The following is a 72,089-nucleotide window of genomic DNA, read 5'->3' as shown; positions in this document are numbered from 1 at the left end:
TGTATAACTTGCTATATTAATGGGAAAACATCACTTGAGAAAAGTCTTGTGTTAAAAAATTTCCTAAGCCCTAGTACTAATCAATGAACTAAACTGATGAAAACCATGTTGCATACTCATTAGGAGTGTGTGGGATCCTTAATCATGACTTAACGGGGCTCAAGAGACTTGCATTACGGAGCCAAACACTCACAAATGCCACACTTGAAATCTCTCTCAAATATCTCTCTGTATGAGAAATCTCTCCAAGTATGTGAAATCTCTCTCAAATATCTCTTTGTATGAAAAATCTCTCCAAGAATGTCAAATCTCTCTCAAATCTCTCCAAGTATGTGAAATCTCTCCCAAATCTCTCTCAAGTATCTCTCTGTATGAGAAATCTCTCCAAGAATGTCAAATCTCTCCCAAATCTCTCCAAGTATGTGAAACCTCTCTCAAATATCGCTTTGTATGAGAAATCTCTCCAAGAATGTCAAATCTCTCCCAAATCTCTCCAAGTATGAGAAATCTCTCCCAAATCTCCCTCAAATAGTTCCCGTAACTTTTTAGAATCATTCGGATCATTCCGGACCTTAACCGGGTCAAAAACGGCTTAAAACGGGGCGAAAACGAGAAAAATAGGCTTTAGGAACCGAAACCGGAATGAGAGGCCCCTTAGGGACTAGAACCGAGCCTCTGGTGGATGAGGCATGCGAGACCGAGCCTCGGTCTCTGCCTCTCTCGGTCCCTCTTCTGGTCGCTCGGTCTCTGCTCGGTGTCGCTCGGTCTCTGCTCTGCTCGCGCTCTGCTCCTCTCGGTCTCTGCTCGGTGTCGCTCGGTCTCTGCTCTGCTCGCGCTCTGCTCCTCTCGGTCTCTGCCTTCTCTCCTCTCTGTCTCTTTGCGCCCCCTCTGTTCTCTCCTTCCCCCTCTCGGTTCCTTCCCTCTCTCTTCTCCCGTCTCGGTTTCTGCCTCCCTCCCTCTCGGTTCAGCACCAGAAGGCCGAACCTCGGCCAGACCTCGGGAAAATGTCACTTTTAGCCCATTTTTGATATTTTTAACATTTTAAGCCCGTTTTTCGTGATTTTAAAGCGGGATTTTCTCCAGAAATTATATTTTAACATAATAAACTCTAAATATTCATAATTTAAACATATTTTTATGAAAATCATTATCTAAATAATAAAGATCTAATGGGGGATTTATTTAAGGTGGAGTGTTCACTTTGCCTTAACTTATGACACAAGCAACCACCCCACACCCACTCTATGACCAGCCATACCTCCCCACCTTACCTATGTCACTTCAATGTTCCCTTACACTCAAATTTCACTCACTCCCACGTTTTTGAGCTGGAACAAACAACCACACTCCTCATTTTCTCTCATTTCTCTCATTCCACTAAGTAACAAACACCACTTTTCTCTCAAACTCTTCTACACAAATTTTCGAGAATCCAAGGCTGATTTCAAGTGTTCTTCCACACTTAGTAAGTAAAAATTCATCCTCCCTATTATTATTTCACTTCATTCTACTCAAGTCTTTGATTGCTTACGCAAACTCCCTAACTATAATGTTAGATTCTCGAAAACCTTCAAGGCATCTCCAAGTGTTCTTGAATTAAACACTTCCATTCTTCAACAATCATCTACTGAAATCACTTAAGGTGAGTTCATACCCCTACATTTTCATGTTTTCTCAAGTTTTCAGGGGGAAATACAAGTTAAAACACTAAGAACATAATTAAAATTTTCTAACAGCATTCATCAGAAAAGTTCAACTCCGTTCACGGACTGTTTTGGGCATCTTAAACATTTTTATTTTCAAAACTGTACAAGGTGAAAATAGTTCAAATTTTTAGCTTTAAAATGGCTACTTGCACATCTCCATACGATTTTTCTACAATTTATGGTGATTTTTACAAAACTGCCTATCATTTCAAACAACAATCCGGACCAGTCTGTGATTTTGGACTTTTTCATCCAAGTTGGAGGTCATTAAAAATCGTGATAAAAATTATGAGTAAACTAGACACATTTTGTGAACTCTCAGAATTTACGGATCTAGTTTTCGACTTCGTATGATTTTTCTATGATTTTTCCAAAAACAGGGCAGAATGGCTAAAGTTAGCCAACAGCATGTAAATATCATAACACTTTGTATTATGTTGAGCAAAGTGTATAATCGGAAGTTCTAATATTTGAATGTGTTTCCTTGTTAGTTTATCATTATGAACTGAAACTAAGTCATTCATATTAAATATTATTCATTCATTTAGAACACGTATTATTTAACTATAAAAAGTATAGTTTGATAAATTCATAACACTAATACATTTCCATAAAAGAATTCATACATATTACATACATTTTAGATAAACTATAATAGGTATAGTTTATGATACATCACTCAACGCACTCGTACAAAAAGGGTACATTCATGCAAGAAAGATTTATATTCACACACATTTCACGTAAACTTGTTAACCTATGTTCTGAGACTCTCTCTCCCCGTACGTCCGAGTGCGGGATATAATTCCTGGTAGTTATAATCAGAATCTCCTTGAGGGAGAACGTGATACTTGTATATAGATCTATATTGGGTTTGACACCCCACACCTTGCTGCTAGCTACAGTGGGACCTGCAGGTCTACGGGTGACAAATGTCATTTCATTTTCGCGACGCCTGAGAAACATTGTGGCAGGTTCACATAGTCACAGTATGATTATAGCGACTCACTTAGGGAGATAACAATTCATAAAGTTTACGGGGTTTCATAAAACCGAAGTAGGTTTTAGGTTGATAAAAGAAATTTACTTTCCATATCATTTTAAACTCACAACATTTCTACTAAGAAACGATGATTTCTCATACATTCTAGTCTTTGGTTATAAGGCTACATTTTTCGGATTTCAAGGAAAATATCGGATTTTTCTGAAACAAACGCGACATTTACATGTGAAAGACTTCTACTAAGTTTATTAATAAAAGCTTATGAACTCACCAACCTTTGTGTTGACACTTTTCAAACAACTTGTATTCACAGGAAAACACTAATCAGGTTATCAAGTGCTTTTGAGGATGGGACGTTAAGGCGTCAAACTTTTCATATTTTGTCAACATATTGTAATTGATTTTGAAACATGTAATTCATACAAGTGATGTAACTTTTTCAATTATATATATGTTGGTTGTGTTTGCTTAAATTACTATTGAAATTGTGGTTATGATACTATACATGAAGTCCTCCACCCCCGGACGTTTCCGCCATCCTTGGTTTAGGGGTGTGACAACAGCGATGACGTTAAGGAAATCACTACCACTTATGAGCCGACCCAAAGGAGTGGCGAAAAGAGAAAATTCTGGAAGAAGAAGAAGGGTCAATCTTCTCAAGGATCTTCCAAGAAACAGCAGACAATAGCAGTCCATGCTGCTACTACCCCTATTGCTGCTGCTTCTGTTGTGGGATCCGCAGCTCCAACTCCTACCGGTAAATATTCTAGTAATCTTCCTCTGTGTGACAAGTGCGAATACCATCATAATCCTGGTCCCTGCCGAGAACTATCTTGTACCAACTGTGGTAAGAAAGGGCACACAGTTCGATTCTGCAAAACTCCTACCCAATCAGCCAACCAATCATCTGGAGTAGGTGTTAGTCAAGCCTGCTACAACTGTGGAGAAGTTGGGCACTTTAAAAGGAACTGTCCCAAGAAGTCAACTGCTGATAACACCAGAAGGTTTCTAACCATGGGACGGGAGGAAGTAGTCGCCGATTGTAACAACCCGAAATTTCCGTATCATTTATTGTAACTCTTTTGTAGTACAATTCGCGCAACCAATCATCAATTCCAAATTCGATTTCCGATCTTCCGTTTATTTAAGTCATTAACTAGTACATATTTAAAATGACCTAATGGGTGTCTTAACACATTTAGAAATCATTTTAACACCCAAATTTAGTGATCGGAATATTTTTAGAATTTACCGTATCGGGTTATGACAACTCAATCGGGTACGACCAAAAGCCTCGTCTAACGCCGGTATCGGGTAGAATTCCACCGTGTCTCAAACTTAAACACTATATAAACGTGTTTAAGCCTCCATTTGGAGCCTTTGGTCAATTTCTCATTTAACTCTCACAACCTCTCTCCTCATTTCAAAATCAAGGTCCAAAACAAATATTTAAGGCTTGAAATCAAAGAGGTAACACCCCTAACTTGTTATTCAACCTCTTTAGCCTTCAAATTGATGTTTAATTTGTGTTTTGGGAACAAGAACATGAGTTTACGGCCAAGGAACAAGCTTGGGCCATAAACTCCTAAAGATGGGGTTTTTAAGCGAAATAACCCTTCCAAATCATAGTTGGGACTTAGATATGACTTGTGGGATATTGGTTTTAGCATTTAAACACTTTAAACATGAAATTTGGGGGACAAAAGTGAGTTTACGTCCAAGGCACATTTTTGGGCCGTAAACTCCACATAAATGGGGATTTAGAGCCTTAAAACATGTCCAAATGCCTTGAAAGTCAACCAATGGCCTTGTGGTAAAATCTAGATGCATCTGAAAATAGTTTAAGGGTTTGAAACATATCAAAAGTGTCATTTATAGGAGTTTACGGCCTAGGAACATACCCTTGGCCGTAAACTCATAAAACTATGTTAATGATGCATCAAATACACTCAAATAGCTTGTATAAATTTCTAGAATCACATGTGATTGTTTTAAACATCAAAACTAACTTTTTCATGGGTTTAAGAGAGTTTAAGGCCTTAGAACATACCTCTAGGCCGTAAACTCCAAAAAGTGTGTTAAATGATGTTCTAAATTCATAACAAGGCTTGGAAAATTAACTAGAATCACATGTGATTGTCCTTTGAAGCTCAAATCAATTTTCCTTGGCCATAGGTGAGTTTACGGCCGTAAACTCTGATGGTATGGCCGTAAACTCCCATTTAAGTGTTAAAATTTCATACAATCCATTCCAAGGCATTTTAGAAATCCATTCCAACAATCCCCATGTCCATTTAAGCCATTAAACACTCAAAATCACACCCACATGAGTTTACGGACGTAAACTCATGTATGTGTGTGTTCTATGGCTGTAAACTCTTTAAAATGTTTACTCTTAGGGAGTAAACTCAAGTCCCAAGTCCCTAGTGCCATTACACATCCGAAGATGTCACTCGGGTCACTCCAAAAGCTCGTTTTGAGGTGTTTAACCTCGTTGGAGTGTAATGTTCCATATGATTAGTGAATGTATCCTTAATTGTATATATATGGACATTATTTCATTTTACATAGGGACATCGCGAGTAATCAAACCCCGAACCAATGTTTAGTATCCAAAACCGACACATTTCCGAGTCCGGTGAGTTCATACCCCTACCCTTTTTCACTGTTTCCACTGTTTTCAGGGGGGGAACACAAGCAAAATACAAGGAAATTCTTGTATTCAAAACATGTTTTCAAATGTGTGATTCATACTTCATATGCTTTTATAACTGATTTCCACAACTGATAATTATTTGAACATGCAGATCACGTAACATATATTTGTGAAATGGGTCTTTAAACTGTTATGTTTTTACATATATTTCACAAATGTTTTTACATACCTGTACACTGTTTTGTCCTCGGTAACACTCCACACATATACGCGAGTGGAGGACTATTATATTATTACTAGTAAATTTGTTATTCCTGTATGATTGGAGTCACGTCCTCGGAGAACACTCCATCGAGATACGCGAGTGGAGGACTACACCCATAACCAGAATCTCTGGTATTTAGAGAGCGTGACTTGAGTGTATAGATCTATACGGGGCTGACTACCCCACACCTGACTGCTAGCTACAGTCGAACTGAAATGGTTCAAGGGTGACGAAAGTCATAAGTATGTGGACTACTTATTGCCACATGTGGACTACTTATTGCCACAGGTATCAGTCTATTGTATGGTTATGGAACTCGCAATTAGGATAACTAAGATTTACTTATAGTAATAATGAACCACTTTATACATCTTTTACATCTTTTACATCTTTTACATCTTTCACGTTTTGTAACTAACAATCAGGAAAGTACGGGACTTTCCTGGGGAAAAACAAGGAACCTAACTACGTTTACATCTTTTACATCACTTACATTGGAAACTAACATGCAGGAAAGCATGGGCTTTCCTGGGTAACACTTACACAACTAGAAAGAGTAACAAACTGGATAACATTACATCTTTTACAATTGGTAACATACAATAAGGAAAGTATGGGACTTTCCTGGTAACACAAGATAAGTAAACAGAACAGTTTAACAAGTCAGATAACCAAGTATACATTTTCATATGAGTAGACATATTTTCAGTGAACAAACTTACTATACTTTATATTTGTGAAACAATAACCAACTTTTTAGAAAATACAGGATTTTCTTGGTGTACATAACATTTCAGAAACAGAAAGAAAACTCGAAACATTTTCACAAACAAAAACCGCTTATGAACTCACCAGCTTTCTGCTGATTTTCAAACCGCTTGTGTTCTCAGGTCAGCGTTAGAACAGGTACCCAAAGATTCCTTTTGATCAGAAGACGGAGTACATGAAGACCCGTTTCTTTTTGTCTATATATACTATGTATCACAACTGTACAAACTTTACTTTTGAAACAACTGTAAAAACTTTTATTATGTAATGTAATGGTTGTTTTACTTTACTTACTATGTGCATTGGATTTGATACTCAACGTGGGAGTCAACCCCAGAAATGTTTCCGCCTTCGGTTTTCGGGGTGTGACAGATTGGTATCAGAGCCCTTGTTTATAGTGAATGAAGTATACCAAACCTTACATGGTATAAAACTATAAACACTAAAGGGCCTAAGTGCTCTGAATTAAAAGTATCTTCAAACTACAAGTAGTTTCAAAAGTATACAAGTATACCGAACTGTCGTCATCCGTAACCACAAGTAGAACAGAACATAAGTAATTGGGTGTTGTACACTATGGTTAAATCTGGGCAGTTATGTAGTCGTGTCTAGGGTCAATATAGCCTGGCCAACTATATTCATTCGAGACACGGCAAACATGTGCTTGGGAGTGACTGTGGTATGCGGCATGCCTAAAACTTACCCTAATATCCCAAACATCAAACAATTGTCGTAATCAATTCATGAAATACTATGGGAGTATTTCTCGATCCCAATCCTCTGTAGTAATCCTTATTCGAGTGGCTTTCTGTGATTATTCTTAGTGATAAATTATCTGTTCGATAACTCTTTTCTACTTTATCGCTTATTCGAATCATATAATTGCTATATCTATCGATTCAATGTAGAGGACTTACCATCCTCTCTTTCTTGATCTTATTAGATCAAGATGCCTCCCCGAAAGAGACCCAGTTAAACGAACAACAACAATCCCTCTTCGCCGCCACCTCCTCCCCAGTTTGACCTAGCATCGCTCCAGACGATGATGACAGCTGCAATGGTAGCAGCTATGTCACAAATGAACCCTAGTGGTTCAGGAGGTGGTCCTCAATCTCAAAACCCCGAGGTTAACCAGGGACACCAAAGAGGGGGTTCCTACAAGGATTTCATGAACGCAAAACCAGCATCCTTTAATGGCGCTGGAAGTGTCATTTCCTTATCTCGATGGTTCGAGAAAATCGAGTCCATCTTTGAAATCTATGCTTGTGCGGAATCTGATAAAGTTAAATTCGCGGCCTGTACCTTCGCTGATAAAGCCTTGACTTGGTGGAATGGCCGAGTCAAATCTCTGACCTTACCCGTAGCCAATGCCATAGGCTGGAAAGCCATGAAAGAACTTCTTATTGCCGAATACTGTCCTCGTGGTGAAATGCAGAAACTAGAGCACGAGCTCTGGAACCTGAAGATGAAAGGTTCCGACATTGCTGCATACACTTCCCGATTCGATGATCTCGCACTTCTTTTCCCGGGATTAGTCACTCCTGAAAACAAAAAGATCGAAAGGTTCGTTTGGGGGTTATCTCAACCGATAAAGAGTCATGTTTTAGCTGCTCGTCCGGATACCTATGATAGTGCTAAGACTTTAGCTCAAATTCTGATTGATCACGGTGACGACGTTAAGGAAATCACTACCACTTCTGAGCCGACTCAAAGGAGTGGTGAAAAGAGAAAATTCTGGAAGAAGAAGAAGAAAGGTCAATCTTCTCAAGGATCTTCCAAGAAACAGCAGACGCTAGCAGTCCATGCTGCTACTACTACCCCTATTGCTGCTGCTTCTGTCATGGGATCCACAGCCCCAACTCCTACCAGTAAATATGCTGGTAACCTCCCTCTGTGTGAAAAGTGTAAATACCATCATCATCCTGGTCCTTGCCGAGAACTATCTTGTACCAACTGTGGTAGTCAACCCCGGAAATGTTTCCGCCTCCGGTTTTCAGGGTGTGACACCGATCCCACTGTTGTTTCGGGTACGTTCCTGCTCGACAACTCATATGCTAGTATTCTTTTCGATTCGGGTGCTGAAAGGAGTTTTGTTAGTCATGCATTCAAACGTAATCTAAAACATAATCCCCAACCACTATCTGAAACGTTTACCGTCGAGATGGCTAACAGTGAGAAAGAAAGTGCTAACGATGTATTCATAGGTTGTACACTTACCTTGAATGATCACTCATTTCCTATAGATCTCATGCCCGTTTCCATTAAGAGCTTTGATGTTATCATTGGCATGGATTGGTTGAGTCCCAATCATGCTGATATCCTTTGTTACGAAAAAGCCATCCGTCTCAACCTTCCTTCGGATCTATGGCGATAAACCCAGTTCCAATCTTCATATTATTTCCTGCATCAAAGCTCAAAAGCTCCTATGAAAGGAGTGCATTGTATTCTTAACCCATGTGATCAACGAGAAACAAGAAGTTAGAGACCTCGCGAGCATCCCCGAAGTCTGTAACTTTCCAGATGTATTTCCCGAAGAGCTTCCAGGAATTCCTCCCGAGCGTCAGGTCGAGTTCCGTATTGACCTAATTCCTGGAGCAACCCCCATAGCAAAGTCTCCGTATCGCTTAGCTCCAGCAGAAATGCAAGAGTTATCCAGTCAACTCAACGAGTTGCTCAGTAAAGGATTCATTAGACCGAGTTCCTCACCCTGGGGAGCTCCGGTACTGTTTATCAAGAAGAAAGATGGATCCTTTCGAATGTGTATTGACTACCGTGAGCTGAACAAGTTGACCGTTAAGAACCGATATCCTCTTCCACGAATAGATGACTTCTTCGATCAACTGCAGGGAGCCAGCTACTTCTCAAAGATAGACCTTCGGTCAAGGTACCATCAGTTACGAGTTCAGGAGAATGATGTTTCCAAAACTGCTTTTAGGACTCGGTATGGACACTACGAGTTCATAGTGATGCCCTTCGGTCTAACCAATGCACCAGCTGTGTTCATGGACCTGATGAACCGGGTGTGCCGTCCCTTCTTAGACAAGTTCGTCATCGTGTTCATTAACGACATCCTCGTCTACTCCCGAAGCGAAGAAGACCGCAAGCAAAACTTGAGGTTAGTGTTGGAGACCCTTAGATCCGAAAAGCTATACGCGAAATTTTCCAAGTGTGAATTCTGGATACGGAAGGTGACTTTCCTCAGTCACGTGGTAAGCGAGGAGGGAATTCACGTGGATCCTTCCAAGATTAAAGCGATAGAGAGTTGGTCGGCACCGAAGACACCCACAGAAATTCATCAATTCTTGGGTCTCGCAGGCTACTATCGGAGATTCATCCAGAATTTTTCCAAGATCGCCAAACCTTTAACCACTCTAACACAGAAAGGTGTACCCTTTTGTTGGAGTGATAAACAAGAAACTTCATTCCAAACGTTGAAGAGAGCCTTATGCAGCGCGCCTGTTCTGTCTCCGCCCGAAGGGACAGAGGACTTCGTTGTCTACTGCGATGCGTCTAATCAAGGTTTAGGTTGTGTGCTTATGCAAAGAGGAAAGGTGATTGCCTATGCCTCAAGACAGCTGAAAGCACACGAGGTCAACTATACCACACATGACTTGGAACTAGGAGCCGTAGTCTTTGCATTGAAGATTTGGAGACATTATCTCTACGGAACCAAGTGCACGATCTTCACTGATCACAAGAGCCTGCAGTATATCTTTGATTAGAAAGACTTAAACATGAGGCAACGGCGATGGGTAGAACTACTCAGTGATTATGAGTGTGAAATCTGTTACCACCCCGGCAAGGACAATGTGGTAGCAGATGCCCTTAGCCGAAAGGATAGTGCAGGCCACAAAGTGAAGAACCAGACGATAACCATCCATTCCAACTTACCCATGCAAATCTGAGAAACCCAGTTAACAGCTCTCGAACCCGAGAACGTGTTGATCAGAGCCTTGAGAGGAATGGAAAAGAAACTTGAGATCAGAGGTGACGGAGTTCACTGTTTCATGGATCGAATCTGGAATCCCAAGTCCGGAGGACTCAGGGAAATAGTCATGGAGGAAGCACACAGAACCAAATACTCTGTTCACCCAGGTTCGGACAAGATGTACCTGGATCTTAAGAAACAATATTGGTGGCCCAACATGAAAGCTGAGATAGCTACATTCGTGGGCAAGTGTCTGACTTGCGCCAAAATCAAAGTGGAACACCAGAAACCCTCGGGTCTGCTCCAACAGCCCGAGATCCCCGAGTGGAAATGGGAAATGATTACCATGGACTTCATCACCAAACTGCCCAAGTGTTCTAGTGGGTACGATACCATTTGGGTAATTGTCGATCGTTTGAAAAAATCCGCTCACTTCATTCCGATTAAAGAATCATACAAGATGGAAAGACTCGCGCGAATCTACATCTAAGAGGTAGTTCGACTGCACGGTGTACCTGTATCCATTATCTCTGATCGAGATCGCAGGTTTACCTCTAGATTCTGGCAGTCCCTCCAGAAAGCCCTTGGAACCAAACTGGAGAACACTCCAAACCCTGGAGGACATGCTTAGGGAATGTGTCATTAACTTTGGAAAGTCGTGGGACACACATCTATCTTTGATCGAATTCTCGTACAACAATAGTTACCACACCAGCATTAGGGTTGCTTCGTTTGAAGCCCTATACGGTCGTAAGTGCAGATCCCCTCTGTGCTGGGCCGAGGTGGGGGATACACAGTTAGCCAGGAGTCGAGTCCCCGACAGTGCTCTCACTGGTCCTGAAATCATCCGCAAAACCACAGAAAAGATCATTCAAATCCGTAACCGACTAAAAGCCTCACGAGATCACCAAAAGAGTTACGCTGATAATCGTCGGAAACCACTAGAATTCCAGGTTGGAGACCGTGTCCTGTTAAAAGTCTCGCCCTGGAAAGGCACTGTACGCTTTGGTAAGCGTGGGAAACTTAATCCAAGGTACATTGGACCCTTCGAGATCCTCTCCAGGATTGGTCCAGTTGCCTATAAACTTTGTTTACCTCATGAACTTAGTAACATTCATCCTGTCTTTCATGTTTCAAATCTCAAAAAGTGCCTATCTGATGAAACCCTAACGATTACCATGGACAAGATCGAGATCAATGAAAACCTCAAATTTGTGGAGGAACCGATCAAAATCATGGATCGAGAAGTCAAACGTACAAAGAAAAGTCGCATCCCGTTAGTGAAGGTTCGCTGGAATGCCAAGCGAGGACCGGAATTCACTTAGGAACGGGAAGATTCAATGAAACAGAAGTATCCACAACTCTTTCCAGATCCATGATTTGTATCTTGTCTTGTGTTTTAAACTTTGAATTTCGAGACAAAATTCCCTTTAACGGGGGGATAACGTAACAACCCGAAATTTCCGTATCAACTCTTGTAACTCTTTCATAGTACAATTCACGCAACCAATCGTCGTTTCCAAATTCGATTTCCGATCTTCAGTTTAATTAAGTCATTAACTTGTACGTATTTAAAATGACTTAATGGGTGTCTTAATACATTTAGAAATCATTTTAAACACCCCACTTTAGTGATCGGAATATTTCTAGAAATTACCATATCGGGTAACGGCAACCTAATCGGGTACGACCAAAAGCCTCGCCTAACGCCGCTATTGGGTAGAATACCACCGTGTCCAAAACTTAGACACTATATAATGTGTCTTAAGCCTCCATTTGAAGCCTTTGGCCATTTTATCATAAAACATATCCAACCTCTCTCCTCATCCATAATCAAAGGTCCAAAAACAAAGATTTAAGGCTCCATATCAAAGAGGTAACATCCCTAACTTGTTATCTAACCTCTTTAGCCTTTAAATTGATGTTTAAATTAAGTTTTAGGACCAAGAACATGAGTTTACGGCCAAGGATCAAGCTTGGGCCATAAACTCCTCAAAATGGGGTTTTTGAGCCAAATTTACCCTTCCAAATCATAGTTGGGACTTAGATATAACCTTGAGGCTTGCAAATATGGACTTGGAACACATTAAACATGAATTATATGAGACAAAAGAGAGTTTACGGCCAAGGCTCCTTCTTGGGCCGTAAACTCCTCTAAAATTGGGATTAAGCGCCTTAAAACATGTCCAAATGCCTTGAAACTTAACCTATAGCATTGTGGTAAATCCTAGATTCATCTAAAAATAGTTTAAGGGTTTGTAACACATCAAAAATGCCACATATAGGAGTTTACGGCCTAGGAGCATACCCTTGGGCGTAAACTCATGAAATTTTGTTAAATGATGCATCAAATTCACTCTAATGGCTTGCATAAATTTCTAGAATCACATGTGATTGTTTTAAGCATCAAAAACTAAATTTTCCTAATCATATTAGAGTTTACGGCCAGAGGGTATATGTCTGGGCCGTAAACTCATATAAAGTTGTCAAATGAAGCCACAAGTTGATACCAAGCCTTAGAAAATTAGTTAGAATCACATGTGATTGCTTCCTGTGCCTTAAACCAATTTTCTTGGCCATGGGTGAGTTTACGGCCGTAAACTCCAAGGTTGTGGCCGTAAACTCCCTTCTAAGTGGTATAAACTCATGTAATCCATTCCAAGGCATTTTAGAAATCCATTCCAACAATCCCCATGTCCAAACAAGCCATTAAACCCTCCAAATGACACCCACATGAGTTTACGGCCGTAAACTCATGTGTGTGTGTGTGTTTTGTGGCTGTAAACTCCTTAGAATGTTTACTCTTGGGGAGTAAACCAAGTCCCAAGTCCCTAGTGCCAATACACGTCAATAGATGTCACCCGGGTCACTCCAAACGCTCGTTTTGAGGTGGTTAACCTCGTCGGAGTGTAATGTTCCATATAATTAGTGAATGTATCTCTAATTAAATATATGTGGACATTATTTCATTTTACATAGGGACATCGTGAGTAATCAAACCCCGAACCAACATCTAGTATCCAAAACCGACGCATTTCCGAGTCCGGTGAGTTCATACCCATACCCTTTTTCACCGTTTTCACTGTTTTCAGGGGGGATTACAAGCAAAGTACAATGGAATTCTTGTACTCAAAACATGTTTTCAAATGTTTGTTTCATATTCCATATGCTTTTAATACTGATTACTACAACTGATAACCGTTTGAATATGCAGATCACGTAACATATATTTGTGAAACGAGTCTTTAAACTGTTGTGTTTTACATATATTTCACAAATGGTTTTCCACATTTTATCAGTTAAAAGCATGACATTAGACATTTGAATATAATACCTGTACACTGTTTTGTCCTCAGTAACACTCCACATATATACGCAAGTGGAGGACTATCATATTATTACTAGTAAACTTGTTAATCCTGTATGATTGGAGACACGTCCTCGGCGAACACTCCACAGAGATACGCGAGTGGAGGACTGCACCCGTAACCAGAATCTCTGGTATTTAGAGAGCGTGACTTGATTGTATAGATCTATACGGGGCTGACTACCCCGCACCTGGCTGCTAGCTACAGCTGAACCGAATTGGTTCAAGGGTGACGAAAGTCATAAGTATGTGGACTACTTATTGCCACATGTGGACTACTTATTGCCACAGGTTTAGTCCATCGTATGGTTATGGAACTCACAATTAGGATAACAGAGATTTACTTCAAGTAATAATGAACCACCTTATACATCTTTTACATCTTTCACGTACAGTAACCAACATTCAGGAAAGTATGGGACTTTCCTGCGGGAAAAACATGGAACCTAACCACGTTTACATCTTTTACATCTTGTACATCGTTCACATTGGAAATCAACATGCAGGAAAGCATGGGGCTTTCCTTGGTAACTCTTACATTATTAGAAAGAGTAACAAACTCGATAACATTACATCTTTTACAATTGGTAATATACAATAAGGAAAGTATGGGACTTTCCTGGGAATACATTATAGATAAACAAAACAGTTTAACAAGTCGGATAACCAAACTATACATTTTTACATGAGTAGACATGTTTTCAGTGTACAAACTTACTATACTTTACATGTGTGAAACAACAACCAACTTTTAAGAAAATATGGGATTTTCTTGGTGTGTGTAACATTTCAGAAACAGAAGGGATACTTGAACATTTTCACAAATAAAAACCGCTTATGAACTCACCAGCGTTATGCTGATTTTTAAATCGCTTGTGTTCTCAGGTCAGCGTTAGAACAGGTACCCAAAGATCCTTTTGCTTGAAGACGGATTACATGAAGACCCGTTTCATTTTCTTTATATATACTATGTATCACAACTGTACAAACTTTACTTTTGAAACAACTGTAAAACTTTTCTTATGTAATGTAATGGTTGTTTTACTTTACTTACTATGTGCATTGAATTTGATACTCAACGTGGAGTCAACCCAGGAAATGTTTCCGCCTTCGGTTTTCGGGGTATGACAGAGAGCGAGGAATTTGTGAATAGATCTATTTGGGACTGACAATCCCACACCTTAACTGCTAGCTACAGTTAGGCGGGCACGCCTGGGGTGACAAATTTCTTGATATCATTCGACGTCTGACAAGCGTCAAGGAGGTCTCGTTGTCGTATCAGCATGGTTACCCGACTCACAACATGTACTAGTGTAAGTTTATTCACAGTATCCCTTTGGGTTCAGTTTGACTATGTTTCGATTCCATATCTACCTTCTATCTGTAGTTTCCATATCTAGTACGGGATGATGGTCCCATGGTTCTCAGTCTATTGGTCTTATATCTAATGCGGGATGGTAGTCCCAGGGTCTTTAACTTATATCTAGTACGGGATAATAATCCCATGATTTCAATCTATATCTGGTACGGGATGGTAGCCCCATGGTTTTGAAACTATATCTAATACGAGATGATAATCTCATGGTTTTGAATCTATATCTAGTGCGGGATGGTTGTCCCATGGTTTTCAATCTATATTTCAACGAATATCAAACTATACTGTATCTAGTACGGGACGGTAGTCCCATGGTTTCCAAACTATATTTCCATGAATATTAAACTATACTGTATCTAATACGGGACGGTAGTCCCGTGGTTTTCAATCCATGTTTCCATGAATATCAAATTATATCGTATCTAGTACCGGACGGTAGTCCCATGGTTTTCAATTTATATTTTCAAGTATATCAAACTGTCTTGTACTTAGTACGGGATGTGAGTCCCATGGTTTTCAAACTATTCTCTATCTATAGATCGTACATTTCAAACTAATTCATATCTAGTTCGGGATAGTAATCCCATGACCCTCAATACACATAGTTTTATGTATTAAACTATACTTTGTGATATTCAACCGGTCTTACATTTAGGAAAATATGGGATTTTCCTGGGGTAAAATACAACACATAAACGAATTGGTAATAAGTGATAACTAAACTAACTTTACATAAGAAAATATGGGATTTTCTTGGATAACAAACTTTTTCGGAAAACTAAAGGAAATTGGTACATTTTCAGAAAAACAAACATCTTATGAACTCACCAGCTTTATGCTGATTTTCAAACCGCTTGTATTCTCAGGTCCAAGATAGACAGGTACCCAGCAATCCTTTTTGGAGAAGACGGAGCATACTGAAGATCTCGTCTTTACTTTTGTTAATATGATGCATATGTATATCACTTGTATAACTTTACTTTTGAAACAAATGTAAATTTTATATGTAATGTAATGGTTGTTTACTTTACTTACTATGTGCATTGGATTTGATACTTAACGCGGAGTCCGCCTTGGAAATGTTTCCGCCTTCGGTTTTCGGGGTGTGACAGATTGGTATCAGAGCCCTTGTTTATAGTGAATGAAGTATACCAAACCTTACGTGGTATAAAACTATAAACACTAAAGGGCCTAAGTGCTCTGAATTAAAAGTATATTCAAACTACAAGTATTTTCAAAGTATACAAGTATACCGAACCGTCGTGATCCGTAACTACAAGTAGAACAGAACATAAGTAAATGGGTGTTGTGCGTTGCGGTTAAACCTGGGCAGTTATGTAGTCGTGTCTAGGATCAATATAGCCTGGCCAACTATATTCATTCGAGACACGACCAACATGTGCTTGGGAGTGACTGTGGTGTGCGGCATGCCTAAAACTTATCCAATACCCAAACAATGAGCCGTCGTTGCAGCGAGACAAGAAATACTATGGGAGTATTTCTCAAGCCAATCCTTCGTAGAAAATCCTCGTATACGCGTTGTTACTTGACCATTCCTCTAGCGATAAAATGTTCTGTCTTGATAACTCTTTCCTGCTTTATCGCTTTGTATAATGCTATATCTGTCTTGATGAGATATCCCCTGTTCCATATCTCTTGATTCAATTCAGAGGACTTATGATCCTCTCTTTTCTGATCTTTTTAGATCAAGATTCCTCCCAGAAAGAGACCCAGCTCGAAGAACAACGACAATCCTCCTCCTCCACCACCTCCTCCTCAATTTGATCTCGCATCACTTCAAACAGTTATGACTGCAGCAATGGTGGTAGCCATGTCACAAATGAATCCCAGTGGCTCCGGAGGTGGTCCCCAGTCCCAAAACCCAGAAGACAGCCAGGAACACCAAAGAGGGGGTTCCTATAAAGACTTCATGAACGCGAAACCCACATCCTTCGATGGCACTGGAGGTGTCATTTCCCTAACTCGATGGTTCGAGAAAATCGAATCAATCTTCGAAATATGTGCCTGTTTGGAGTCTAACAAAGTAAAGTTCGCCGCCTGCACCTTCCTTGACAAAGCCCTGACTTGGTGGAACGGCCGAGTCAAGTCCTTAACTCTACCTGTAGCAAATGCTATGGGTTGGGAAGCTATGAAGGAGCTTCTGCTCGCGGAATATTGCCCTCGGGGCGAAATTCAGAAGCTAGAACACGAACTCTAGAACCTAAAGATGAAGGGTTCCGACATAGCCGCTTATACTTGAAGATTCGATGACCTGACATTACTCTGTCCGGGAATGGTTACCATGGAGAGTAAAAAGATTGAGAGATTCATTTGGGGATTGACCCAACCAACAAAAGGGAATGTCTTGGCTGCAAAGCCACGCACCTACGATAGCGCTAAGTGTCTTGCACAAATCCTGATTGATCACGAAGACAACTCTGATGAGGAGGATACTACTCCTGAGCAAGTCACAAGTGGAGGTGGAAGTAAAAAGAAATTCTGGAACAAACGGAAGGCCCAGAGTACGCAAGGTTCCTCTAAGAGATAGCAAACGGTAGCAGTCCATGCTGCTACTGCCCCTATTGCTGTTTCAGCTGTTGGTTCCACAACCCAAACTCCCACCAGTGGATACACTGGTACCCTTCCTTGGTGTGGTAAGTGCAGTTACCATCACCGTATCCCTGGTCCATGTCGCGAAAGGATCTGTGACAACTGTGGCAAGAAGGGCCATCTTGCTCGAACCTGCAGAAAACCAGTCAAATCAACAAACCAATCATCTGGAACGGGAATCAGTCCAACCTGCTACAATTGTGGCAAAGTAGGCCACTTCAAAAGAAATTGCCCTAAAGTAGCAACAACCAACAACACCGGAAGAATCCTAGCAATAGGACGAGAGGAGACAACTGCTGATCCTACTATCGCCGCAGGTATACTCCTCTTTGACAACTCTTATACCTGCAACTCTTTTCGATTCCAGTACCAAAAGGGTAACCTATTATCTATTAGGGATGAGCATGGGTCGGTTTGGGTCGGGTTTTGGCTAAAACCAAACCAAACCGTAGAAAGTCGGTTTTTCGGTTTTTAAACCCATATAGGTTCGGTTTTTGCTTGGGTCGGTTTTTCGGTTTTTCGGGTTGGGTTTATGGGTTTTCGGTTTTAAATCGTGGGTTTATGAGCTCCTGTTTTTTTTTTCTAGATTTTGGGTTCAAACCTAGTGAAAATACGTTGCGATAAATACTATTGTATCTACTTTAAATATAATAAAATAAAGAGTACGAATTCTAGTATTATAAAAACATAAAATTGTTCAAAAGATCAAAGTTTAACACCATTAACAGTTTATTGAAAATAAACATAAAGTATTAAAGAGATAAAGTCTAAATTATAAAACTAAAAGTTTAAATCATAATATAAATAATATATATGTGGGTCGGTTCGGTTTTTATGGGCGGTTTTATACGTCAAAACCGAACCAAACCGTTATTTTTCGGTTTTTGTAATATTCAAACCTAAACTATCGGTTATTGGTTTGGTTTCGGTTTTTCAGTTTCGGTTATATCGGTTTTTTGGTTTTTGGTTCGGTTTTTGCTCATCCCTATTATCTATCTATTCGAACACCTGTCTAAACTTAATCTTTTGCTGGTAATCGAAAACGTGTATCGTCAAGACGGCTAACCAATGAGATAGAGAACACTAAATTCGTACCTATAGATGGTATTCCCAGTCCGGAGGATCATTCTGTTCCATTCGATTAAATGGGAAACTTTTCACAAAATGCTTTGATGCTATGTTTAACATGGAATGACTGAGTCTCATTCATGTTGTTATCTTGGTTTCGAAAGGGTCGCATGTCTAGATCTTTTCCCCGACCCGACTCTCATGATCTTCGGCATCAAACCTTCGTATTGTTTCCTACTTTAAAGCTCGAAAAGTTTTCCTGATAAGAATTGACACGCATCCCTCGTTCCTATGATCATCGGAAACAAGAAGTCTTGAGCTCTTTTCCTAAACGTCTTTCCCGAAGGATTCCGAGAATTCCTTCCGAACGTATAGCTAAGTGTCACGCCAGTCTAATCTCTAAAACTACCTCGTGACCAAACCTTAGTGAGAATGACGTGTCCTTGTCGGTGACCAAGAACTAATATGATCACTACGGGTTAGTAGTGGTACCCTTCGGTCAAATCATTCTCCTTGATCATATAGCTAAGTAAAGCGGTCATACTCGTGAACCTTTCCAACAAAGTAAGACGATAGGGAATTAATCGGCATCAGAGATACCCATAGAAACCCGTCGATTCTTGGGTCCTATCGATTATTATCGCCTACATATCCATAAATTTCTTCTAGAACCATCAGACCCTTCGTGATCCTCGTAGAATCGATTCCGCAATCTTCAAACTTCGGCTACCCTCAAAACTTAGTAACATACATCCAGTACTTCACGTCTCGAATCCTTAGAAGGACCTACCCGAAAAAACCCTAGAGATTCCTTTGAGGAGATCGAAGTCATCAAGGGTCGGAACCTCCATGGGATAACCGACTGAGATCTTGGATTGAGAGAGTTAATGTATGAAACAAAGACACGTCCCGATAGTGGGAATTTGCTAGAACGGCCATCAGAGACCTGATTCCACTTGAGAAAGTGAAGATCCAGGGCAACAAATCCATTTGTGTCTCATTCCAAATTCATGATCTATATCTTATTCTTTGAATTTCGGGACGAAATTCCCTCTAACGGGGGGATAATGTAGCAACCCAAAGTTATCCGTCATCGAAAAACCCATTCTTCCCGTAAAAATTTGCCGTTTGTCAATCCATTCCGTTTTCGTTTTGGGTTAAATTATTTAAATTTATATGTTTATAATAATCCAATGAGTGTCCAAACCCTTTAGGAACTCATGAATCTAGCCCAAAAATGTTTATTTCAAAAAATTTAGAAACGTCCCCGCAGGGTGACGGAACTTAATCGGGTGCGACCTAAAGCCCCGTTTAATGCTGGTATCGGGTAGAATTCCTCCGTGTTCAAGTTTTAGGACCTATACAAACATGTTTAGACATTCATTTGAAGCTTTTTCTTCCTCTCTCTACTCTCTCTCTAACCTCTCTCCTAAATCCAAGTTTAAGGGTCCAAAACTCAAATTTAAGGCCTAAAATCTCTAAGGTACCTTCCCTAGCTTGTTATGTAACCTCCCTAGCCTTCAAATTTGAGTTCAAAACATGGTATAGGACCACATTCATGAGTTTACGGCCCTGGAAAAATCCTAGGCCGTGAACTCATATGAAATGGGTTTTGGAGCCCAAAAACCCTTCCAAAACACAATTGGACCTTAGATATGGCTATATGATTTCATGGGATGGACTTATAACATTTTAGACATGGATTTTGAGTGATTTGAAGGAGTTTACGGCCAAGGCACATGCTTGGACCGTAAACTCATATATATGGGATTTTTATGACCTTAAACCCTTCCAAAACCTCAACAAGACATGGATATGACTTCTAAAATAATTGCTTTAGCCTTGGAACACTTTAAACATAATTTTTGAGGGATTTATATGAGTTTATGGCCAAGGCATGTGCTTGGGCCGTAAACTCCTTGAAACATGGTGTAAACTCATTTTAAGGTGTTAGAAAGCCACTTTAACACCCCTAAAGCCTTGGAATAATTTTTAGAAGTGCATATAAACAAGTTTTTGGCCTTAAAACACAAGGAATCCCTCTCTAGGAGAGGTTACGGCCATGAGGGGGGTCTCATGGGCCATAAACTCCAAAAACTTCTCAAAAGTCCCATAAAAACTCATGTAAGGCCTTGGAACAATTTTAGCAATCACATGTGATTTGTTTGGAACCAATAACACAATTTTTCATGGGTTTATAGGAGTTTACGGCCATGAGTCCTATGCTAGGCCATAAACTCCCTTAAGTATGTCATTTGGTGTTTAAAAATAATTCCAAGCCCTTAAACCAAGCCTAGAAATTATCCCCTAAGTGTTTCAAGCCATTTTGTGCCATAAATCACCCCACCATGAGTTTACGGCCGTAAACTCATGGGGAGAGGGTCATTAGGGCCGTAAACTCCCTAAGGAGTTTACTTTTGGAGTCCCATTTCAATATCCTAGCTATATGTGTCCCCAAATGTCACCCGGGTCCCTCCAAACACTTGTATCGGGGTGTTTTCACGACTAGAAGTAATTGTCCCTATCAAATAATCAATCTAAGTCCTAATTAGATACAAACGTGTATCTTTACATTATACTTAGGAACCTCGTGCGTTTGCAAGCCCCGAACCAATGTTTAGCATCCGAAATCGTCACATTTCTTGTCCGGTGAGTTCATACCCCTTCGCTTTTTCCGTGTTTTTCAATGTTTTTAGGGGGGAATACAAGCAAACTATAATTGTTTTCAAAACTTAACATTGATGTGTTTCAAATAATATTTGGCAAATTTATAAACACTTTTACCCCTTATGTATTATGTTGAGCATAAGGGATGATTTATCAACTACAACTAAATGGATTTTAGTTAAGAAAATAACCAAACTAATCAAATTATTATGGGAATAATTTGGGGTTCTTTAGTGTTCGTTTTATCATGTACTAATATGTATATAAAGTTATTAGATAAACTATGTCTGATTCAGTTTATCTCCGTATCATTTCAATATATTGCCAGATAGTTTCATTGTATGTATCTATATTCACTGTATTACGTTTCATAATCTTTTGTATGTTTGATATCGTATGAGAACCCTATGAATAGTTTAGTACTACCTTGTGAGTTCGTCACTACCCTTTATGGATGATCAGTAAATCCTCCCCGGAAGTGTAACCAGAGTCTCCTGGAGGGAGAGCGAGGAATTTGTGAATAGATCTATTCAGGACTGACAATCCCACACCTTAACTGCTAGCTACAGTTAGGCGGGCACGCCTGGGGTGACAAATTTATGGATATCATTCGACGTCTGACAAGCGTCAAGGAGGTCTCATTGTCGTATCAGCATGGTTACCCGACTCACAACATGTATTAATATAAGTTTATTCACAGTATCGCGTTAGGTTCAGTTTGACTATGTTTCGATTCCATATCTACCTTCTATCTGTAGTTTCCATATCTAGTACGGGATAATGGTCCCATGGTTCTCAGTCTATTGGTCTTATATCTAATGCGGGATGGTAGTCCCAAGGTCTTTAACTTATATCTAGTACGGGATAATAATCCCATGATTTCAATCTATAGCTAGTACGGGATGGTAGTCCCATGGTTTTGAAACTATATCTAATACGAGATGATAATCTCATGGTTTTAAATCTATATCTAGTGCGGGACAGTAGTCCCATGGTTTTCAATCTATATTTCAATGAATATTTAACTATACTGTATCTAGTACGGGACGGTAGTCCCATGGTTTCCAAACTATATTTCCATGAATATTAAACTATATTGTATCTAATACGGGACGGTAGTCCCATGGTTTTCAATCCATGTTTCCATGAATATCAAATTATATCGTATCTAGTACGGGACGGTAGTCCCATGGTTTTCAATTTATATTTTCAAGTATATCAAACTGTCTTATACTTAGTACGGGATGTGAGTCCTATGGTTTTCAAACTATTCTCTATCTATAGATCGTACATTTCAAACTAATTCATATCTAGTTCGGGATAGTAATCCCATGATCCTCAATACGCATAGTTTTATGTATTAAACTATACTTTGTGATATTCAACCGGTCTTACATTTAGGAAAATATGGGATTTTCCTGGGGTAAAATACAACACATAAATGAATTGGTAATAAGTGATAACTAAACTAACTTTACATAAGAAAATATGGGATTTTCTTGGATAATAAACCTTTTCGAAAAACTAAAGGAAATTGGTACATTTTCAGAAAAACAAACATCTTATGAACTCACCAACTTTATGTTGATTTTCAAACCGCTTGTATTCTCAGGTCCAAGATAGACAGGTACCCAGAAATCCTTTTTGGAGAAGACGGAGCATACTGAAGATCTTGTCTTTACTTTTGTTAATATGATGCATATGTATATCACTTGTATAACTTTACTTTTGAAACAAATGTAAATTGTATATGTAATGTAATGGTTGTTTACTTTACTTACTATATGCATTGGATTTGATACTTAACGCGGAGTCTGCCCCGGAAATGTTTCCGCCTTCGGTTTTCGGGGTGTGACATTGTTAACACGTGAAGTTCCTATGTAATATGAAATGGTATCCAAAGGTATCTAATTAGACTTTAGACCACTAATTAGATATGATAATACACTCAAATGACCGAAAACACTTCAAAATAAGTGTTTGGAGTGACCCGGGTGACATCTACGGACGTGTAATGATGCGAGGGACTTGGAATTTGAGTTTACTCCTCAAGAGTAAACTCCCTAATGAGTTTTCAGCCATATATTCCCTACATACATGAGTTCACGGTCGTGAACTCATGATTGGGTGATTTTGATTGCTAAATGGCTTAAATGGACATGGGGAATGCTAGAATGGATTTTTCTAATGCCTTGGAATGAATTGTATGAACACGTACACCAATTATGGGAGTTCACGGCTGTAAACATGGAGTTTATAGCCGTAAACTCCCCCAAGCTCAAACCATATTTATTTTATGATGCTTAGGACAATCACATGTGATTCTAACTAATTTTCCAAGCATTGGTATGAATTTAGGGCATCAAATGACACATAATTAGGAGTTTACGGCCCTGGAGCATATGCTATGGCCGTAAACTCTCAAATAAAGGGTGTTTGACATGTTTAAGGTTCCCAAACTATTTTTAAATGATTCTAGGATTTATTCCAAGGCTTTTGGTGAAGTTACAAGGCATTCTAACATGTTTATATGAGTTTACTCTCATTGTTTGAGGGGTTTACGGCCCAAGCACATTCCTTGGCCGTAAACTCATGTTTATCCCTCAAAATCCATGTGTAGGGTGTTCTAAGTCCGGGTTTGTAAACCTTAAGGTCATATCTAAGTCCAAATGTTGGTTTGGAAGGGTTAAAGTGCTTAAAAACCCCATTATTATGTGTTTACAGCCCAAGCATGCTCCTTGGCCATAAACACATGTTCCAAGTCCAAAATGATAGATTAAACACGAATTTGAAGGCCTAAGAGGCTACATAACAAGTTAGGGATGTTACCTCAAAGATTTGGAGCCTTAAATCAATGTTTTGGACCTTGAATCTTTGGTTGAGGAGAGAGGTTAGAGAGAGAGTAGTGAGAGAGAGAAAAAGCTTCAAATGGAAGCTTAAACATCTTTAAATAGTGCCTAAGTTTTGGACACGGTGGAATTCTACCCGATACCGGCGTTATACGGTGCTTTTGGTGGCACCCGATTGAGTTACCGTAACCCGATATGGTAAATTCTAAAATGTTTCCGATTATTAATATGGAGTGCTAATGTGAGTTCTAAAAGTATTAGGACACCCATTAAGTCATAATAGAAGTCCCACAATTATGACCTAATTAAATGACGAAATCGGAAATGAAATTGGAAACGGCGTTTGGATTATCGTAATGAGTTACGAAAAGGGTTAAAAGAAATGATACGAATTTTCGGGTTGTTACAGTAGTTCATTCAATTTTTTGAGTAAAATGGATGTACTTTGATTATAACAATCGTGTTATCCTTTATATTTCGTATAAATATCTATATCAAAATCCATTTATTAGTTGATGCATGTTCATATACCAAGATAAAATATCATTCATTTGTAATAACATAGATTCACATAAAGATATACACATTGCTCAACATGTTACAAGGTGATAATAATATGTTAGCATTTTTCTGTTAATAACAGCTTCGATCACTGTTATTAGAAAATTTATAAAAACTTCAAAATAGATCCAAATCAGAATCCGTAAACTCTAGGAGTTTGTTTAATGAGTCTAGTTTGTTCATAAAATTTTCCATGATTTTTACTGACCTCCAACTTAGGTGAAAACCTCCATAAATACAGACTGGTCCGGATTGGTTCTTGAAATGATAGGTAGTTTTGAAAAAATCACCATAAATTGTAGAAAAGTCATAGGGAGATGTAAAAGTAGCCATTTTAAAGCTAAGAACTTGAACTACTTGCACCTTGTACAATTTTGAAAACAAAAATGCTTTAGTTGACCAAAACAGTCCGTGAATGGAGTCCAACTTTTATGATGTAAGCTGTTAGAAACGTTTAGTTGTGTTCTTGATGATTTAACTTGTATTCTCCCCCTTAAAACATAAGAAAATATGAAAATGTAGGGGTATGAACTCACCTTTAGTGATTTCAGTAGATGGATGATGGAGAAATGTAGTATTCCACTCAAGAACACTAAGAAGATGCCTTGAAGGTTCGAAGATCTAACACTAATGTGATGGGATTTATGTAAGCAATCTATGGTTTGGAGTAAGAGGAAGTGAAATAATTATGTGGAGAATGAATATATAAGCAATCTATGGTTTGGAGTAAGAGGAAGTGAAATAATTATGTGGAGAATAAATATATTTACCAAAAGTGGGAGAAAACTTGGAAGAAGGCCCTTGAATCTCAAATTTTTGGTGAGAGGATTGAGAGAGAAAAGTGTTTAATCTTTAGTGAAATGAAAGCAAGTGAGTGAGAATGAGGAGAGTGGATGAATGTCCAGCTCTAAAAATGTGGGAATAACTTGTGAGAGAGGTAAAAAGTACAAGGAAGTGACAAGGTATGGTGGGGAGGAGTGCGGGTTAGTCATGGAGTGGGTATGCTGGTTGCTTGTGTCATAACACAAAGAAAAATCAACACTCAACCTTTGTACTTCACCCACTTTTCTTGGATAAGGTTTTATCCCAAAAAACATGATTAATCATTAATTAGGGGGCCTTATATGTTAAAATAAAGTATTGGGTGAAAATCCCGCGTTAAAACAATGAAAAACGAAGCTAAAATGAAGTTGTAGTAGAAAACCGGGAAAAGCTTAGTTTTTCTGCGAGGCCTCTCAGTCCTGGCCGAGGTTCGGTCCTCCTGATGCTAGGCGCGAAAGTGAAATGAAGTGAAAGCAGCAAGAAGCGAAGTGAAGGCTCGATCAGGAAGGGAAGATGGAGCGAAATGGGGCGAAGGCGAAATGGACCGAAGGCTTCGGTCCCCTGGTTGTGACGTTCGGTCCTGAGAGGACCTTCGGGTTCGGTCTTGTGCGAGGTTTGGGCCCGAGACGACTTTCGGTTCAACAACTTGGTGTTTGGTCCTCTTGGTTTCGGTTCAGCAGCTTTGGTGTTCGGTCCTCTTGGTTTCAGTCCCTAAGAGGACTTTCGGCCCTAAGAGGCTTCGACCCTATATAGAGGGTTTAGGGTCTTTTAGGTATTTTACCCGTTCTAACTCCGTTTAAGCGATTTTTGACCCGGTTAAGGGTCAGAATGACCCGAATGACTTCAAAAGGTTATGGGAACTATTGAGAGAGATTTGGGAGAGATTTCAAATAGAAAGAGATAGAGTGAAAACGATTGAGAGAGGTTTCGTTTGTGACCGTTTTAAGTGTCCGGCTTTGCAATGCAAGGTCCGTAAACCCCATTAAGCCATGTTTTAGTGTCTTACATACTCCCGATGAGTGTGAATTAGTGTTTTATCATTTTAGTTCATTGTTTACCGCATTTAAGGCTTAGGAAAAATTAAATCACACGGATTTTCCAAATGATGTTTTGTCATTAAAATAGCGGGTTGTTTAGTAAATACACAACGTAAACCTTAATACGCAAGGGCTAATTGAGTCGTCCGGTTTGACTTGTTGACTTTTTTTGACTTTGACTTGACCCGAAATTGACTATTGTCACAAGAAGTAGTTTTTGCAATTTAGCAAAGCTTTGATAAGCATTGTTTAATTCTTTAGTTCCACCATAGACTATATTCAATTTAAGCAAAGCTTAGATGAGCATTGTTTCATTCTTGAGTTCCACATTAGAAGTCTATGCAATTTAGCAAAAAATTGATGAGCATTGTTTAGTTCTTGAGTTCCATAATAGAAGTAGTCTTCGCAATATAGCAAAGCTTTGATGAGCATTGTCTAATTCTTGAGTACCACAATAAAAGTCTATGCAATTTAAGCAAAGCTTTGATGAGCATTATTTAATTCTTGAGTTCCACATTACAAGTCTATGCAATTTATTAAAGCTTTGATAAACATTGTTAAATTCTTGAGTTATATAATAAAAGTCGTCTTCGCAATGTAGCAAAGATTTGATGAGCATTGTTTAATTATTGAGTTCCACAATGGAAATCTGTGCAATTTAAACAAAGCTTTGATGAGCATTGTTTCATTCTTGAGTTCCACATTCGAAGTTTATCCAATCTAGCAAAGCTTTGATGAGCATTGTTTAATTCTTGACTTCCACATTAGAAGTAGTGTTCAGAATTTAGCAAAGCTTTGATGAGCATTGTTTAATTCTTGAGTTCCATAATAGAAGTCTATGCAATTTAAGCAAAGCTTTGATGAACATTGTTTCATTCTTTAGTTCTACATTAGAAGTGTCTACAATTTAGCAATGCTTTGATGAGCATTGTTTAATTCTTGATTTCTACAATAGAAGTCTATGCAGTTGAAGCAAAGATTTGGTGAGCATTGTTTATCTCTTGAGTTCAACTATAGAAGTCTATGCAATTTAAGCAAAGCCTTTGTGAGCTATGTTTAATTCTTGATTTCCACAAAAGAAGTCTATGCAATTTAGCAAAGCTTTGATGAGCATTATTTAATTCTTGAGCTCCACAATAGAAGTCTATGCAATTAAAAAAAAGCTTTGATGAGCATTATTTAATTCTTGAGTTCCAAAATTGAAGTCTATGCAATTTAGCAAAGCTTTGATGAGCATTGTTTAATTCTTATGTTCCACAATACAAGTCTATGCAATAAAAGAAAAGATTTGATGATTATTGTTTAATTCTTGAGTTCCACAATAGAAGTCTATGCAATTTAGCAAAGCTTTGATGAGCATCGTTTAATTCTTTAGTTCTACAACAGAAGTCTATGGAATTTAAGTAAAGCTTTGACGAGCATTGTTTAATTCTTGAGTTCTAGAATAGAAGTCTATGCAATTTAGCAAAGCTTTGATGAGTATTGTTTCATTCTTGGGTTCCACATTAGAAGTCAATTTAATTTAGCAAAGCATTGATAAGCATTGCTTAATTCTAGAGTTCCACAATAGAAGTAGTTTTTGCAATTTAGCAAAGCTTTGATAAGCATTGTTTAATTCTTGAGTTCCACCATAGACTTTATGCAATTTAAGCAAAGCTTAGATGAGCATTGTTTCATTCTTGAGTTCCACATTAGAAGTCTATGCAATTTAGCAAATCTTTGATGAGCATTGTTTAGTTCTTGAGTTCCACAATAGAAGTAGTCTTCGCAATATAGCAAAGCTTTGATGAGCATTGTCTATTTCTTGAGTTCCAAAATAGAAGTCTATGCAATTTAAGCAAAGCTTTGATGAGCATTATTTAATTCTTAAGTTCCACATTACATGTCTATGCAATTTATTAAAGCTTTGATAAACATTGTTTAATTCTTGAGTTACACAATAAAAGTCGTCTTCGCAATGTAGCAAAGATTTGATGAGTATTGTTTAATTCTTGAGTTCCACAATGGAAGTTTGTACAATTTAAACAAAGCTTTGATGAGCATTGTTTCATTCTTGAGCTCCACATTAGAAGTTTATCCAATCTAACAAAGCTTTGATGAGCATTGTTTAATTCTTGAGTTCCACATTAGAAGTAGTGCTCGCAATTTTGCAAAGCTTGGATGAGCATTGTTTAATTCTTGATAAAAGTAAAGATGAGACTTGTATATGCACTGTCTTTTCCAAAAGTAAGCGAGATACCTATCTAACGTGAACCTGAGAATACAAGCAATTTTAGAAATATCAGCATAAAGCTGGTGAGTTCATAAGCGGTTGAGTTCTAGTAAAAGAAAATTTTCCGTTGATTTCATGAAAAGTTGTTATCCAAGAAAAGCCCATATTTTCTTATAAAAGAAGTTTGGTTATGCATTTGTTAAACAGCCTGTTTATGAAAAGTTAAGTTATCCCAGGAAAAACCCATATTTCCTTTAAAAGTCAATGGTTGGTTATCGATCCAGAAATGAAGTGTAAAAGTATCTACCATACTTGTATCGTTAGGTGAAGTTTTATGACAACCCAAAATTTTCCATCCAGTACAGTCAAACACTTCATTAAAAGTCAAACTCATTTCTTCTATCTTTTAGCACAATTAGGAGTATATTTGAGCGTTTAGAGCCTTGTACACTTAAGGAATAAGTATCAGGGTTTATCGGCTGAAATTATAGCTCAAGGAAATGACCTTAAACACCCCTGCAAGGAGTTCACGTCCAACACATGGGAGTTTACGGCCGTAAACTTCATGTGGGCCATAAACTCTTGCTTATATGGTGAAGAGGTGGTCATTTGTTCATTCCTCCCTTCCATTTGAACCAAATCCTCTCAAGTATCATCCCGATCTTCAAAACTTGTAAGCTTATTGTCTTAACTAGTTGATATCTTGCATGAACTAGTAATCTTACATGATTTCATCTGTGAAATCATTCCATTTTGTAGATCTTCAAGTTTCACCAAGAACACCAAGAAAACACACTAGTGTTCTTGGCCAAAACCGACCATTCAAGCTCCTAGATTGTAAGTACTCTTGATGCAACTCATAGTACACTAGGTTTATCATATTTAGAGCTTAGAAAACATAAGAAATCATGGGATTCAAGGAGTTTACGGCCAAGACATGTTCTTGGGGCGTAAACCCGTTTTAAGGATGTAAATGACACCCTAACACCTTAGTAATCCCTGGTTAGTGACATAGAACCTTACACCATTGACCTAAGGACCACAATTCATGAAATGGTACTTCTTACCATGGGTTTACAGCCGTAAACTCATGGGGAAGTGGTCCCAGGACCGTAAACACAATACAAGGTCATTTTAGGACCTTAAACCCACCCAAACACTTGTTTAAAGCTTTGGAGCACTTAACCACTTAAGCCCTTAGAGTTTAAGCCCTCTTTGGTGACCAATTGAGAGTTTACAGCCAGGAGTAAACTCCCCTGGGCTGTAAACTCCAACAAACATGGTCATTGGACCATAAACTCCCGTATGAGGCCTTGCACTCCCTTGTTGCAACTCGATAGCCTCCTAGCACTTGACCAAAGTGCTTTCCTCGCAATAGGATGTTTATACATGTTTAATTAGTGTTATAATCACTAATTGTTTATATAAATATGTCTTCATATGTAATTAGGATCATTGTGTGTGTCTAAGTCTTCACTTGACACCAAGAACTTGTCCGACACTTCCTTCCGATCTGCTCACTGCAGGTGAGTTCATACCCCTTAATTAACCTTTTTAAATGTTTTTAAATGTTTATAAATGCTTTATGGGGGTGATACAAGTTGAATCATGTTTAGTTATTATATCAATCACATGTGATTAATAACTAGCCTGCAAATGGATTTACTATACGTTAACTGTTTTACTAAACAGATTTCTTCAAATGACTTTCTTAAACGTTTTTACATGTTTAAAACTCTTTATCAAACTGTCATACATACTGTTAGTTTCCTTTTAAACTCAGTTACAAATGTGTTTTCAAACAAAGGTTTTCCTTATACTTAAACTGTCTTATCAAACAAAATACTTTCAAATCGTTTTACAAACTGACATCAAGTCATCGTTTCTTAGTATTAAACTTCTTGAAGGTTTTACAAAACTTTTTTTATGCTTTCATATTATCAAATGCATGCCCATATATGTATAGTTATATAAGTAATGTTTAAAGAACTTAGGAAGGCTAGTTCACTTTATTTCTTTTTCCTCGTTGGGAAGTGGCTTTAGGGTATCGGTTAGTCGTTTGAATGTTGTCTAAATATTAGTCACATACCATGTATACATATATAGACATACAAGTTTCCTCGGTCAGTTCAGTACCTGTGGGTAGCAAAGGCATACTTCAGGTTTGTGACATCCCCAAAATCTCGGCCAGAAAGGACCGATTTTCATTTATGCTTTTAAAATAATTTCAGAGTAAATCTTTTGATTTGAAAGAGTTGTGGAATTTGTTCCAAAAAAAACGTGATAAAATATTATTTACCAAAGCATTTCATAAAAGAAATGTATTTTCATTATATAATCAAAACTCAGGATGTCATGTTCCGATACAGACCATAAGGATAAACGATAACATTACAAGTCATTCAACAAATATATACATATACAGACTTGTAAACAAAACAACTTGATGATTCATCTATCTTATGCCCTTTCGCCACTTCGTGTAATACAAATAAAACTGAGTGGATCAGGCTTGGGAGCCTGGTGAGCATATAGGGTTTTCAACCCACAATAAATAATTATATTTAATTCCACCATCCAACAATAACCTAATTACCCATTCCCTTTATTCTCACTTTACGTCCCAAAAACAACTAACACAAGGGACCTAGTCTTAGAATATTTCATCGGGGTGACAACACATTCATTCGGGGGTTTCCTAGCAATATATGTCAAATAAGGCAACCATGAGGGGGATGGAGTACAGCGAATGAACACCCAAGTTCATTAAAACCTACAGGTGGCGAACCTGCTAGCGTTCCACAAGACTGTCTAGAAAAGTCTGTCGTCGTCATCTAAACTCTGCTAGATGACTGAATCAAAAACAACATTGAGGCCTCTCATCTGTTTATCACACAACTATCTACCCATGTTCTACCCGACATATTAGTAGATAAAAATATATATTTTTATACATAGTTTAAAACCTGTATAGCATTCTCATTCAATACATATTCCAAATAACAGATGAGACGCATACACATAACACGTATTTTATAGAGAATAAATCATATTTATGAGATAGAAGAAAGTGAATATACATTCACGCATATAACAACAAAATATAGACATAACACGTATTTCGTATAAAATACTTCATAATTATGCGTTAGAAGAAAGTAACAACACAGTCACTTGATCAGAAGATGATCGGACAACACTACGGCTTATGGAAGTAGTATTCTTCGGCAGATCTGGAAGATCTTCACAAAAACCGGACTCCTAGCTGGTAGAGCTTCGGCTCGGGAATTGCACTTCTCGGGATCTTCGTGGCTTCGGGACTTGCTTCGGGGCTTAGGAATGATACCAGGGCTTCGGGATAATTCTTGCACGAAAAACGATGCAAAAACACAAGAAAAAGGGAAGAAATGAGCAAAGAACTCGGTTGCCCTCGACATCATTTTATACGGGCTGGAACATCGATTTACGTTGGGCATAATATGAAATTACGTTGGGCGTAATGAGGATCAACTCGCTGACTCCCCCCCCCCCCCCCCCCCCCCGGATAATATCGGATAATTTATATTTAAATTAAATATCGAAGATATTTAATAAACTTCAAAAATTCATATCTTCCTCATACGAACTCCGTTTTCGATGTTCTTTATATCCACGCGTAGGTGAGACTACGCTCTACAATTTTCGTTTAGACTCCATCGGCTAATTTTGATTTTATTTTTATTATTTATTTTTAGTAGGTTGGGACAGGAAAACTCCGTTATAAATTCATAACTTCTTAATCCGACGTCCGTTTTCGCGTATCTTTTTATCGTTTTAATACAATTAACGAGACCTTCGATTCTCATTTAGATTGTTTCGGCTAAGAACCGCTCGATCTCAAATCGAGTATTCGGGCTGCATACTGCTAAGTCGAAACTATTGAAAAATCATAACTTCCTCATACGAAGTCAGATTTGGGCGTTCTTTTTTTGCACGCTCTTGTTTTAACGAACACTCTTGGTTTATCAATTCTCAATTCAGAAATTGGAATTATATCCGGAACTTCTCCCATGAACTTCCTCAAATAACACACATGAAAAGTGTTATGAATACCATTTACTTCTTCTGGTAATTCGAGCTTGTAAGCTTGGTTCCCAACCCTCTGAAGAACTTTAAATGGTCCAATAAACCTTGGACTCAGTTTTCCCCTTTTACCAAATCTTATAAGTCCCTTCCACAATGAGACCTTTAAGCAAAACCGAATCTCCAACTTCAAAAGTCATCGGCCTTCGCTTCTTGTCAGCATAGCTCTTTTGACGATCTTGAGCTGCTAACATTCTTTCCCTGATCACTTTCAACTTCTTAGCAGTTTGATGGACCATCTCGGGACCCATAAACTGCTTTTCCCCAGCCTCAAGCCAACAAGACGGTGTACGACACTTTTGTCCGTACAAAGCTTGATAAGGTGCCATCTTTATGCTCGAGTGGAAACTATTATTGTAGGAAAATTCTACCAAAGGTAAATGTTCATCCCAATTACCTAGGAATTCCAGGGTACATGCTCTCAGCATATCTTCAAGTGTTTGTATTGTTCTTTCACTCTGACCATCATTCTGCGGATGGTAAGCTGTACTTAAACATAACTTGGTACCCATTTCCTCTTGTAGACTTTTCCAAAATCTTGAGGTGAAACGGCTATCACGGTCCGATACAATCGTTAACGGAACACCGTGAAGCCTCACAATTTCCTTCACGTAAGAATTCGCAAGCTTTTCCATAGACTATTTCTCATTGGCTACTATGAAATGCGCACTCTTAGTGAATCGATCAACGACCACCCAAATCATGTCGTGACCATTCTTTGTTCTGGGTAGTTTAGTAACAAAATCCATTGCAATGTCTTCCTATTTACCCATAGGCACAGGTAAAGGTTCTAAACTATCGTATGGTTTCTGATGTTGTGTCTTAACTCTCGCACAAGTCACACACTCGGCCACATACTTTGCAACGTCAAGCTTCATCGTTGGCCACCAGTAGTAAGGTTTCAGGTCCCTATACATTTTAGTACTGCCAGAATGAATTGATTACATGGTTTTGTGAGCTTCTTCCATTAGAAGATCTCTAATTCCTCCGGACTTAGGTACCCAAATCTGATCTTGGAACACCTTCAGTCCGTGACTGTTTATACCGAACACTAACGTTTTACCCAAACGTTCCTCCTTTCGGTCATTCTTCTCTAAAGCTTCTTCTTGAGCTTTCTTTATACTCTCCACAATTATCGAGACGACTTCTATTCTCAACGCTCTTGGCCTTTTTCTCTCAACATTGACTTTCCGACTAAGAGCATCAGCAACAACATTAGCTTTACCGGGGTGGTAAAGTATCTCACAGTCGTAGTCCTTGAGTAACTCTAGCCAGCGTCGTTGCCTCATATTTAATTCTTTCTGATAAAAGAGATATTGGAGACTCTTATGATCAGTGAAAAGTTTTCACTTTGTGCCATAGATGTAATGCCTCCATATTTTCAGAGCGAAAACCACTGCTGCCAACTCCGAATCATGAGTCGGGTAATTCTTTTCATGCTCCTTTAGTTGTCGAGACGCATATGCTATCACCTTTTCTCTTTGGGTCAAAACACAACCCAATCCAACCCCAGACGCATCTCTATAAACAGCGAAGTCTTCAACTCCATCGGGTAAAGAAAAGTATTGGTGCCTCGCATAGCTTCTTCTTCAGCTTCTCGAATGCCTCTTTATGTTTATCACACCAAGCATAAGTAGCTCCTTTGTGGGTCAAAGCCGTTAATGGAGTAGCAATCGAAGAAAATCCTTGGATAAACCGTCGGTAATATTCGGATAATCCTAAAAAGCTTCGGATCTCTGTGGGACTTTTTGGTTGTTCCCACTTTATTACAGCTTCAATCTTTGCTGGATCAACCATTATCCATTCTTGGTTGACCACGTGACCCAAGAATTGGACTTCTCGAATCCAAAAATCACATTTGGAGAACTTTGCATACTGCTTCTCCTTCTTCAAGACTTCTAACACTTCTCGCAAGTGTCTGCCATGCTCCTCTTGGCTTTTCGAGTAAATCAGAATGTCATCTATAAACACTATCACAGATTTATCAAGGAACGGATTACAACCCCTATTCATTAAATCCATGAATGCTGCTGGAGCATTAGTCCAAACGACATAACCAAGAACTCGTAGCGCCCATATCGCGTTCTGAATGCAGTCTTCTCGATATCTTATTCTCTTATTTTTAGCTGATGATATCCTGACCTTAGGTCGATCTTTGAAAAATAATTTGAACCTTGTAGTTGATCGAACAGGTCATCAATCCTCGGCAACGGGTATCTATTCTTTATTTTTTCCTTGTTCAGCTCTCTGTAATCGATGCACATCCTCATACTTCCATCTTTCTTCTTCACGAATAACACAGGAGCTCCCGAGGGTGATGAACTAGGTCTAATGAAACCTTTGTCTAATAACTCCTGAAGTTGCATCATCAGCTCCTTCATCTCTTTCGATGCTAATCGATAAGGTGCTTTTGCTATTGGCGTGGTTGCTGGTAACAAGTCTATTCTGAACTCCACTTGTCTATCTGGTGGTAATCCAGGAAGATCTTCGGGAAATACTTCCGAATAATCACACACCACTGGAATACTCTGCATCACCTTCTTTTCTTTCTTAGCATGAATCACGAATGTTAAATATGATGTAAATCCCTTGGTCAAACACTTTCTGGCTTTCATTAGGGAAATGATTCCTGAATTCACTCTGCGTTTGTCCCCATACACCATAAACGACTCTTTCCCAGGCAGGTTTACTTTAACTATCTTCTTCTTGCATAATATCTCGGCATCATTGGCACTAAGCCAATCCATTCCCAGAACGACGTCGAAACCATTTAGTTCTATAGGCAATAATTCCTCGTGAAACTTATTCCCATTCAAGTCGATTAAGATGTTTTTCATGCGATGGCTAACAGGTACAAACTTGCCACTAGCAACTTCGACTAATAAAGCATTATCTAGTCTATCAACAGGCAAAGCTAGTTTTCTACCAAACTCATGCGAAATAAAGGAGTAGTTGGCTCCAAAATCAAACAAAATTTAAGCATGAAATTCATTCACGAGAAAGGTACCTGAAGCGACATCAGCTTCATCTTTCGCAGCCTCAAGTGTCATCTGGAAGGCTCTCGCCTTCGGCTTTGGTGGAATGTTGGGCTTAGCTGCCCCCTTCTTCTTCGGACAGTCTTTCAAAATGTGCCCCTCTTCATTACAACCAAAACACAACATTTTGTTGGACGAACACTCATTGGCAAAATACCCAATTTTTCCACACTTATAGCAGGTTAAATCCTCACTACATTTCCCAAAGAGCTTTTTCTTGCACTTCTCACACCATTTCGCATCGCCTCCTTTTCCTCCAAACTTTTTCAAATCAGACTTCGAAAATTTGCTTTTCTTATTGGAACCTGAAGTTCCTTCAAACTTTCTCTTCTCGGCAACTTCAAACTTGCTGGCGGATCTTCCCTTAATCATGTCCTCAACAGACTTGGCAGCTCAAATAGCCGCCTCTAGACTAGGTGCCTGACGAATTGGCACTGCGTACTCCCATGAGAGTCCCTTTACGTACCGGTCAACCTTTCTCAGCTCATCTGGAACGATGTGCAAGGCAAACTCCATCTTGTATGTAAAGTTATTAGTGTATTCATCAATTGACATGCTACCATTCATCAATGTCAGAAACTTATTCTCCAATTCCAACAGGTTTTGAGCCGAGCAGAACTTGCGCTTCAACTGCACCAAGAATTCTGCCGATGTCAATTGTAGTGGCTCATTAGGGCTTAAAGTCTTCCCTAGAGTGTTCCACCAACGAACAGCTCCACCTCGGAACTGACGCACTGCACAAGTAGTCTGCAACTTGCCTCTGCAGCCACAAGTCATGAAGGCTAACTCCATTTCGGAGATCCAATCCATCACTCCGACCAGGTCCTCCTTTCCAGTGAAGGTCGATGGTTTGTGTAACAACCCGAAATTGTTCGTCGCCAAAATCCGTTCTACCCGAAAAGTCGCCGTTATCAAATTCGTTCCGTTTACACTTTGGGTCAAATTATTTAAACTTATATGTTTATTTTATTTTATTGAGTGTCTAAATCACTCAGGAACTCATGTAATTAGCCCAAAATCATTTATTTCATAAGTTTTAGAGATGTCCCCGCCGGGTGACGGTAACTTAATCGGGTGCGACCAAAAGCCGCGTTTAACATCGGTATCGGGTAGAATTCCACTGCGTACAAGTTTTAAGACCTATATAAACGTGTTTTAGCACTCATTTGAAGCTTTTTCCTTCTCTCTCTACTCTCTCTCTAACCTCTCTCCTAAATCCAAGTTTAAGGGTCCAAAACTCAAATTTAAGGCTTCAAATCTCTATGGTACTTTCCTTAGCTTGTATTGTAACCTTCTTAGCCTTCAAATTCGAGTTCAAAACATGATTTGTGATCACATTCATGAGTTTACGGCCATGGAGCATTCATGGGCCGTAAACTCATATTAAGTGGGTTTTTGAGCCCTTAAACCCCTCCTTGACAAGTTTGGGACTTAGATATGGCTAAATGGCTTCAAGATATGGACTCTAAACAATTAAAACATGAATTTTATGAGGTTTGAAGGAGTTTACGGCCAAGGCATGTGCTTGGGCCATAAACTCATATAACTAGGCTTTGCATGCCCTTAAACCCTTCCAAATCACTCATATAGCTTAGATATGAATTATAGAACATAGATATTTGCATTTGGACACATGAAACATGATTTTTGGGGGACTTACATGAGTTTACGGCAGAGGCTTGTGCTTGGGCTGTAAACTCCATGAAACATGGTGCAAATCCATTTCTAGGGTGTTTGAAAGCCATCCAACACCACCAAAAGCCCAGGAATAAATCAAAGGACCAACCAAAAATAGTTTTAGGGCTTTAAAAACATCAAAACCCCACATTTGAGAGTTTACAGCCATAGAACATGTCTCATGGCCGTAAACTCATAAAAGGGTGTCAAATGGTGCCCTAAACTCATTTCTAGGCTTGTGGGAATTTTTAGAATCACATGTGATTAATTTTAACACCTTAAAAACACTAAACAAAGGGGATTTGAGAGTTTACGGCCAAAGACCCCATGCCTAGGCCGTAAACTCCCTTAAGTATCTCAAATGATGTTTTTAATTCAATCCAAGCCTTAAGTAAAATTAATCAAAGCATTTCCAAGTGTCCATATCCATTTATGACCCAAATTTGCACCATAAACCACCCCACCATGAGTTTACGGCCGTAAACTCATGGGGAATGGGTGTATTGGACCAAAAACTCTTGTATAAGTTTATTCATGGGGAGTAAACTCAAGTCCCAAGTCCCTCGCATCATTACATGTCCCTAAACGCCACCCAGGTCCTTCCAAACATTCGTATTGGAGTGTTTTCGCGACTTGAAGCAATTGTCCCTATCCAACAATCAATCTAAGTCCTAATTAGATACAAATGTGTATCTTTACATCATAATTAGGAACCTCGCATGTTTACAAGTCCCGGATTAACTCTTAGCATCCAAACCGTCACATATCTCGTCCGGTGAGTTCATACCCCTACGGCTTTTTCACTGTTTTCAATGTTTTCAGGGGGGGGGGGGAATACAAGCAAATTATAATTGTCTTCAAATCATAACATTGATATGTTTAAAAAAAAACAATATCTGACAAACTTATAAACTTTGTTACTCTTTATGTATTATGCTGAGCATAAGGAATGATTTATCAATTACAACTAAATGGATTTTAGTTAAGGAAATATCAAAACTAATCAAATTATTATGGGAATAATTTGGGGTCTTTACTGTTCTTTCTATCATGTACTCCTATCTATATAACGTTATTAGATAAACTATGTCTGATTCAGTTTATCTCCGTATCATTTGAATGTATTGTCAGATAATTTCATTGTATGTATCTATATTCATTATACTATGTTTCATAATCTTCTGTATATCGATATCGTATGGAAACCCTGTGAATAGTTTAGTACTAGTTTGTGAGATAGTGACTACACTTTATGGATGATCAATAAATCCTCCCCGGAAGTGTAACCAGAGTCTCCTGGAGGGAGAGCGCGGAATTTGTGAATAGATCTATTCGGGACTGACAATCCCACACCTTAATTGTTAGCTACAGTTAGGCGGGCATGCCTGGGGTGACAAATTTCTGGATATCGTTTCGACGTCTGACAAACATCAAGGAGGTCTCGTTGTCCTATTAGTATGGTTACCCGACTCACAACATGTATTAATGTTAGTTTATTCACAGTTCGGGTTTTAGAATCTATATCTCTTTCGGGATAGTGATCCCATGGTATTCTCAAACTATATCTTATACGGGATAGTGATCCCATGGTTTTATATTCATAACTTGTACGGGATGTTTCTCCCCATGGTCTTCAACTATATCTATTACGGGATAGTAATCCCATGAATTCAATCTATATCTTGTCCGGGATAGTGATCCCATGGTTTTCAATCTATATTTCCATATATATCAAATTATCTTGTGTCTAGTTCGGGATGTGTCACACCCCCAAACCAGAATGGCGGAAACATTCGGGAGTGGATGACTTCACGTAGTATCACAACGATTGAATATTGTAAAGAAAGTAACACAACCATCATATATATAAAATGAAAACGTATATTGTTGCGTTATACATGTTAACAAAAGAATATTACAATATGATGATAAATGTTTAATGAAAAAAACATCCTTTGTGTTCCTTCTCCCAAAAGCTGGTAGTTTACCTGTATCACTGATTCCCTGAGAAATACAAGTGGTTTTTGAAAAGTGTCAACAATTAAGTTGGTGAGTTCATGAGTGTTTCGAGTTGAAAAGTATATCCCTTTTGGTAGTAAATTGGTAAAGGAGGTTTTTAGAAAATCCAATATTTTCTTGTAAAATGAAAGAGTTTCCAAAGTTGGAATGTGTTAGTAACTTTTATAAACAAATGATAACAATAATTTTGTATGAAAATATAATGTAGGAAAACTGCGATGCACATATGAATCTCGTAAATCAATCTTGTTTTATACTTTTTATGTGAGTTTTATAACCATACTAATGACACTGACGGCCTGTAACAACATTCTTCAAGTGTTGCAGTGTTATGATATTTGTCACCCCAGACCTGCCGGTCTAACTATAGCTAGTAGTTTAGGTGCGGGATTGTCAATCCCGTATAGATCTATACACAAGTATCACGCTCTCCCTCCAAGAGATTATGGTATAAAATACAGGACTTGAAATGAATACAAAAATGTACGTTGAAGTTTAACTATCTCACATTACCTAGTATAAGTAGATTTACAATGAAATGACCTTACTTCTTTTGAAAGTGTTTCGTTTTTCAAATTGTATAAAATGTAGGATTAACTTGCTAACTATACCCATTATAGTTTTTCAGATAGTATGTTCCATTTCGTAGACATAACTTAGTGATATAATCGCCCTTGTATACATAAGATGTTTGTATCGATATTCGAAGTTAGAAATTGCATTTATGTTTATAAAACGATACTTTTAACGTGTAATGTACTTGTATTTCCCCCCTAAAACATGAAAAAGAATTGAAAAGTAGGGGTATGAACTCACTCGTTAAGTTTGAAGAGAGGGGCTAGAGTTGAGCAGAGTTTCGTTCGCGGATAGTTGCGTCGTCGGGCTCTTCGGGGATCTCTGCAACGTAAATCTTTCGTTGGGGGCTCGAGTGCGGAAACCAAGGCAATAAAATGGTCTCTGGAACAGGGAGAAATGCTGAGAAATTGTGAAGGTGTGCCAAAACTCGAGTTTTATGCCCTCTATTTATAGGGCTGAAGATCCTCGTACGCGGCGCGTACTTCCGGAGTACGCGGGGCGTAGTCAGTACGCGGGGCGTAATAATGCGTCATGGCTTACGACTCCTGGCTAACTAGGCGTAGCTTGGGCGGGCCGATGGGACTCGACTCTGGGTCTAGTACGCGGGGCGTAATCCCTGCTTCCAACTTCTAAATTCCGTAACTTTCGCGTACGAGCTCCGTTTTTCGCCTTCTTTATATCCATGCGTAGGTGAGATTATGCTCTACAACTTTCATTTAGACTCCTTCGGCTAGTTTTGACTTTATTTTTAATGATATAATTTTAATAGGCCGGGCCTCCTAAAGTTCGTTAAAATTTCATAGGTTCTTTATTCGATGTTGGTTTTTGTTTGTCTTTTGATTGTTTTATTACCACCGAGGAGATCTTCAACTTCCGTTTAGGTGGCGATAGCTAAATAACACTCGATCTTTAATCCGAGTTTTTAGCCCTCTACTACTGTTACGAAACTTTGAAAATTCGTAACTTCTTCATACGAGGTCCAATTTGGGCGATCTTTTTATGCACGCTCATCTTTCAACGAGATCTACGACTTTTGTTTAGATACTTTAAGGCAAAAATGTATTTTATTGAGATTCCACTTTTTACGTCAAATTATGTTTTAACGTCGTGTCGTAATTATACGAGTGGTTATAATTTCTTCAATATAACTCGGTTTTGAGTGTTCTTTATGTTTTTGGAAACCTGGGCATGATATCTAATATTCGATGCATCCCAACTTAGATACCTGAACACTTTATTTTCGAGGTTAATTTCGTTGTTTTTAGCTTTCGAGTGTTTACAATGCTTTTGGGAAAAATAGGGTTGTCACAGGATGGTAGTCCCATGGTCTTAAATTTGTATCATCATATGCATCAAACTATCTTATATCTCTTTCGGGATAGTGATCCCAAGAATTTCAATATATAGTTTTGTGTATTAAACTATACTTTGTGATATATAACTGATCTTACAATTAGGAAAATATAGGATTTTCCTGGGGTAAAACACAACACGAAATCAAATTGGTAACAAATGATAACAAAACCAACTTCACATAAGAAAATATGGGATTTTCTTGGATAACAAATCTTTTCGGAAACTAAAGGAAACCGATACATTTACATAAAACAAAACCACTTATGAACTCACCAGCTTTATGCTGATTTTCAAACTGCTTGTATTCTCAGGTCCAAGTTAGACAGGTACCCGGTGATCTCTTTTGATGAAGACGGAGTGCGTGGAAGACTCGTCTCAACTTTTGTTAATATGATGCATATGTACATCTTGTATAACTTTACTTTTGAAACAAATGTAAAATCTCATATATATATATATATATATATATATATATATATATATATATATATATATATATATATATATATGTAATGTAATGGTTATTTACTGTGATTACTATGTACATTGGATTTGATACACAACGTGGTAGTCCACCCCGGAAATGTTTCCGCCTTTGATTTTCGGGGTGTGACAGTTTGCAAGTCAGAAAGTCCTTGTACTTTCATCTCATTCCATCATTCCTTCCATCATGGTTGTTTTGCCTAACTATCGGTGGGTTGGCTTGACCAACAGATCCACTGAAGTTTCCACCTTTAGAGTGCCCTTCATTTAATTCGGGCTCTTCCATATGAATTGACAGTTCTTCACGATTCTGTTGAAGCAACTGTCTAGTCTCCTCCATTTGAAGATCCAACATTGTTTGAATCATCATTTGTACACCAGCCATTGTTATTGGCTCTAGTGTTGCAGCTACAACAGGTAATTGTTCAATCACTGGTGGTTGATTCCTGTTTTCATCAGCATTTCCAACTCCACTCCTTGTTCTTACCATTTTTGATCTACACACCAAATAAGGTGAAATTAGATCCTTATTCATGATAGATATTCAAATCATCCTTATCACTCCGAAATGTTTACATGCTAGTTCTAATATCATAGACGTACGCTTAGAATCCTACACACATAAGGTTTCTAGATCCGGTCGGCAACAGACCATAGATCCGAACAAATAATATCATATATGGCAACATATAACATTTAGCACATAAAATCATTTTAGGCAATTTTCCTAAAATAAACTAGTGCTCGTGTCTTAAATATAACAGACACACATCTCACAATTTCACTTAGCATTTTAAGTTTAAGTTTAGAAATCCTACAAATTCCTAGTTTGCCTAAACTAATGCTCTGATACTAACTGTGACATCCCCAAAATCTCGGCCAGAAAAGACCGATTTTCATTTATGCTTTTAAAATAATTTCAGAGTAAATCCTTTCGATTTGAAAGAGTTGCGGAATTTGTTCCCAAAAACAAAACGTGATAAAATAATATTTACCAAAGCATTTCATAAAAGAAATGTATTTTCATTATATAATCAAAACTCGGGATGTCATGTTCCGATACAGACCATAAAGCATAAACGATAACATTACAAGTCATTCAACAAATATATACATATACAGACTTGTAACCAAAATAACTTGATCATTCATCCATCTTATGCCCTTGCGCCACTTCCTGTAATACAAATAAAACTGAGTGGTTCAGGTTTGGGAGCCTGGTGAGCAAATAGGGTTTTCAACCCACAATAAATAATTATATTTAATTCCACCATCCAACAATAACCAAATTACCCATTCTCGTTATTCTCACTTTACGTGCCTAAAACAACTAACACAAGGGACCTAGTCTTAGAATATTTCATCGGGGCGAAACACATGCATTCGGGGGTTTCTCGGCAATATATGTCAAATAAGGCAACCATGAGGGGGATGGAGTACAGCGAATGAACACCCATGTTCATTAAAACCTACAGGTGGCGAACCTGCTAGCGTTCCACAGGACTGTCTAGAAAAGTTTGTGGTCGTCATCTAAACTCCGCTAGATGACTGAATCAAAAGCAACATCGAGGCCTCTCATCTGTTTATCACACAGCTGTCTACCCATATTTTACCCGACATATTAGTAGATAAAAATATATATTTTTATACATAGTTTAAAACCTGTATAGCATTCTCATTCAATACATTTTCCAAACAATAGATGAGACGCATACACATAACACGTATTTCATAGAGAATAAATCATATCTATGAGATAGAAGAAAGTGAATATACATTCACGGATATAACAACAAAATATACACATAACACGTATTTCGAATAAAATACTTCATAATTATGCGTTAGAAGAAAGTAACCACACACTCACTTGATCAGAAGATGATCGGACAACACTACGACTTATAGAAGTAGTATTCTTCGGCAGATCTGGAAGATCTTCACAAAAACCGGACTCCTAGCGGGCAGAGCTTCGGCTCGGGAATTGCACTTCTTGGGATCTTTGGGGCTTCGGGACTTGCTTCGGGGCTCGGGAATGATACCGGGGCTTCGGGATAATTCTTGCACGAAAAACGATGCAAAAACGCGAGAAAAGGGAAGAAATAAGCAAAGAACTCGGTTGCCCTCGACATCCTTTTATAGGGGTTGGAACATCGATTTACGCTGGGCGTAATCTGAAATTACATTGGTCGTAATGAGGATCAGCTCGCTGACTCCCCCCCCCCCCCCCTTGGATAATATCGGATAATTTATATTTAAATTAAATATCGAAAATATTTAATAAACTTCAAAAATTCATATCTTCCTCATACGAACTCCATTTTCGACGTTCTTTATATCCACGCGTAGGTGAGACTACGCTCTACAACCATCTTTTAGACTCCGTCGGCTAACTTTGAGTTTATTTTTATTATTTATTTTTAGTAGGCCAGGATAGGAAAACTCCGTTATAAATTCATAACTTCTTCATCCGATGTCCCTTTCGCCTATCATTTTATCGTTTTACTACAATTAACGAGACCTTCGATTCTCATTTAGATTGTTTCGACTAAAAACCACTCGATCTCAAATCGAGTATTCGGGCTGCATACTACTAAGTCGATACTTCGAAAAATTATAACTTCCTCATACGAAGTTAGATTTAGGCGTTCTTTTTATGCACGCTCTTGGTTTAACGAACTCTACGACTTTCATTTAGATCACTAAGGCTAAATATTTCTGTAACGCAAATTTCACTTTTTACGTCAATCAGAGTTGCCGATTCTGTCGCGAAACTTCGACAGGTCATAACTTCTTCGTTATAACTCGGATTTCGGCATTCTTTATATCTTCGGAATCCTTGTTTCGACCACTACATCTTTATGCAAAGATATCGGGCTTATCTCATACTTTAATTTTGATGCTTATTTTATTCTTAATTCATTAAATTATAATAATTAAGAAAATAAACACATAATTCACATAATACTCAAATATTTCATCATTAATACTTCAAAAAGAGTTACAAGGGTTAACCTAGACTATTACATCAATGATAATGCCTAGCCTGAAAACGCGGGCGTTACAAGGTTATACACGTACATTACTAGTAACTATAATAGGTGTAGTTACAAGATACTTTATACCATTCCAAGTACAAGGAATCACACCAGAGTCAGTTCATTTATGAGTCTATACTATACAGTACATGTTACATGAATACGTCTACATAGATACGCTTAAATGAATACGTTTACATAGATACATTTACTTGGATACACTTACATGGATACTTGTACCTAGATACTATGTGATGAGATACTATTACATATTATACGTGTAGATTAGTTTTGTCTATCCTAGTACAAAAAGATACTAGACAATACTAACCATTCTGATACCCAACTGTTAGCAACATAGGTAATGAACATCTATGGATGCCTACGGTTAACACTTATACTAGGGTACCTTTATGGGAATAACCATTCCTACACCCTGCTGTTAGCAACAGAGGAGAATGAACATCTACGGACGTTCAAGGTTAACACTATTTCGGCAGTCACGATGTCGAGTTGATCCTAATGCAAAAGGATAACACTTACATGGCTATATTCTTCCTATCACTTTTATTTTGTGATACATTCACATAAACGACGAAGTAGACTATATATATTGTTAATAATAGTCATACAAGGGAAAAACCAGCTTTGTTACTTTCAAAACAGTCTAGTCTTGGTAGAAGACTACTCTTTATACTAATAGAAATCAAAGGGATTCGCTAGGGTGTTCAAACGCTTTCAACTACTTTCAAACAGTTCATAGTTAATACAATCTTTTTTTTTCCAAATGATTACAAGTCTTTACTTTACAGTTTTACAAATGAAAGACACATTAATACTTATAAATTCACCATCTTTATTGATGTTACTCGCTTTCAAAATACGTGTATTCTTAGGTCACAAATAGACATGTACGACAACCAGGTTTTGTGAAGACGGAGAGATCAAGACTCCTATTTTATTTTGATTGTTCATTATGTTGTTTTATACTATGAAAGTACACACTTATAATTAAAATTATACTATTAATGCAATGGATGATGTTGTTGCTTGTTTACTACTTTGCATTGTTGTGATACATTACATGACGTCCTCCGCCCCAGAACGTTTCCGTCGTTTCGGTTTTGGGGTGTAATAGATCGGCATCAGAGCATTGTTTATAGTGAATTAACTATATTAACCCATAAAAGATATACAAACTATAAATACAATGGGATTAAAAATACTTTGACCAAGAGTTTATTCTTTTACATAATAAAATATTTAACAAAGTATATGTGCCTGCATTCATACTAAAATCCGCATCACAATGACAAGAACAAAAGCATTATGATTGTTGAATATCACAGGTAAGCTCGGGGATGTATGGTCAGTCTTGGGAGTGGCATAACCTGATCAACTATGCTGTTCTGAGGAGTGATTAGCACATGCCCAAGAATGGTTGTGATGTGTCAACAAGTCTACTACAATAAGACCATTATAACAGAGCCTAGGTCTAAAATACCATAGGGGTGTTTTGTGTTACTATAATTACTTACTTGAGAACTAAAAAGGATCTTCATTACTAAGTTGACAGTTGCTAAGTGGATACACTAAGGTTATATGCAACTAGAATGTTATAGACTTAGAATCTGTGAAATTTTTTCTTTACTCCTATTCCTTGAGAATTCGGAGTTAAGGTCCCTTATTCGAAGGCCTATCATGTTTTGATTTCCTATGACTGGTATGCACTTTACAAATAGCAATGTAACTAATGAATATTTTCTAATAATTATCTAGATAGTTCATCTAATGATTATTTCTTTACCTCAATTCTCGCATAGATAACATGGCTGGACTCCATCTCCACGACAACCCGAACCTTCCGAACGAAGTCATTGCTAGATGGTTTGGAGAAGAACCAGGGAATGATCATTCGATCCCTTTGAATGATCACCATGATGAAGACCTTTCGGATGGTGCTAAATCCGAACTTGAAGTTGAGAACCTACCCCCGATAGCTCCCATTCCAAATCTTAACCCTCGACCAGCTTTTCATGGCCCGATGCCTCCTTGGGTCGAATGTTTCGAAGCATGGAGCGAAGATCAAGATCAAACTATGCCGTTTAATAGAGACCGAAGCTTCTACAACGTAAATGAAGGGAGCACAGCAGACAGAGTTCTACCAATCCTGATCCGTAGAGTTGCCCGAAATGAAATTCAGGGTAGGACAGCTCTACATCATATCGCAGAAGTTGACACCAATGGAGGAATGCATATCCTTCACACCAATCACCTTGAGCATGCTCAGGAGAGATTTGAGAGAGACCACAAAACCCTGTTGCAAGCATTAGCTGAAACCTGAGCCGAAGTCATAGAGCTCTGAGTAAGTCAGAGGGTATACAAAAGATACCTGCTTGATATGGAACGTCAACTAGCTGAACTAAGGGTTCACCATAGGGGTGACTGTCGCCAGTTGGAGATGTTGTATTTCCTTCTTTGTTTTAAAAGAACCATGTTCCTGTCTATGTTTTGTGTAACTCCTCCTATGTGACTACCTTGTACTGTAAGTACTATACTTAAGTAGTATAGTTAGGTCTTTATGCTGTCAAATACTTTTTACTCCAGATGTGATGTAAGACCTACTACCACGTCAATTTTTTCAAACTTATTACATCTTAAACATCGATGAAATTGACAGTCGACTAACTTCCGTGTCATTCTTTGTTCAAATACTTTCGTCATACTTTCATAGGAGTCTATCTAAAAACCCACTCTAGTCAAGTTATTGGACTAGAGTAACTGAGCTCAAGAATCATTCCCAATCCTCTTCCAAGGGTTGGATCATGTTATTCACTGACCAATGATACCCTGACTTGAACATCAAACGTCTTGAGACCATTCTACAAACATACTTCTACCCCGTACTAGGACTGCATCGTAGGGATGTAGGTCAAACCTTCGTGAACATAATTCTATTCCATATTAGGACTGCATCAAAGGGATATAGGTCAAACCCTCGAAAACATATTCATACTCTTTACTTGAACGATCGAATTACATCTAGGTTCAACTATAATCGCTCACAAAATCCTTATCTTTCGTATTACAGAATCATGTCGTCGCCCGAAAACAGTCAGTGGAACAACGAAACCCCTGCCTTTCGTATTACTTTCCAAGCTGCGGTTACAGCTGCTGTGATGGCTGCTGTGACAGCTATCCTTGCAAACCGAAACGCTATCAACGCAAGCAATGTTGACGATGGGGTTGAAAATTTCGATCGTTGTACCGATCCGGGAAGCCAACAAATATTGTCAGTCGCCAACACCCAGAACAACAACTCAAAGTTCAAGAAACGGAAGCGTTAAGCTGTCACACCCCAAAACCGATAACGGCGGAATACGTTTCGGGGTGGATGACGTAGTGTACAATATCATCACAATTGTATAATAGTAAAAGCAAGAAACATACAACCATTTCATTTATATAGTGAGTGTATTTACAAGTGTGTTTTGTAATGTTTGACAAACACCAAAAGTAAGCAAAAATAAGAGATGGGTCTTGTATCCTCCATCTTCTCCAAAAATATCTACTGTACCTGTCTATCTTTGACCTGAAGATACAAGTTATTTTGAAAAGAATATCAGCATAAAGCTGGTGAGTTCATAAGAGTTTTAGTGTGAGTACTTGTATAAAAAGCATTAGAGTCATTATTATGAAAACTGAAGTTTGAAATCATAAATAGTGGTGAAACCTAGAAAATCCCATATTCTCCGGAACATTAAGTAATGTAATATAGTGAGTTATTCTTAGAGTATATAATAGTGGTGCAGCATCCTTTAGTATTAGATACTTATTTACTTCGGGATATTACTTCATCTTTCTTTTAGTATTTTAGTGTGGTTATAGTGTCTTTCTAGTGTATTCCCAATAGTGTGAGTAATAGCGAACTCCCATGACCTTCCCAGTCATGCATAGTGTAGTAGAGTAAAAGCATCCCTGGGCCTGAGCGGCTCGGACTGAAGTTATCAGTCGGGATGTAATAGCGTCTGCCCCGTATAGATCTATACATATAGTGTCGTCTTCCTATCGGAAAACTTCGGGCATAGTGAATAGCGTATAGAGTATCCCGTAGTGGATTAGTGAGTTATCTCATGATTAGTGCATTCTCTTGTATTATAGTGTAGTAATCTTTCGTATAACTTGTATTGTATTCTCTTATTAGTGTATTGCTTCATAATATAGAGAATTATAGTAGTGTAGAGTAATAGTGGAAACTAGGGATAGAGTCCTTAACTATACCCATTATAGTTAATTTAGTGTATGCGGTTTTAGTCAAGTAGTGATTCAGGTAATTAATGAATTAAGAAGTGCTCATAATCTGTACTAATATATGAGATATATAATTAAGAAATCAATGACAGTCGGATGGATAACTACTACCCTAAGTCCACAATCAAACAAGAAACAGGAAATAAGGCGAGCTATCGGTCCTAAGTCTTTCAAGTCTTAATTATATAAATATATTAGTATGATTACATTCTCATAGAGAGTTTTATTTAACAAAAGTATTGTACGAAAGGAACATTTAAAACTTGTTTGTTAATCCAAGATAGTTTTGAAAACAATTGACTTATTTATAAAGCATAGTGATAAATCACATGTGATTTGAACTATAGATTGGAGATCACATGTGATTAACTCTGAAATCTGAAAAATAGTTTTGTATAACTTTTCGTAAACATGTATATTCAACTTGTATCTCCCCCCTAAAACATATAAAACATTTGAAAGGTTCATTAAGGGGTATGAACTCACCTGAAATCGCGGAAATCGGGTAAATCGGGTAAAAGTGTCGATTGAGCGTTTGGTACCCAATAACCTCTTGAGCACCTCCTAGGACCCTAATGTCATATGAAATATGTATTTTACAAGAAGTTAATCATCTTATGCTTTTCATTATAGTATTTGGACATTCTAGCATCGTTTTCGGGGTTTTAAGGCCTAGAAGGGGTTCCCAGGAGTGGTACAAAGTCATGAATGATTTACGGGAGGGTCCACGAGCTCACTCCCTTGGAGTTTATGGCCCAAAAGCCATCCTTTGGGAGTTTACGGCCGTAAACCCCCTAGATTTGGCCGTAAACTCTTGTGGCACTCCAAAGTGTATGTTTAAGGTCTTATTTCACTTCCTTGATTTAGTGGTATGTGTCTTGGACCATTTTAAGGGATTAAACATCATAATTTGTGACATTTTTGGGGAGTTTACGGCCAAGACTTGTTCTTGGGCCGTAAACTCTTGTAAACCCTTCAAGATGTATGTTTTAATGGTACAACAAAGTCTCATACACCTTAGATAAATCCTAGAAGGCCATATAGTGAGTTTGGGACAATTTGGCATATATTTTTGGGGAGTTTACGGCCCAAGAACATCCTTGGCCGTAAACTCTTCATTTTGTGTCCAAATGTGAGGTTAAATGGTACAACACACTTCCAAAGGCCTTAACTAAATTCCTTACAAGCACTAGGGTAGTTTAGGGACTTGTTTGACACCAATTTTTGGGTGTTTACGGCCCAAGCTTAGCCTTGGCCGTAAACTCCTCTTTTTGCCATCAAATGATGTTGTTTGATGCATTTAAGCCTTCCTTGTTGTCAAGTCTAAATTGCCAAACACCCTAGATGAGTTTTTGGGACTTTAAACAAGTGTTTTTGGGGTGTTTGAGGTGTTTACGGCCTAAGCACATGCTTGGGCCGTAAACTCCTTTTTATATGTCAAATCCTTGTGTTTTAGTGTCCAAAGTCCCCTAGGTTTATGCCTTAACTAGTATATAAGCTTAAAAGAAGGAGAAACAAGGCTTTTGGCATGATTTTGGGGGTTTGCGGCCTAAGGAGCTTCTTAGGCCGTAAACTCCTTTTTGGTCCTTGATTTTCATGATTTTGGACTCTAAAAGCAGTAAAGTATGATTAGATTAAGTTAGGGGATGAATCCTTACGTTTGGAAGTCGGAAATTCGAGGATTTGGAGTCGATTTCGGGTCTAGAGAGAGAAAGTAGTGAGAGAGAGGTGTAATAGTGGTAAAAGAGTCCAATTGAAGTGTTCAAGTGTTTTTATATGTCTCGGGTATCGTACCCGATACACGGCTACTCGATGCTAAAGTTTAACGGGGTTAAAACTTTTTACCCAGGTGAAGTGGTTGAAACGGTAATACAACTCTATTAGGTTAAACTAGATTAACACGTATGAGTTATATTACTTATAATGATATTAGGACATGCATATAATTAGATATTCGGATATTAACGATTCCAAATATTACATAAAATAACGTGCGTTAACGTATTCCCTTAGTGAAAATGGGATTTGTAACGGGAATAGATTTGGGGTTGTCACATAAGCCCAAACAGAAAGCAAGCGATTTCAAAGGCTTGCCATGCGACAACAAATAGTGGCAACTCCTGCCACCTCAGCACCGGTCAAGCGTTATAAGGGAACACTCGAGCGAAAGTAAAACATGTGTACCTATCCCCACAAGGGAACTTGCAGAGTGTTGCAATGCATCACTTGCAACAAACGGGGCACAGTGCTCGCTTTTGTAAAACCAACCCTACCAACAGAATCAGCCCAGCTTGCTATGGTTGTGGTGAGGCCGGGCACTACAAGCGAAATTGTCTAAAAAGGAAGATTAACGAAAGCAACCGTGTCCACATAACTTCGAATCGACAAATCACTTCCACCACCAATGCTAGTAGTAGCCAGATATGTCACCAATGCGGTGAGATTGGACACTTCAAGAAGGATTGTCCAATAACAAAGAACTCCAGCACAGACGGAAGAATTCTAAGGATCACTGCCACATGAGAGGCTACTCCGGACCCACGTTAAAGTATTTAAGGCGTTTATTGGTAACAGACTCATAAACTGTTTAGAACAGGTGCAACTAGAGTCTTATCTTTTGCGAGGTCCCATCAGTTAAGGGATCCTCGTGCAGCGTATACTTGTCTTTTGTAGTATACCTTGTTCGCAACAATAGTCTTGTAGTAAATCTAAAGTACAGTAACTCTGTTAAAGGTTGTACTGTTGTGTTTTGTCTGTAACGCCTTATGTTCAAATCTAATGTCTTTAGTTTCCGTATGATTCTGATATTATCATACAACTTGAGTCAATTTGATCCTCGCAATACCGGCTTCATACACACATATCTTTCTCTGAAATCATCTTTCTAGCGAAGTTGTCATCCCAGAACACCGGAGTACTCATGCATAGAGTACTTCATGTTCTTATCCTTTCCGAAGAAATCTCAGCACACTTTCCCGAAGTACCACTCGTATAGTACGTCAAGTTCAATCCAAAGATCCATACGGTTGATCTATCGTTGAAGAATGTATACATAGGGGTGGTATATAATCAAGGTTCTACAGGTTTAGAATTGATGATTCCACTTTAACTTCTTTTCCTCATTGGGATGTGAGCTTAAAGAAGAATCGGTTATTCAACTACCTTTTCAATCTTAGTTATATACGATTCGTATACATGAGACTGCGATTGATGAACCATGTATGGCTTCTAATATGAACTTTAGGGTGGAGAACTGAAGACTATGAGTAATCGCATCATCATGTGAACAAACTTAGGACCCAGTGCGACTCCTGCAACCCCAATCAGCCCTGTAACTCACAAACCTAACTTACACCGTGAGCTCTGTAACGTACATTTTACCCTTCACGTCTTGAATTTGAAAACGTACCTTTCCATCAGGACTCTCGTAACTCCACTCAACGAGATCGATATCAACGAGAGCCTCGCCTTCGTGGAAGAACCATGGTGACCATGGACCGAGAGGTCATGCGAACAAATCAGAACCACTTCCCATTAGTGAAGGTTCGATGGAACGCCAGCCAAGGACCCGAATTCACTTGGGAGCACAAGAAGTAATAGATTAGGAAGTATCCCCACTTCTTGTCTCGATTATTCTTACCCACTTCCTTACCTAAGTTCTAATTTCGGGATGAAATTCCCTCTAACAGGGGGATGATGTGACAATCCAAAATTTTCCATCCAGTACAGTCAAACACTTCATTAAAAGTCAAACTCATTTCTGCTATCTTTTATCACAATTAGGAGTATATTTGAGCGTTCACAGCCTTGTACACTTAAGGAATAAGTATCGGAGTTTATCGGTTGAAATTATAGCTCAAGGAAATGACCTTAAACACCCCTGCAAGGAGTTCACGGCCAATACATGGGAGTTTACAGCCGTAAACTCCATGTCGGCCGCAAAGTCTTGCTTATATGGTGAAGAGGTGGTCATTTGTTCATTCCTCCCTTCCATTTGGCCCAAATCCTCTCAAGTATCATCCCGATCTTCAAAAATTGTAAGCTTATTGTCTTAACTAGTTGATATCTTGCATGAACTAGTAATCTTACATGATTTCATCCGTGAAATCATTCCATTTTGTAGATCTTCAAGTTTCACCAAGAACACCAAGAAAACACACTAGTGTTCTTGGCCAAAACCGACCATTCAAGCTCCTAGATTGTAAGTACTCTTGATGCAACTCATAGTACACTAGGTTTATCATATTTAGAGCTTAAAAAACATAAGAAATCATGGGATTCAAGGAGTTTACAGCCAAGACATGTTCTTGGGTCGTAAACCCCTTTTAAGGATGTAAATGACACCCTAACACCTTAGAAATCCTTGGTTAGTGACATAGAACCTTACACCATTGACCTAAGGACCAAAATTCACGAAATGGTACTTCTTACCATGAGTTACTCATGGGGAAGTGGTCCCAGGACCGTAAACACAATACAAGGTCATTTTAGGACCTTAAACCCACGCAGACACTTGTTTAAAGCTTTGGAGCACTTAACCACTTAAGCCCTTAGAGTTTAAGCCCCCTTTGGTGACCAATTGAGAGTTTACGGCCAGGAGTAAACTCCCCTGGGTTGTAAACTCCAACAAACATGGTCATTGGACCATAAACTCTCGTATGAGGCCTTGCACTCCCTTGTTGCAACCCGATAGCCTCCTAGCACTTGAACAAAGTGTTTTCCTTGCAATAGGATGTTTATACATGTTTAATTAGTGTTATAATCACTAATTTTTTATATACATATGTCTTCATATGTAATTAGGATCATTGTGTGTATCTAAGTCTTCACTTGACACCAAGCACTTGTCCGACACTTCCTTCTGATCCGCTCACTGCAGGTGAGTTCATACCCCTTAATTAACCTTTTTAAATGTTTTTAAATGTTTATAAATGCTTTATGGGGGGGGGGGACACAAATTGAATCATGTTTGGTTATTATATCAATCACATGTGATTAATAACTAGCCTGCAAATGGATTTACTATATGTTAATTGTTTTACTAAACAGATTTCTTCAAATAACTTTCTGAAACGTTTTTACATGTTTAAAACTCTTTATCAAACTGTCTTACATACTGTAAGTTTCCTTTCAAACTCAGTTACAAATGTGTTTTCAAACAAAGGTTTTCCTTATACTTAAACTGTCTTATAAAACAAAATACTTTCAAATCGTTTTACAAACTGATATCAAGTCATCGTTTCTTAGTATTAAAATTTTCAAAGGTTTTACAAAACTTCTTTTATGCTTTCATATTATCAAATGCATGCCCATATATGTATAATTATATAAGTAATGTTTAAAGAACTTAGGAAGGCTAGTTCACTCTATTTCCTTTTCCTTGTTGGGATGTGGCTATAGGGTATCGGTTAGTCGTCCGAATGTTGTCTAAATATTAATCACATACCATGTAGACATAGATAAACATAAAAAGTTTCCTCGGCCAATTCAGTACCTGTGGGTAGCAAAGGCATACTTCAGGTTATACACATACATTACTAGTAACTATAATAGGTTTTGTTACGAGATACTATTTACCATTCCAATTACAAGGAATCACACCAGAGTCAGTTCAATTGTAAGTCTATACTATACATTACATGTTACATGAATACGTCTACATAGATACGCTTACATGAATATGTTTACATAGATACATTTACTTGGATACACTTACATGGATACTTGTACCTAGATACTATGTGATGAGATACTATTACATATTATACGTGTAGTTAATTCTGTCTATCATAGTACAAAAGGATACTAGACAATACTAACCATTCTGACACCCAACTGTTAGCAAAAAAGGTAATGAACATCTACGGATGCCTACGGTTAATACTTATACTAGGGTACCTTTACGGGACTAACCCTTCCTACACCCTGCTGTTAGCTACAGAGGAGAATGAACATCTACAGACGTTTAAGGTTAACACTATTTCGGCAGTCGCGATGTCGAGTTGATCCTAATGCAAAAGGATAACACTTACATGGCTATATTCTTCCTATCACTTTTATTTTGTGATACATTCACATAAACGATGAAGTAGACTATATATATTGTTAATAGTAGTCATACAAGGGAAAAACCAGCTTTGTTACTTTCAAAACAGTCTAGTCTTGGTAGAAGACTACTCTTTATACTAATAGAAATCATAGGGATTCGCTACGGTATTCAAACGCTTTCAACTACTTTCAAACAGTTCATACTAATACAATCTTTTTTTTTCCAAATGATTACAAGTCTTTACTTTACAGTTTTACAAATGAAAGACACATTAATACTTATAAATTCACCAGCTTTATTGCTATTACTCGCTTTCAAAATACTTGTATTTGTTGGATTAGTGTCTAAGTCCATAACTATTTTGGTATGTACTTGACCCGATGGTGCATGGTCCTTTTGGGTTGCCTTCACCAAAGCAACTTGATAGGATGAATTATGGAGAGTAAGGATTAAATATGATTTATTAATATATTATGGGAATAATATATTAAAGGAGAAATCATATTGTTTAATTAATATTAGTCAATAATTAATTGGTAATTAGTTTTGTGACTAAAAGAGATTAATTAAACTTAAGGGACTGGAATTGTAATTATAAGATAATTGCAATTTGGGCCATGGATTGCCTTGTATTAAGGGATGGACGAATTCTAATGGGAAACCCATAAGGAAATCGTCCATGGGCTTAATTAAAGGAGTCTATGGGTTGCTTAGGGCTTAAGCATCCAAATTAGGGTTTCCTTGTTAGATAACCCTAATAGCCCAACTATATAAAGACCCCTTAAGGCTCAAAAACGTGGCTAAGCTTCTTGTAAGGGTTTACACACGTTTTTGGCAGCCTCCATCCTCTCTCCTCTTCATCCTCTTGCTTATGGTGTTTGTGAGCCATTAGAGCAGTGACACTTGTGACTCTTAGCATTCCAAAGTCAATCCAAGGTGGAGTTGTGATTGTTATTGCTATATAACAATCAAGGTATGTTCTTAAACCTAATTATATGTTAATGTCGATTTCCATATGTTAGAATTAGGGTTTATAGTCTTGGATTCAAAGCATGTACAATAGAGAAACCTAGATCCAAGCTTTAGGGTTTGTATGAGCACATAGGATGTCTTATGACCAAAACCCATCAGTGGTATCAGAGCCTAGCTTGGTTTCAATTGTATTGATGCATTGTATAACTGGAAAATCGTTTTTTGGGCTTTATGGCTGAGGAACTCGGCGAGTACAGTGTAGTACTCGGCGAGTTCGGGCATCAGATAATGCTTATCTCGGGATTTCTTGCTGTTTTTGCATTTGGATAGTTACCTTATCATGTTAGATCAATAATAATCCGATTATATGATATATTTGACTATATTTTTGATCTAATTGAAGATATTTATCAATTAATAAGATAATTGTTTCCTTATAAGATAATTGATTAATTATTTTGAGGAAATTGATAAATTGTTTTGCAAGAAATCATTAAATAAATCAAATATGGATAATTGTGTGATTAAATGTTAATTTAAAATTATTTGTTATTTGATCCTTGTTGTTATGAAAAGTTTCATATTTTCCCCTTTAGGTTTTATAGTTTAAATTTGAACCCAAAAGTTTTGAAGTTTTGAAAATTTAAATAGTTAAAACCCTAATGTTTTGAAAAAAGGTTTCAAAACTTGCCCTCAAGTTTTGGAATTTAAAAGTTGATTAAAGGTTTAATTAGAAATGTTAAATTCTAAAACCCTAGTAATGTTTTGAAAAGTTCAAATCACACCCTTATGGTTTTATTAATTAATTAAGGAGTATAGTTAAAAGAGGTTTAATAAATCCATAAAAGTTTAGGTTAACCTTTTAAGTGGATTAAAAGTGTAATTGTTAAAGTTAACCATATAGTATTTTAAAAGTATAAAATACACCCTATACTATATATAACATTAAAAGTCTAACATTATATATATGTATGAGTAAAAGTCAGTCTTACCGTTAGTAGGCCTCATTCACGAAGCTGGTCTATAAGGGGTGTTTAAGGAAATTGCCTATAAAATGGCGATTGAATGGGTATCCACTCTTACCCACCGCACTCTTGACTAGTGGAGGGTCGTTAGCCGAACGGGTAGGATAGGACGAAACCTTCCATTATAAGTATAATGAAATACAAAGTAACTAAATGTTCTTCAAATTCCCAATCTTAGTTACTTAGGCAAAAGTGAATTGATGCAATTCCATGAAATTACACTTTGTGCCCTTGCGAAGACGTTATTGGAGCGTGTGTGGTTTACCGGCACACTAAATGGTTCTAAGCAAAGGTAGCAAAGGGTGACTCAATGTTTGTCATAGTTCGGTGGAGCGTGTGTGGTTTACCGGCACATCGAATAGGTGATTGTAACATGTGAGGGCACCATGTAGTTTGCATGGTTATTCACACCCGCTTTGTGATCCTCGGCATCCCAGTCACAAACTAGAGGGGCATATCGAGATTTAAACATGCCATTGAAATGTTCAATGAATCTCAAAGGATCTAGGAGTTTTCATAGATTTAAAACTTAAATTTCTTTTTCGTTTTTCATGGTGGAAATTAGTGAATCGTCATTCACTTACCTTCAAATGTTCTGCGATTTGGGTTACGGCATCCCTCTCCCGAGTTGTAGGATATTGTGTTGGGTCCTAGCCTTGGAATTTCATTTGGGTGATTTACCAAGGACTCAATCAATCAACTAATTTGAATTCGTTTTTCTCCCGATGTCAAAGTTCGACAACTATGGTCTTCTCAAATCCCGTGGAACAAGCATTCCACATGAAGATGATATTCCACGATTCGATCGAGGAACAAGTAATCATGCTTCACTTCCTCCTCCTCCTCCAATTATTCTCCCTAACCCACAAGATTGTAAAATTGAAAAGTTCAATATCACTCAAGCCCTTTTGGCAAGTAAACATAAAGAGGGCAAGTCGGTGTGTGTACACGTCTTAGGGATGAAGTCACACATTGATAGATTAAGAATGATGGGATCCGTTGTCAGTGAAGCGATGACTGTTGATTGGGTTCTTCAGTCACTTCCTAACTCGTATAGTGAGTTCGTAAGAGAGTACTATATGATGAACTACGACGTGACCCTTATAGATCTCACCTATATGCTTATTGTTGCTGAATCTTCAATGATTTGGCGCAATAGAAAAGCAAAGTTGATTGGTGAATCTGCCTTCAAGACCTCTATGGATATAGACAATGGCAATGAAAGACATGCAATGATCGAAAAGTTTGATCATACGAGAAAGGCGATGTCTGAAGTAGTTCCATGTGTTCCGAAAGAGTCAATTTGCTTTTATTGCCAAAAGAAGGGGCATTGGAGACGAAGTTGCCCTATTTACCTAAGAGATCTAAGAGATGGGAGAGTCAAAAGTATGACCACGCTTTAGGTAAGAATCCACTATCTAACTCCATTAAGTTCCTATTCATTGATTCTTAATACATGATGTGATAAGATTGCATTTGAATGTTTTGAAGGATCGGTGAAAAGAAAGGAAGCTTGATAAGAGAGCAAGATGAATCTAATCACAAGAGATGGATCTCGATCTCATGGACTCGAAGATTGGATTTTGAGCTTAGATAGTTATGATAGAGTTGTTAGAAATTTTCCTTTTACATAGTTTTCAATAGATTTTGCATTGTAAGGACAAATGTTTTCCGCTGCTTTTATAAATAAAATAAATTTTGTTTGACTTATTTATTTATTTGTTTACTTCCTTGCAATGAAATCGTTATGTGAAAATTGATGTTTGCATATTTCTACAACGAATGGATATGATTCTTAGTTATGTTATTTATGGAAATTTCGAGAATTTACCAAATAGGGAGAGTTTCTCATCGCCCAAGTTTCAATTGGACAGAAACTTGGAATCATGCAACGTGGATGCACGATGAATGAGAAATTATGTATTTGGAAATTAGACTAACTCATTGACAAAGTGTCAAGTGAAGGACTAGGAGATCGAGTGCACAAAGTTGTGTGTTGATCAAGTTCACCATAAGAGTAACAAAGATATTCGTCATGATTTACTAAAGGCTTAGTAAATATGATTACACTTACAAGATTAAGTGTAATTTTGAATTGATTAAAGGGTTTAGATCAATAGCAAAACGAATAAGAAGAATCAAGTAGGCAAAAAGATAAGAGTTTCTCCATTCTAAGAAGAAGGGAGAGTAGCTTTTATCCTTTATGATAGGTCTTAATAATTAAGAACCATATCTCCTCTAATGAGTCTTGGTACAATTGTATGTCCAAGAAGAGGAATCAAAGATTGAAGAAATGGTCAAATCAAGAAGTCAATCATGCTTCGTTCCAAAACAAGTCTTAAAGTCAAGATTGTGAAATTGAGTGAATAGTATTAAGAAGGTTTATAACATTCATCAATTATGGAAAGTTGTGATGTCTTGGATAAGACAAAGACCAACTAAGACCAAAATTATGAAGTGTTTTGTTTTGATATAAGCTACACTAACTCTTGAATATTTGTTTATCAAAAAATGTTTTGATAAGAGAATCGTATATGTCAAGGAGTCAGTGGGAGTCTTAATAGTCTTGAAAAGTTTCAAGAACAAATCAAATAAACCGTATCGATCATCACTAGCACACGAGTTGAGGTTTACAACCTATCGTGAAGACATTATTTTGTTTCTGTGCCAATCCAATCGAGTTAATTATGCATGTGAGTCCTATGAGTTCTCATTTGAATGCATAAAAGGCAAGGACCTTGATCAATGGAAAGTACATTGATAGGAAAAGGTGAGCTACTTAACTACTTGGAAGACGTGGTGGGCAGCTGTGCTACCATAAGGCAAGAAATCAAGATTAAGAAAGTTTGATCCATATGAGTTTGAATTTGTCGTAAACTTTGGTTTTTAACAAATTCACATGGATAGGAACACATACACCGTTTAAATCTAAGTGTCATAAGATTTCCTCCTTCATGAAAATGATTGTGAGAAAATGCTTTCACTAAGAAAGATTTTAAAGATAATGATTGTAAAATTGCATTCTCGAATTCGATCATGGTTACGGCATCCCTTTCCATAATTTGAATTGTGAGGTTTGGTAATTAGTCTTAATTGTTAAGACACACATATAAACTATCTAAGGCAAAAGTGTATAAGTTCAAGAAGTCTTGATAAAAGATTATCAAATCACTAAGTATTAGAAACATGAACTTAAGAAATTCAATAAGTATTGTTTTTCTGAAAGTTAAGATGTTTATGAATACATGTCGAAGCTAGTGGGAGCATAAGTGTTATGTTTTATAATAATCATCATGATAGTGGGAGCATAAATGTTATGATTGTATGATTATTAAGGCAAGTATTGCATAGTTGGCAATATTAATTATAGAAAATAAGAGTCATACTTTGCAAAGTTGTAAGAGTTGAAAGGTTGTTTTGCTATAATTAAGGGAGAGAATATTATGCTTCATTTCAAATCTAAAGGATTAGGTTGTGAAATGTTGATAAATTTAGTCAAAGGTACATAGTGCGTTCTTAAAGTTTCGATTATGATTACGGCATTCCTCTTTACAATTCGAATTTTGAGAACACAGAAAATAAAACATTGTGCGTCGTGTCCCATACGCTTCGGGTATAGGATCGATTGCAAATGCTTTAATGTTTGACCATTCTAAAATTTTCCAAATGTCTAGTGCATTTAGAGGGAAAAGGGACTGGAATTGGTTTTGACTAAAATAATTAAACAACTGTCAAAGAACAATCCAAAGTTCAACGAGGATTGGTTGCTTGTGAGTAGTTGGAAGCATGGTATTAATGGACCATATTGACATTATGATGAATAGAAAAAGATTCTATTAAGAAATGAGTTGTCATATGGAAAGTATGGAAATGTGTCCATATTGGGAAGTAAAGATTGAAAATCTATGTCTAGATTAGAAACTTTTATGCAAAAGGATGTTCAAAGGAATGTACTTTGAGTGAGAGACATCACATCTAAGGAATTGTCTTGTAACAATCTCCGATAGAGGACTTTGTAATATCATTGGCAATAGTCTTTGAGACTTTGGTGCAATGACATTACAAAAGGATCGTTGCATAAAGTGTTAGAATCTAGTATATTCTATAAGTAACAAGAATTTGATATTCTTACACTTAAGAAAATGGATTTGGAGTTGTGAAATGAGAATGATTGGAAATGTGTTCAATTTGTCTATTTCACAAAAGTAAGAACCATAGGTAAACATTGTGTGCATGCTAGGAGCATGGGACAAGTGTAATGATTCAAGTAAAAAGTTGATTACCCGAAACGACAAATAATGAGTAATCGATATGGTGATAAATAAAATGTGTTTTGTTTATACTCAAAGGTTTGAGGCCATATGGGATTAGTATTATTCTTGTGTTTCACTTTGCATGTTTTGACTTCCAGAATAATTGAGTTTATTAAGAATAATCGAATTATTCAAACGGGCCACAGTCGTTCATATGTTGGAAGTAGATATGAATGAAGACTATCGTGAATTGGTGTGTAGATTGTCTAAAAGAGTATTAGACATAAGCAAATGTTTGCTGCAACGTTCATGAGTGCTTACGAATATGATTTGAGCATTGGATTAAACCCACGCTCACTTGGATCACTATCTCGAGTGATTAGTGAGACGATAACATCTTATATTCTTGAAACCGAGATGTGTGAGTTGTATCTTGCTGATCGGTTGCACATTGATAATATGTAAACGCACCAGTAACTTGGTGTTATAAAACATATTGTTGTGTGTAATTCGGTGAGTGAGTGCAAGCGAGCATTGTATCAAAATTTATCCGTTCCTTTTATCCAAGGTAGGATAAAAGCGATATCTTTGGGCCCCTCGATGGTTTAGTGATGACATACGTAAATGCTCGGCCGGGCTAGGACTAATTTGATTTGTTCAATTAGTCTGTCGTCATAAATCGGAAATTGAGATATAGTACAAAGAGAATGATTTGAAATCATATCTCATACGATATCTAGAATGGAGGAATATATGATCCCTTATCTAAGGACACGCGTATCTGATATGATCAGAGTTGACAGCAGCTTTGGAAAGCTACGATTGCAGATCAGGATCTGAAGTCATACGCAAAATAGTTGTTAGAATTATCCAAGTGGGAGACTGTTGGATTAGTGTCTAAGTCCATAACTATTTTGGTATGTACTTGACCCAATGGTGCATGGTCCTTTTGGGTTGCCTTCACCAAATCAACTTGATAGGATGAATTATGGAGAGTAAGGATTAAATATGATTTATTAATATATTATGGGAATAATATATTAAAGGAGAAATCATATTGTTTAATTAATATTAGTCAATAATTAATTGGTAATTAGTTTTGTGACTAAAAGAGATTAATTAAACTTAAGGGACTGGAATTGTAATTATAAGATAATTGCAATTTGGACCATGGATTGCCTTGTATTAAGGGATGGACGAATTCTAATGGGAAACCCATAAGGAAATCGTCCATGGGCTTAATTAAAGGAGTCTATGGGTTGCTTAGGGCTTAAGCATCCAAATTAGGGTTTCCTTGTTAGATAACCCTAATAGCCCAACTATATAAAGACCCCTTAAGGCTCAAAAACGTGGCTAAGCTTCTTGTAAGGGTTTACACACATTTTTGGCAGCCTCCATCCTCTCTCCTCTTCATCCTCTTGCTTATGGTGTTTGTGAGCCATTAGAGGAGTGACACTTGTGACTCTAAGCATTCCAAAGTCAATCCAAGGTGGAGTTGTGATTGTTATTGCTATATAACAATCAAGGTATGTTCTTAAACCTAATTATATGTTAATGTCGATTTCCATATGTTAGAATTAGGGTTTATAGTCTTGGATTCAAAGCATGTACAATAGAGAAACCTAGATCCAAGCTTTAGGGTTTGTATGAGCATATAGGATGTCTTATGACCAAAACCCATCAGTATTCTCATGTCACAAATAGACGGGTACGACAACCACGTTTTGTGAAGACGGAGAGATCAAGACTCCTATTTTATTTTGATTGTTCATTATGTTGTCTTATACTGTGAAAGAACACACTTGTAATTAAAATTATAGCATTAATGCAATGGATGATGTTGTTTCTTCTTTATTACTTTGCATAGTTGTGACACATTACATAACGTCCTCCGCCCCAAAACGTTTCCGCCGTTCCGGTTTTGGGGTGTGACAAGTTTACTTGAAAGCTCGGTTACTCTAAATGAGATACATTAGTTTTAATACACACATAAAACTAATAAGTAAATAGTAAACTAATTCCTAAGGGTATTGTTGATACCCTCTAGTAATCAAAACAGTTATTACTTTGAGGTTACTTCACTAGGTTCATTATTACTAAAAGTAAATCTCCATTATCTAAGATTGCGAGTTCCATAACCATACAATAAACTGGATATGGCACGTAACGGGGCCAATATCATTTTATGACTTTGTCACCCGTAGACCTGTCGGTCCCACTGTAGCTAGCATCAAGGTGCAGGGTAGTCAGCCTCGTATAGATCTACACACACAAGTCACGTTCTCCCTTCAGGAGATTCTGGTAATAGGGTCGGTCCTCCACTCGCGTATCTCTGTGGAGTTTTACCGAGGAGGTGTCTCCAATCTTAAGAATAATGACCTTACAAGTAGTAGTATGTTAAATTCCGTTTTATGATTGGCGTGAATCCTTTGTAAACTTTAAAATATAACATTTTATGATGAGATTCACAAGTTTCCTTTTTTCAGTTTTGAAAACTAACTTACAAGTTAATTTCTTAATCGGTTGGTAAATCGGTTTCTGTGTTAAAAACATGCTGAACATGTAAGTATTTCATATGAAATAATAAGTTTTGAGTACAAGTTCCCTTGTACTTTTGCTTGTATTCTCCCCTGCAAACATGAAAACCTCAGAAAAAGGTGTAGCAGTATGAACTCACCTGACGTGGGTGTGCCGGGTATGACGCTAGGTGTCAATTTAGGACTTGAACACACGCGAGTGCCCTATGTAACATTAAGTGATACATACTTGTATCTAGTTAGCTATTTAATCGCTAAATAAGCAAGTAAATACACTCTAATGTGTGGATACACTTTAATTCAAGGATTTGACTCGACCATTCCACCAAGTCAATGCTTTGTTAGTGAAAGTGTAGGCGGCAAATTTCACTTTTCTGGCTTCCGAAAAGCAATAGATTTCGAAGATAAACTCGATTTTCTCGAACCATCGAGTCAGGGTAATAACACCTCCAGTACCATTGAAAGATGTGGGTTTCGCATTTATGAAGTCTTTATAGGAACACTCCTTCTGGTGTCCCTGACCACCTTCCTGGTTTTGGGGATGAGTACCACCTCCTGCCCGCCAGAGCCGCCGGTGTTCATTTGTGACATTGTGGCAGCCACAACAGTAGTAACGACTGCTTGGAACATAGCGGGATCAAATGGAGGAAGTGGTAGAGGAGGATTATTGTTGTTTGAGTTGGGTCTTTTCTTTGGAGGCATCTTGATCTAAAATGATTAGGAAAGAGAGGGTGGTAAGTCCTCTAGATAGAATCAAGAGATATGAAACAAGAGATATCTCATTATGGCAGATAGAGTGTTCTATTAAGAGATAGAACAAGAAAAGTTACTAAAGCAAGTAAACTATCGCTAAGGAAAGAATGAGTAGCAACACTTGGAATGAATTTCTTCAACATATTCGGCTCTGACTAAAATACTCCTATAGTATTTTATGTTTTGGTTGCGACGATGACTTGTTGTTTGGATATTTGGTAAGTTTTAGGCCAGTTGTACACCAAAGCCACTCCCAAGCACATGTTGGCAGCGTCTCGAATGAATATAGTTGATCAGGCTATATTGACCCTAGACACGACTACATAACTGCCTAGGTTTAACCGCAGTGCCCAACACCTAATTACTTTTGTTTTGTTATACTCGTGGTTACTGTTTCTGATATTTAGGTATTCTTGTATACTTTTTGTAAAATACTTGTATTTTAAAGTATACTTTTAGTTCAGAGCACTTCAGCCCCTTAGTGTTTATAATTGTATACCATGTAAGGTTCGGTATACTTAGTTCACTATAAACAAAAGCTCTGATAATAATATGTCACACCCCGAAACTGATGGCGGAAACGTTCCGGGGCGGATGACATCATGCGTAGTATCACAACCGTTGTACATAATAAGCATAGTAAACACAACCATTACGTTACATATGAATATTTACATTTGTTTAAAAGTGGAGAAATACATAGTTTATATATACATCAGTATAACAAAAGTAAAGACGAGACTTCTATATTCACCGTCTTCTCCAAAAGTAAGCGAGATACCTATCTAACATGAACCTGAGAATACAAGCAATTTTAGAAATATCAGCATAAAGCTGGTGAGTTCATAATCGGTTGAGTTCTGGTAAAAGAAAATGTTCCTTTGATTTCATGAAAAGTTGTTATCCAAGAAAATCCCATGTTTTCTAATAAAAGAAGTTTGGTTATCCATTTGTTAAACAACTTGTTTATGAAAAGTTATGTTATCCCAAGAAAAACCCATATTTTCCTTAAAAGTCAATGGTTGGTTATCGATCCGGAAATGAGGTGTACAAGTATCTACCATACTTGTATCCTTAGGTGCAGTTTCCTTGAAAACTCGGTTACTCTCGATGAGATACATTAGTTTTAATACACACATAAAACTAATAAGTAGGTAGTGAACTAATTCCTAAGGGTATTGCTGATACCCTCTAGTAATCAAAATAGTTATTACTTTGAGGTTAATTCACCAGGTTCATTATTACTAAAATTAAATCTCCACTATCTAAGTTTGCGAGTTCCATAACCATACAATAAACTGGATATGGCGTGTAACGGGGCCAATATCATTTTATGACTTTGTCACCCCTAGACCTGTCGGTCCCACTGTAGCTAGCAGCAAGGTGCGGGGTAGTCAGCCCCATATAGATCTCTACACACAAGTTACGTTCTCCCTCAAGGAGATTCTGGTTATAGGGTCGGTCCTCCACTCGCGTATCTCTGTGGAGTGTTACTGAGGACGTGTCTCCAATCTTAAGAATAACGAATTTACAAGTAATAGTATGGAAAATTCCGTTTTATGATTGGCGTGAATCCTTTGTAAACTTTAAAATATAACATTTTATTATGAGATTCACAAGTTTCCTTTTTTCAGTTTTGAAAACTAACTCTACAAGTTAATTTCTTAATCGGTTGGTAAATCGGTTTCTGTGTTAAAAACATGCTGAACATGTAAGTATTTCATATGAAATAATAAGTTTTGAGTACAAGTTCCCTTGTACTTTTGCTTGTATTCTCCCCTGCAAACATGAAAACCTCAGAAAAAGGTGTAGTAGTATGAACTCACCTGACGTGGGTGTGCCGGGTATGACGCTAGGTGTCAATTTAGGACTTGAACACACGCGAGTGCCCTATGTAACATTAAGTGATACATACTTGTATCTAGTTAGCTATTTAATCGCTAAATAAGCAAGTAAATACACTCTAATGTGTGGATACACTTTAATTCAAGGATTTGACTCGACCATTCCACCAAGTCAATGCTTTGTTAGTGAAAGTGTAGGCGGCAAATTTCACTTTTATGGCTTCCGAAAAGCAATAGATTTCGAAGATAAACTCGATTTTCTCGAACCATCGAGTCAGGGTAATAACACCTCCAGTACCATTGAAAGATGTGGGTTTCGCATTTATGAAGTCTTTATAGGAACACTCCTTCTGGTGTCCCTGACCACCTTCCTGGTTTTGGGGATGAGTACCACCTCCTGCCCGCCAGAGCCGCCGGTGTTCATTTGTGACATTGTGGCAGCCACAACAGCAGTAACGACTGCTTGGAACATAGCGGGATCAAATGGAGGAAGTGGTAGAGGAGGATTATTGTTGTTTGAGTTGGGTCTTTTCTTTGGAGGCATCTTGATCTAAAATGATTAGGAAAGAGAGGGTGGTAAGTCCTCTAGATAGAATCAAGAGATATGAAACAAGAGATATCTCATTATGGCAGATAGAGTGTTCTATTAAGCGATAGAACAAGAAAAGTTACTAAAGCAAGTAAACTATCACTAAGGAAAGAATGAGTAGCAACACTTGGAATGAATTTCTTCAACATATTCGGCTCTGACTAAAATACTCCTATAGTATTTTATGTTTTGTTGCGACGATGACTTGTTGTTTGGATATTTGGTAAGTTTTAGGCCAGTTGTACACCAAAGCCACTCCCAAGCACATGTTGGCAGCGTCTCGAATGAATATAGTTGATCAGGCTATATTGACCCTAGACACGACTACATAACTGCCTAGGTTTAACCGCAGTGCCCAACACCTAATTACTTTTGTTTTGTTATACTCGTGGTTACTGTTTCTGATATTTAGGTATTCTTGTATACTTTTTGTAAAATACTTGTATTTTAAAGTATACTTTTAGTTCAGAGCACTTCAGCCCCTTAGTGTTTATAATTGTATACCATGTAAGGTTCGGTATACTTAGTTCACTATAAACAAAAGCTCTGATACCAATATGTCACACCCCGAAACTGATGGCGGAAACGTTCCGGGGCGGATGACATCATGCGTAGTATCACAACCGTTGTACATAATAAGCATAGTAAACACAACCATTACATTACATATGAATATTTACATTTGTTTAAAAGTGGAGAAATACATAGTTTATATATACATCAGTACAACAAAAGTAAAGACGAGACTTCTATATTCACCGTCTTCTCCAAAAGTAAGCGAGATACCTATCTAACATGAACCTGAGAATACAAGCAATTTTAGAAATATCAGCATAAAACTGGTGAGTTCATAATCGGTTGAGTTCTGGTAAAAGAAAATGTTCCTTTTATTTCATGAAAAGTTGTTATCCAAGAAAATCCCATGTTTTCTAATAAAAGAAGTTTGGTTATCCATTTGTTAAACAACTTGTTTATGAAAAGTTATGTTATCCCAAGAAAAACCCATATTTTCCTTAAAAGTCAATGGTTGGTTATCGATCCGGAAATGAGGTGTACAAGTATCTACCATACTTGTATCCTTAGGTGCAGTTTTCTTGAAAACTCGGTTACTCTCGATGAGATACATTAGTTTTAATACACACATAAAACTAATAAGTAGGTAGTGAACTAATTCCTAAGGGTATTGCTGATACCCTCTAGTAATCAAAATAGTTATTACTTTGAGGTTAATTCACCAGGTTCATTATTACTAAAATTAAATCTCCACTATCTAAGTTTGTGAGTTCCATAACCATACAATAAACTGGATATGGCGTGTAACGGGGCCAATATCATTTTATGACTTTGTCACCCGTAGACCTGTCGGTCCCACTGTAGCTAGCAGCAAGGTGCGGGGTAGTCAGCCCCATATAGATCTCTACACACAAGTTACGTTCTCCCTCCAGCAGATTCTGGTTATAGGGTCGGTCCTCCACTCGCGTATCTCTGTGGAGTGTTACTGAGGACGTGTCTCCAATCCTAAGAATAACGAATTTACAAGTAATAGTATGGAAAATTCCGTTTTATGATTCGCGTGAATCCTTTGTAAACTTTAAAATATAACATTTTATGATGAGATTCACAAGTTTCCTTTTTTCAGTTTTGAAAACTAACTCTACAAGTTAATTTCTTAATCGGTTATTAAATCGGTTTCTGTGTTAAAAACATGCTGAACATGTAAGTATTTCATATGAAATAATAAGTTTTGAGTACAAGTTCCCTTGTACTTTTGCTTGTATTCTCCCCTGCAAACATGAAAACCTCAGAAAAAGGTGTAGCAGTATGAACTCACCTGACGTGGGTGTGCCGGGTATGACGCTAGGTGTCAATTTAGGACTTGAACACACGCGAGTGCCCTATGTAACATTAAGTGATACATACTTGTATCTAGTTAGCTATTTAATCGCTAAATAAGCAAGTAAATACACTCTAATGTGTGGAAACACTTTAATTCAAGGATTTGACTCGACCATTCCACCAAGTCAATGCTTAGTTAGTGAAAGTGTAGGCGGCAAATTTCACTTTTCTGGCTTCCGAAAAGCAATAGATTTCGAAGATAGACTCGATTTTCTCGAACCATCAAGTCATGGTAATAACACCTCCAGTACCATTGAAAGATGTGGGTTTCGCATTTAGGAAGTCTTTATAGGAACACTCCTTCTGGTGTCCCTGACCACCTTCCTAGTTTTGGGGATGAGTACCGCCTCCTGGCCCGCCAGAGCCGCCGGTGTTCATTTGTGACATTGTGGCAGCCACAACAGCAGTAACGACTGCTTGGAACATGGCGGGATCAAATGGAGGAGGTGGTAGAGGAGGATTATTGTTGTTTGAGTTGGGTCTTTTCTTTGGAGGCATCTTGATCTAAAATGATCAGGAAAGAGAGGGTGGTAAGTCCTCTGGATAGAATCAAGAGATATGAAACAAGAGATATCTCATTATGGCAGATAGAGTGTTCTATTAAGCGATAGAACAAGAAAAGTTACTAAAGCAAGTAAACTATCGCTAAGGAAAGAATGAGTAGCAACACTTGGAATGAATTTCTTCAACATATTCGGCTCTGACTAAAATACTCCTATAGTATTTTATGTTTTGTTGCGACGATGACTTGTTGTTTGGATATTTGGTAAGTTTTAGGCCTGTTGTACACCAAAGCCACTCCCAAGCACATGTTGGCAGCGTCTCGAATGAATATAGTTGATCAAGCTATATTGACCCTAGACACGACTACATAACTGCCTAGTTTTAACCGCAGTGCCCAACACCTAATTACTTTTCTTTTGTTATACTCGTGGTTACTGTTTCTGATATTTAGGTATTCTTGTATACTTTTTGTAAAATACTTGTATTTTAAAGTATACTTTTAGTTCAGAGCACTTCAGCCCCTTAGTGTTTATAATTGTATACCATGTAAGGTTCGATATACTTAGTTCACTATAAACAAAAGCTCTGATACCAATATGTCACACCCCGAAACTGATGGTGGAAACGTTCCGGGGCGGATGACATCATGCGTAGTATCACAACCGTTGTACATAATAAGCATAGTAAACACAACCATTACGTTACATATGAATATTTACATTTGTTTAAAAGTGGTGAAATACATAGTTTATATATACATCAGTATAACAAAAGTAAAGACGAGACTTCTATATTCACCGTCTTCTCCAAAAGTAAGCGAGATACCTGTCTAACGTGAACCTGAGAATACAAGCAATTTTAGAAATATCAGCATAAAACTGGTGAGTTCATAATCGGTTGAGTTCTGGTAAAAGAAAATGTTCCTTTGATTTCATGAAAAGTTGTTATCCAAGAAAATCCCATGTTTTCTAATAAAAGAAGTTTGGTTATCCATTTGTTAAACAACTTGTTTATGAAAAGTTATGTTATCCCAAGAAAAACCCATATTTTCCTTAAAAGTCAATGGTTGGTTATCGATCCGGAAAGGAGGTGTACAAGTATCTACCATACTTGTATCATTAGGTGCAGTTTCCTTGAAAACTCGGTTACTCTCGATGAGATACATTAGTTTTAATACACACATAAAACTAATAAGTAGGTAGTGAACTAATTCCTAAGGGTATTGCTGATACCCTCTAGTAATCAAAATAGTTATTACTTTGAGGTTAATTCACCAGGTTCATTATTACTAAAATTAAATCTCCACTATCTAAGTTTGCGAGTTCCATAACCATACAATAAACTGGATATGGCGTGTAACGGGGCCAATATCATTTTATGACTTTGTCACCCGTAGACCTGTCGGTCCCACTGTAGCTAGCAGCAAGGTGCGGGGTAGTCAGCCCCATATAGATCTCTACACACAAGTTACGTTCTCCCTCCAGGAGATTCTGGTTATAGGGTCGGTCCTCCACTCGCGTATCTCTGTGGAGTGTTACTGAGGACGTGTCTCCAATGTTAAGAATAACAAATTTATAAGTAATAGTATGGAAAATTCCGTTTTATGATTGGCGTGAATCCTTTGTAAACTATAAAATATAACATTTTATGATGAGATTCACAAGTTTCCTTGTTTTAGTTTTGAAAACTAACTCTACAAGTTAATTTCTTAATCGGTTGGTAAATCGGTTTTCTGTGTTAAAAACATGTTGAACATGTAAGTATTTCATATGAAATAATAAGTTTTGAGTACAAGTTCCCTTGTACTTTTGCTTGTATTCCACCTGTAAACATGAAAAACTCAGAAAAAAGTGTAGGGGTATGAACTCACCTGACGTGGGTGTGCCAGGTAGGATGCTAGGTGTCAATTTAGGACGTGAACACACGCGATGGTCCTATGTAACATGAAGTGATACATAATTGTATCTAATTAGCTATTTAATCACTAAATAAGCAAGTAAATACACTCTAATGCGTGGAAACACTTTACTTTAAGTGTTAGGAATGATACGGGTTGCATCTAAGGAGTGTATGGCTTCGTTAAGGAGTTTACTCTTCAAGTGTAATCCCTTAGGGGTGTTTACGGCCCAAAGACCACATCCCCATGAGTTTACTGC

The sequence above is a fragment of the Lactuca saligna genome, chromosome 5 (genome assembly GCF_052625555.1).
Source record: "Lactuca saligna cultivar CGN05327 chromosome 5, ASM5262555v1, whole genome shotgun sequence".
Taxonomy (NCBI): Eukaryota; Viridiplantae; Streptophyta; class Magnoliopsida; order Asterales; family Asteraceae; genus Lactuca; species Lactuca saligna.
The sequence above is the reverse complement of the archived record's forward strand: the minus strand, read 5'-3'. Positions refer to the sequence as shown.